The sequence below is a fragment of the Peromyscus californicus genome, unplaced genomic scaffold (genome assembly GCF_007827085.1).
Source record: "Peromyscus californicus insignis strain IS unplaced genomic scaffold, ASM782708v3 Scaffold_4__1_contigs__length_199733344, whole genome shotgun sequence".
NCBI classification, from domain to species: domain Eukaryota; kingdom Metazoa; phylum Chordata; class Mammalia; order Rodentia; family Cricetidae; genus Peromyscus; species Peromyscus californicus.
In genome coordinates this window covers 166,849,482-166,919,115 of record NW_026294562.1, presented here as the reverse complement: position 1 = coordinate 166,919,115, position 69,634 = coordinate 166,849,482, and the positions used below count along the sequence as shown (strand labels likewise).

General features: G+C 51.6%; 2 protein-coding genes and 1 non-coding gene across 9 annotated transcripts; 2 read left to right on the top strand and 1 right to left on the bottom strand.

Moving 5' to 3' along the window:
• The first annotated feature begins 9,385 nt into the window (after positions 1-9,385).
• Hif3a (hypoxia inducible factor 3 subunit alpha) lies at positions 9,386-41,269 on the top strand. Of its 7 annotated transcripts, none has more exons than XM_052763325.1 (15): positions 9,392-9,450; positions 15,277-15,467; positions 17,051-17,196; positions 19,398-19,482; positions 20,272-20,384; positions 20,738-20,946; positions 22,018-22,124; positions 22,367-22,514; positions 25,516-25,628; positions 26,232-26,422; positions 27,984-28,085; positions 31,320-31,591; positions 33,190-33,301; positions 35,500-35,581; positions 36,755-41,269. In XM_052763325.1, the coding sequence occupies exons 1-15, from the start codon at positions 9,425-9,427 to the stop codon at positions 36,850-36,852; spliced, it is 1,995 nt and encodes a 664-aa protein (XP_052619285.1). In that variant the 5' UTR covers positions 9,392-9,424; the 3' UTR covers positions 36,853-41,269. The 7 variants fall into 7 exon arrangements, with proteins under 7 accessions (XP_052619288.1, XP_052619285.1, XP_052619287.1 ...); XM_052763326.1 differs by lacking the exon at positions 9,392-9,450 and adding an exon at positions 14,912-15,145; XM_052763328.1 differs by lacking the exon at positions 17,051-17,196 and having other exon boundaries at positions 9,386-9,450.
• On the bottom strand, positions 39,827-39,898 carry Trnaa-agc (transfer RNA alanine (anticodon AGC)). Its single transcript has one exon. It is a non-coding gene; the product is annotated as a tRNA-Ala (tRNA).
• A 3,306-nt stretch (positions 41,270-44,575) lies between the features above and the next one.
• On the top strand, positions 44,576-69,021 carry Ppp5c (protein phosphatase 5 catalytic subunit). The gene is made up of 13 exons (XM_052763354.1): positions 44,576-44,792; positions 49,934-50,175; positions 57,463-57,610; positions 63,358-63,479; positions 64,496-64,561; positions 65,097-65,195; positions 65,901-66,006; positions 66,398-66,540; positions 66,619-66,706; positions 67,422-67,462; positions 67,554-67,732; positions 68,325-68,406; positions 68,500-69,021. The coding sequence occupies exons 1-13, from the start codon at positions 44,672-44,674 to the stop codon at positions 68,560-68,562; spliced, it is 1,500 nt and encodes a 499-aa protein (XP_052619314.1). The 5' UTR covers positions 44,576-44,671; the 3' UTR covers positions 68,563-69,021.
• Positions 69,022-69,634: the final 613 nt, after the last annotated feature.

Sequence of the window (69,634 nt, the reverse complement as noted above, 5' to 3'; positions counted from 1 at the left end):
CCAACTGGTAGAATAGTGGCATCAATGTGATGGGAGCAACCAACTACTTTCTGATTAGAGACCCACTCCACAAGATAGAACCTATGCCAAGAACCATCATTAAGGCCACAGACCTATTGCTAGACAGGTCATGGGCCATAGGGAAAAACCTACTGCTATTATTATGCTAAAAAACTACTTCTAATGACTTATCATTATACCCATAAATCAATACTTCTGTCTTAGGGCTTCTATTGCTATAAAGAGACACCATGACCACGGCAACTCTTATAAAGGAAAACATTTAACGAGGTGGCTTACAGTTTCAGAGGTTACAGTGCTCCGGCCTGAGATGAACTTTTTATGCTAATGGTGAGAAGACAAGACAAAAGAAAGTTCTAGAACCTAAGAGGCTAGTGACTGAGAGCAGGAGACCACAAGAGCCAAAGTGTGTTTAAACATTGTCCACAGTTCTGTTAGCGTGGACAGCAGCTGGACAGTGGTGCAAACCATGTGTTTAATGTGTTTTATTAGTTGAAGTGCTTTGACACTTTTGTGCATGTGTATGATGCATTCTGGTTACCCCCTCTCTCACTCTCACCTCCTTCCCATCCCTCCCCAACCCCTGGCACTTTCTCAGATTTGTGACTTTGGGGTTTTGGTGTGTGGCCCATTTTATTTAAGGAGGGCCATCTGTGTGACTGCTGGATTGGGATTTTGGTTTATTGATACTAATTTAAAGGTAATTTTGTTATACTGTGTATATATCTTTCTACTCTTGTTTAAGGTATTATGTTTATACAACTCATTTAAAATTGTAATGTATATTTTAAAAAAACTTGTTTTAAATTTTTAAAAAAATGTAATGTATAATTAAGAAATACAGATTAATAATTCATCATTTATAATAATCAAACTTATAGTCATGTTAGTTAAGTTTTCTAGGTATACATAGATATATTTCAATTAGGTAGATAATCTTCAAATACTTCAAAGACCTACAGAATATGACATTTAAAATATTTTAAGAACTTTGACTTCTCTGGACATTGAGGCATGTCTGTTCCTGGCAGCACCAATCTACTTCAGAGAAGATGATGGGCATCGAAGAAACTCCATATTGAGTTTGCTTTCTTTATGACAAAAGTTAGCCATTTGGGCAAGATATTGCTCTTGCCTGAACTGCCTGACAGTATGTTGTATAAACTGGACATGCAGGACCCGTGGGAAAATGACAACTGAACTTTGCCAAAACAGGGCGAGATGGTCCTTAAGGTTCCTGCTTCACAGAGGAAACTGCTAGACATTCTGCAGGACACAGGGAAAAACAACTGATGACTTTGTCAATAGGCGAGACAATTCTTCAAATTTCCTACCTCACTAAAAAGTCTTCCAGAGTCTCTAGGCCTGTAGGCTGAAGATAGATGCCCCAACATTACAGAGGAACTTTGGGTGACTGTCCAGGCAACCAGATGTCTCTATCATGTCTAGAATTTTGGAAGTTGCTTACAATGCACTTCCTGGTAACTTAGGTAATATTATATCATTCTGGAGTCTTTGATGGAGTTGAAGACTAGATAGTTATAATTATAGCTTTCCTTAGTCATGATAAAAGATAAATTAGATATAAGCCGGGCAGTGGTGGTGCATGCCTTTAATCTCAGCACTCGGGAGGCAGAGGCAGGCAGATCTCTGTGAGTTTGAGGCCAGCCTGGGCTACAGAATGAGTTCCAGGAAAGGCTCCAAAGCTACACAGAGAAACTCTGTCTCAAAAAAACAAAAACAAAAAGAAGATATTGTAGCTAGAGCTTTCCTGCCTGGCCCACAGTCAGGACAAATCTCTGACACCCACCAGTCCCAGGACAAATCTCTGACACCCGCCAGTCCCACAGCCGCTCAGACCCAACCAAGTAAACACAGAGACTTATATTGCTTACAAACTGTATGGCTGTACCAAGCTTCTTGCTAACTGTTCTTACAGCTTAAATTAATCCATTTCTATAAATCTATACCTTGCCACATGGCTCGTGGCTTACCGGCATCTTCACATGCTGTTTGTCATCATGGCGGCTGGCAGTGTCTCTCTGACTCAGCCTTCCACTTCCCAGCTTTATTCTCCTCCTTGTCCCGCCTACACTTCCTGCCTAGCCACTAGCCAATCAGTGTTTTATTTATTGACCAATCAGAGCAACACATTTGCCATACAGAACATCCCACAGCAAGATATAAAACTTTAGACTCACAAAAATAGGATAAGTGGTAAAATATTTTCTAATTTTGCCAAATATAAATAGACTAGATATTGTAACTGTAGTTCTTGCTTGATAACTTTTGTTATATGTAGCTTTACTATGTTAAAGTTAAAACCTTCATTTTTGATTTGACAGAAAAGGGGAGGTGCTGTGGGATGTCTTTCTGTACGCTGTGAATATGTGTTGCTCTGAACGGTTGATAAATAAAGCTGTTTGGCCAATGGTAAAGCAGAATAAGGTTAGGCGGGATATTCAAACTGGGGAGAGAAGAAAGAAGAATGGGGAGACGCCAGCCCACCACCCAAGAAGCAACAAGATGTCCACAAACCGGTAACTCCACAGCCATGTGGAAAGGCATAGATTAATAGAAATGGGCTGAGTTAAGAGCCAGCTATCAAGAAGCCTGAGCCATTAGGCTATACAGTCTGTAAGTAATATAAGCCTCTATGTGTTTACGTGGGTCCGAGTGGCTGTGGGACCAGGTGGGACACAGAAAAACTTCCAACTACACATAATTCTTTATTGATTCTTTGGGAATTTCACATCATGCACCTCAATCCCACTCACCTCCCAGTCCCTCCATATCCACCCCTCACCTCTGCAGCAAGCCTCTCGAAAAGGCACCCCTGAAAAAATTAATTTAAAAAAAGAAACTCCCTCCTCCATCTCTCCTATACCTCTTCATTGATCCCAGTGGCACGCCACACCCTTTGGTTCAATCAGCCCCACTTGCAAAATGCTCACTGCAATGAGTCATCTGTCTGGTTCAAGGCCTCTGCCACACCATCATCACTGGACCCTCACTGAAACTCTTCTCAGATATCCTGCTGTTGCCCCAAGTCATGGAGATCCTGCAGTTATTGTTCCTTAGGACCAGTCCCTTCACACACTCCAGCAGGTCATCGATGGGGTAGATGTTAGGGTAGGCCAACCCAAGGCCCAGGATGTGGGTCTGGGTGATAGCTGAGCTGGTCAGTGTGGGCCACTGGGACAACCCCCTCAGGTAATGGGCAAAGCCAACTCTCCTAGGCCCATGGTAAGGCATTTTCTTAATTAGTGATTGATGGGAAAGGGACCAGCCCATTATGGGTGGTACCATCCCTGGGCTGCAGGTCCTGGGTTCTATAAGAAAGCAGGCTGCCGGCCGGCCGGTGGTGGTGCACGCCTTTAATCCCAGCACTTGGGAGGCAGAGGCAGGCGGATCTCTGTGAGTTCGAGGCTAGCCTGGGCTACAGAGTGAGTTCCAGGACAGGCACCAAAGCTACACAGAGAAACCTTGTCTCAAAAAAAAAAAAAAGAATTGCACATGACAGTATTCAGAGACTGGTGAAATGTTTCAGCCAGTAAAGGTGCCTGATGGCAAGGCTGAAGGGGTGAGTTGGATCCCTGGGGACCCACACGGTGGAAGGAGAGAACCAACTCCTCACAGTTGTCCTCTGACCACTATGTCTGTGTTGGGATGTGCATGCTGGGGGAGAGGAGGGATTGGTGTTTGTGCGTGAGCCGGGCATGATCGTGCACGCCTTTAATCCCAGCACTCAGGAGGCAGAGGCAGGAGAATCTCTGTGAGTTCCAGGACAGCTTGAGCTAAACAAGGAAACTGTCTCAAAAAAAAATTGAAAGAAAATATTCAGAATCAAGATAGTGTGTTGTTGTGTCACTGTTTGTTCTCAGAGGATTCACAAAGCAGGAGGACTGCCATAGCTCCCTCAGAGAGAAACGTGAGATTCAATCACACGACAGGAAAGGCTTAAACTAGTTCTCATCACGTGACATTGCGGTGAGTTTACTAAAATGTAATGTGAACCTAGGTGTGATGGTGCATGACCATGGTGCCAGCACTCAGGAGGCAGAGGCAGGATGATGGAGAGTTACAGGCCAGCCTGGGATACACAGTGAGTCAGTCTCTCTCTGTGTGTCTCTGTCTCTCTCCGTTTCTTTCTCACATACACAGAGAGATAGGGGGACTAGAAAGATACCAATCAAGAACACTGGCTGCTCTTGCTAAGGACCCAGGTTCAGTCCCAGCACTCACAATCTTTTATAACTCCAGTTTCAGGGGATTTGATTCCCTCTCCTGACTTCAACAGGTGCTGCATGAATGTAGTGCACAGATATCCACGCAAGCTAAACACCCATACATGCACACACACACACACACACACACACACACACACACACACACACACACACAAATACTAGCTTAAAAAAACTGGAAATTGCCGGGCGGTGGTGGCGCACGCCTTTAATCCCAGCACTCGGGAGGCAGAGCCAGGCGGATCTCTGTGAGTTCGAGGCCAGCCTGTGCTACCAAGTGAGTTCCAGGAAAGGCGCAAAGCTACACAGAGAAACCCTGTCTCGAAAAAAAAAAAAAAAAAACTGGAAATTTTTAGTTACATTTATTTGTGTGTGTGTATGAGAAAGAGAGGGAGACAGAGTCAGACAGACAGATGAGAGACGGAGAGACGGACAGAGATCATATGTAGAGGTCAGAAGATGAATTGCAGGACTCTGTTCTCTCTCAACCTGTGGGTCCCAGGTATAAAACTCAGGTAGGCATGCTTAGTGTCGAGTACCTTTATCAGCTGCTCCAGCATTCCCCAAAAAATACTTTTAATAATTTTTTCATTTTATGTACATTGGTGTTTTGCCTGTATATACTCTGTGTGAGGGCATCAGATCCCCTAGTAGAATTGGAGTTACAGACAGTTGTGAGCTGCCATGTGGGTGCTGGGAATTGAACCCGTGCCCTCTGGAAGGGCAGCCAGTGCTCTTAACCGCTGAGCCATCTCTCCCCCCTCAAAAAAAAAAAAAAAAAAAAAAAAAAAAAAAAAAAAAAAACTTAAAATGAGGGGTTGGGGATTTAGCTCAGTGGTAGAGTGCTTGCCTAGCAAGTGCAAGGCCCTGGGTTCAGTCCTGAGCTCCAGAAAAAATCTTAAAATGTAAAATCAATCCACTAAAAATATGTGAAGTATGTATTAAATATTTCGCTACCAAATAGACAGGACACAGGCATCTGCAGAGTCATCCCAACTCCCACCACCAGAGGGCAGACCAGGCTTAGTTAGGGCTCCATTGCTTGTAAGTTTGGCTCCACCAAACTCCTTGACATCCTCTCAAAGTGTTGAGGACTTCTAAAGTGGGCCATATGAAATAGAGAAGCTGGGCATGGTGGCCCACTCCCAGCCCTTGAGGGCCAAAGGCAGAAAGATCAGGAGTTCAAAGTCATCCTCTACAACATCAGTTCTCAATCTGTGGGTCACAACCCATTTGTGTGTCGAATGACCCTTTCACAGAAATCACAACAGTGGCAAAATCACAGTTACGGAGTAGCAACTAAAATAATTGTATGGTTGGGAGTCACCACAACATGAGGAATTGTATTAAAGGGTCACATTAGGAAGGTTGAGTACCACTGCTCTACAACTTGAGTTCAAGACCAGCCTAAGCAAAAATGTCAAACACACTCTCATCCCCAAAAAGAAGTTTGGACAGATGCCCTGCATGGTGGACCGTGATGTTCCCAGAAGTCATGGAGTTTTTAATGAAAATCCCAATGCCAGGTGCAGGATACCTCCCTAGGTGTCCTGGAGGTTGGTCTTGGAGCCTCTAAAAGCTCCCAAAATGATACAGACTTGTCATTGCTCTTAGCCAGTCAGACCCTGCTGTAGAAGACACAGAGAAATCAAGCTGAAAGTGATCTGGCAGTTTGCTTCCCGCTGGCTAGGGTTCACAGTTCTGGAAGGTGCGGTAGAGGCCGCTGAGGGGGAAAAGTCATCAATGATCTCACCCAGCTATGGGCCCTGCATGCTACAATACTGGCCCGCAAGGCAAGGTATGTGCCCTGGCGTAGTAGTTAGTGCCACAAAATGTTCAAGTGTAACCAACTGCTTTCTGATCGGATCTGTGGCCTGAGCCACACAAAGGGGTTTCATGTCTCGTACTGTAGACCTGGCCAAAAACCTATAGCTAAGGGAGTCATGGGCTCTGCGGGGGACTCTACTACTGATGGTTCCCTAGATAAACGTGGAGTCAAACTGCCTTCTAAACATCTCTGTTTATATCCACAGACTAACGCAGCTCTCAGCCTTGGCCAGATAAGCCTCTTCGGGAAGCCAGCAACAGTTAGAGCAGAGACTTATACATAGCCAAATCTCTGAGGATGAGGGCTCAACACTAAACGAGACATCTCTATCACCTCTCTCCAAGACCAAGGAAACATCAAAGAAAAGGGGGTGATGAAAAGCTGTAAGGACCAGAAGATAGGAAAGAGAGCCCCAAATCCTGTCTTCTGGATATGACGCGGCCATTACAATCATGAATACACAGCCACCGTGGCTACCTGCACAGGACCTGCCCCCACTCCCCCCTTGAAAAAAGACATGAAAGTAGGAAGGGGCTGGCTGGGAAAGGGATAGGAGTTAGCAGGAGCAAGAAGGGATAAGAAGAGTTAAAAATGAGCTGAGTGGTGGTGGTGCACACCTTTAATCCCAGCACTCGGGAGGCAGAGGCAAGTGAATCTCTGTGAGTTCAAGGCCAGCCTGGTCTACAGAGTGAGTTCCAGGACAGCCAGGGCTACACAGAGAAACCCTGTCTCAAAAAAAAAAAAAGAAAGAAAAAAGAAAAGTTAAAAGGGAGTTAATTTGACTGCAATGCATTATATAAAAGTATAGAATTATTTTAAAAATTAAGTTACTATAATAAAACACAACCAACCCCTCAATATCAGAGCAACTTTATCATCACATATCCCACGACTGTTGGAAACTGTCAGTGTTCACCGGGGAGAAGAGTGAGGCAACAGCATCTTACTAGTGTCAGGAAAATAGCTTTGCCCTTGGAGGTCAATGGTTAGAAAGAAAAAGAAAAGGACTATGATAACACTTCAGAGTGCCCCCCACCCCTGCCATAGACCTACGAATTCTATTTTGAGGATCCTTGCTCTCTGCTTTCAGTTCTTACCTCCAGGCAACTCAGAGCTCCTCAATGATAACTGCTTTTTCAACATCTTTTTATTACTCTGAAATATAGTACACACATAGGGTAGCTGCTCTGTGGGCCAGAATGCTAAAAAGAACAATGGAGCTCAGAATCAGTGGTAGAGCCCCTGCCTAGAATTCCCCAGTGAGGGGCTGGGGAGTGTGGTTCAGTGGTAGAGCCCCTGCCTAGAATCCCCCAGTGAGGGGCTGGGGGTGTGGTTCAGTGGTAGAGCCCCTGCCTAGAGTCCCCCAGTGAGGGGCGAGGGGTGTGGCTCAGTGGTAGAGCCCCTGACTAGAACCCCCCAGTGAGGGGCTGGGGGTGTGGCTCAGTGGTAGAGGCCCTGCCTAGAATCACCCAGTGAGGGGCTGGGGTGTGGCTCAGTGGTAGAGCACCTGCCTAGAATCCCCCAGTGAGGGGCTGGGGGCGTGGCTCAGTAGTAGAGTATCTGCCAAGAATCCCCCTCTGAGGGTTTGGGGACATGGCTCTGCTTGAGTTGGGCCCTAAATTCAATCCTCTGTGCCCTAAATGCAATAAAACAATGAGAAAAGAAAAGAAACTCCCTCTCCTAACAATTGCAGCAAAGTCCTCAAAGTTCATCCTCACGGGACTAGGTTAGAACACATGTCTTCCCTAAACCAATATAATCACTGTGGCTCCAGCTCAGTCTGGATTTTGCTGAGGCTAGGGATAAGTCAGCCTTATTCAAGTAAAAACGACTGAAACAAAATCGCATACAAGTTGGGCATGGTGGTGCACACCTGTAATCCCAGCACTTGGAAGGTGAAGACAGGGGGATCAGAAGTTCAAGGCCAGCCTTCACTATATAGTGAGTTCAAGGCCAGCCTAGGATACCCTATCTCTAAAATGTAGAGGAGGAGAGGAAGGAGGAGGAAGATGAAGAAGAGGAGGGAGCTGAGTAGGTCCCTGGGCTGAGGTGGGGAGCCATGTAGATTTCTAGAGGAAAACAATTGTTTTCAATTTTTCTATTACATTGTGTGTGTGTGTGTGTGTGTATGTGTGTGTATGTGTGTGTGTGTGCGTGTGCGTGTGCGTGTGTGTGTGTGTGTGTGTGTGTGTGTGTGTGTGTAGGTCAAAGGACAACTTTTTGGAGCTGGTTTTCTTCTCCTTCCACAATGTGGGTCCTGGGGATTGAACGCTCGTCCTCAGGCTTGGTAGCAAGTGATTTTAACTACTAAATCAACCCTCTAACTGCGAGGAAAAGCACGCTAAAGTGAGCGTGTGCAAAGATCCTGAGACGGAGCTTGCCCAATAACTCAGAAACGGTAAAGCCATTTCTACCGCAGTGTAGAGTGTGCCCAAGCCTGCCTGCGGAAGGAACACTGCTCCTGCACCGGGCGTCCATCTGTGCCCCACCCCCTCTCCAGCCCACACAGGAACGTCCTTCCTTACCCCGCTGTACCGCCTTCCACCTGTCCGTGGTCACTGCGCACGTCTCTCTAATCGTGTCTCTGTTCCCTTTACAAGTGGGTGTGATGGAGCTAAAGCATATTTACTTGACAGAAGCTTAATTATTCATCCGCGGGAACCTGAACAGGGAGTTAAGAGAGGCCACGGGGTCAGGGTGGGGTGGAAAAGGGTGGACAAGGAAGGACCGGGGCGAGGCGGGGCGGGGAGGGGGGGGGTCCAGAGTTGGGCCACACAGTGGAGTGACAAGGGGTATGGCAAAGCAAGGGGCTGTGGAACACGGGAGGGGGTGGGGGAGAGGAGTTAAAGGTGGAGAGGAGAGGTGGGGACTTGGTACGTTAAGAAAAGGACAGGGGGAAAGGATGGGGGGTTGAAAAGAGTGGGAGTGGAGGGGCCCGACTGTGGGTGGTAATAGAGGGAGAGACAGCGGTGGGACACAGCGAACAGAGTGAATCTGGATGGTTCAGAAGTGCACGGGATGGGAGTTCAGAGACTGGAGGGAAATCACGCCCGGCGGGCTCCGGACTGCCGAGGAAGTCTGCGGCAGGGGCGTGGCTGGGGGGGGGGAGTGTGCATTACACAGGATTCCCCCACCCCCTTGGAGTTCCAAGACTTCTCCTTTAGTCCCTCCTCCTCCTTGGGAGTAACAAGCCCACCTTCCAATCAGAGCCGCGGGCTGGGCAAGAGGTAGCCAATGGCGTGGCAGGGGCGGAGCTGGGGAGGGGGCTCACACGGCTCGGGGAGGGGGCGCGGGGCATCGAGGGCTCAGGAACTGCGAAGGGCGAGCCATGGCGTTGGGGCTGCAGCGCATGAGGTACAGGGCTTCGGGGATAGGAATGATGGGGACTGGGGGCTCTCCTTGACGGGGGTGTGGGGGAACCCCTCATCTGTGGGGTGTGGCTCAAGTTGTGAACACCCTGGGGCGCGCGACCGGGGACACATCCCCGACGCACCTTCCACCCTAGAGGGTTGCAGGGGATCTGGGATTTACCCCATGAGCTCTAGCTGTTCCCCCACCACCACCCCAGGAACAGCTTTGGGGTTGTGAGCTGTGATTTTCTGATACACGACGGGGTTCAATCCTCCTGGCTGGGAGTGAAACTCCAAGTTCCTATGGATTGGAGGTGGTTGAGTTTGATCAGTGGGCTCTCTTCCGAGAGAGGCTTTACTGGAAGCCCCAGAATTGAGTCTTTCTTGCCTGTCAGACTCTTGTGATCTTAAAAAGGGATCCCCCAAATTGAGGTTTCCCAGACATAGGGAGTCCCTGGAAGACTCCACTTCTGACTTCCTGAAGAGAGATTACCTTTATTCTGTCCATCCTAGCAATCTCCCAAGCTTCAAGTTGCCCTAGAAATGACCGGAAAGAATGTCTCCTTAGAGTCTGTGTGGAACCCAACCGAGGTCCTTTATCCTTTCAAATAAGTGGGATGATAGCTGGGGAGGGGAGTTCACGCCTGTAAACCCAGCACTCAGCACTCGGGAAGCTACACAAGAAGGATGATTTCAAAGCCAGCCTGGCCTACATGGCAAGTTCCAGACCAGCTTTGGTCTACACAGAAGGCCACTAACAAAGAAAAAAACAAAAGCAGGGTCACCCCTTTTCAATCCCAGCGGAACAAGCTTGACCCACTTCCCAAAGCCTGGTTCTGTGTCTCGTTCATCTGCCCGCACCCAGTCCGCATTTGAGAGAGGAGGGCCCCACCCAAACCCTATTTGAGGGACATCCTTGGGAAAGCAGCGCCGCCTGTGGCCCGGCACAGCTGGGGCCATCCTGGGAAGAGGTGGATTTCGTGTTCACCTTACAACAGGTGCAAAGCCATAGCCAGGCTGCCACAGGAGACACCAGAAAACTGCCCTAGACCCTTGGCATTCCCTGTCTAAACTGAGGCATCCCTCAAGTCTCGCCACAGTCACTCCTCTCCGGCTTCCTAGGGCTGATTGGTTTTCTCTACACTCCGCTTTTACCCCCACCTCAACCCACCCAGGCTCCCCTTCTCCCGTTCTATTCCCATCTCTGGCTCTGAGCCCACCAGGGAACTCCATCCCCACCCCTTCTAGGCCAGCCCTGGCGCCGCTCGTGATAGCGCCCCCTTATGGCTGTGTGAGGGGCCCCTCTTAACAGAACTAGGGTGCCCCCCTCCGCACCCAAAGCCAGCCCTTTCCTGTGGTGTCATCCCACACAGCCGCACACCACTAGTAACTCGCACCCACCTCCCGGCTGCGCTCCGGTCCCCTCCTGCGTTCCCAGGATGGCACTTGGCATCAGAGGGGGCTTGGGTAATGGTAAGTGGTTCCCTCTGGACTATGAGCCCCCCCTCTTTCTTCTAGCTTTCGGCTTCCAGCCATCTCACCCTTTGTGGGGGTGTTCTTGGGAAATCCATAATGGGCACATTGCCCTGAGTACCCACCCGAAAGCAGGGCTCCCCATAAAAACTGGACTAGTGACTGGCACCCCACCGAATAGCCAAATGACCATACTGCTGAGAACAAGTTAAGGTCAGAGAGGCTCCCCACTGACCCCTACCCCAAGTCCTTTCTCCGACCCAAACCTTGGCCCCTGGCCTCTCAGGTCACCTCCAAGCAACATCAAAAGGGGTCTCTGCCCAGATACAAAGCTAAGCCTCCACCACACCTCAGATACTCTACAGTTTTTGTGAGCGCCGCCCCCCCCCCCAGCCCCAATACCCAGCTGAGAGTCAGAAGAGAAGCCCAGAATATGAGAAAGAGGCTCTTTTAATTTCCTAAGCCTTTCAGGTTGGGGAAAGAGATGGGGTCTTTTCTCTCCTAGCTAAAGGGCCACCGGGCCCCAAGTCCCCCTTCCCAGGCCTCACCCTGGGCCTCTTGGCCACACCCTCTGTTCTCAGCTAGAACACAGAGTAAGGGTGGCAAAGTTCCAGGCGCACGTCCCAGGCTGGGCAGGCTGCCAAGGGGTTGGACCAGAGCTGGGCCAGCTAGGGAGATCAGTAGCAGTGCTGAGACAGGAGGAAAAGACTTAGTCCACCAGGCAGAAGGGAGCAGGCAGGGGGCCCTTGGCTGGTGGGCACACCCTCCTGAAGAAGAGCATTTTAGAACGCAGGCCTCAAAGTCAGGGTTCAAATCCCCAAGCTCCCACTTCCTGGCTGTGTGATCTTGGCCCAGAGATTTCCTTCCCTGAGCTCGCGCTTGGATAATGGGGATCAAATCTTTCCCAGGGAGGGAACACGTACCCCTCCCCCCACACACACACACACCTAGTCAACAAACCCGATTCCCCTAGGGATTACTGTGTGGCCTCCGGCAATGTCTATCACCTCTCTGAGGTGGCTTCCTAAAGCAGGAAGGTAATAATGGGTGCAGGGTGGGTATGGGGCTTACCTGAGAAGCAGCTGAGCAAGGCAGACAGAAATGGAAATGAGAGTCTGGGAACTACCACCTGAGTGACACAGGACAAGGGTGCCTCTGCTCTGAACCCCAGTCTCAATCTGAGACAGGCTGACCTCGAACTCACCACGTCGGAGGATGCCCATGAACTCCTGGCCCTCCCGTTCCCACCTCCTTAGCGCGAGCGTTGCAAGCCTGTGCCACCAACACCCTGTGTGTGTGTCGTACTGTGGGGCAAATGCCCCACCAACTGAGCTGCATGCATCTCGGGCCCTGTTTCTACCTTTGGAAAAAAAAAATTACATTTATTCATTTCTGTACCTGTGTGTGTATGGGGGGGAAGGGGTTGCGTGCTTGCCCTCGAGAGTGGGTGAGGGTCAGAGGACACCTGGCAGGAGTCAGTTCTCTCCTTCCGCCAGGTGGGTTCAGGGGATCGAACTGGTCAGGCTTGGCCCCGTTTCTACATTTCTAAAAGGGAGGTCTTCGCTTCTGCTGCATGGGATAGCTGTGAGGCTGGATTGGGGTCTCTAGTTTCTGAGGGTGCAACACACCGTCACTGTTCTTTTATTCCTTTGAAGCGTTCGTGTAACAGCTGGGTGTGTACTTGCACGCTCATAATAATACACTCGCACACACTTGCATGCATGGCTAACTGCACACGTGTTCTTGCACTTTCAGAGGCCCACAGGTTACTCCAGGGTACAAGAGACTCATAAACTTGAGCCTTTCAGGACTAACACTAGCCAATAGCCAAGCCTCGCTTGCTAAGCCTCTGACATAGATTAACTCATTTAATCTTCCAGCCACCGTAGGGATCCATCAGGTGATGCAGTCCTATGACCATAGCACTCAGGGAAGAGGCTGAGGCAGGAGGATCATAAGTTTCAGGCCTGTCTGAGCTACACAATGAGACTTTGTCCCCCAGCCCCACCTCACATGCCCCCAAACCCAAACAAACACAAACCACCCTTTGAGGAGGCGGAGGTTATTATACTGTGCCCAGGAAGGTTAAGCAACCTGCCCAAAGTCACACAGCGAATGAGCAAGGGCGATAACGGCTGGCAGAACTGGAACCCTGACCCAGAAGAGGCAGCCCCCACTCTGTCTCACAGCTAGGCCAGAGAGCCAGCGAGAGGCCCCTACTTCCCGTCAGAACATCCGGAGAACAGACGGAGAGGGAAGGAGGGTCCCTCTACAGCCACCAGCGGGCTCCTTCTATGGAGGAAGAAACCCTGCTGCCACCCTAGCCATGGAGAGTAGGATTACAGAGCTCAGCTGCCTGGGAGGTGGGGCGCCGGCCCCACCCCCACCCCACTCCCCTTCTCTCTCCCAGTTCCCTCTGTCCCAGGGCCCCCAGCTCAGTGAGGCCCGCCCACCCCCACCCTCTGGGCAGGAAGACAAACAGGGCTGGAACAGTAGAGTACAGGACGGAATGTCCTCTGGGCAGGCAGGACTGAGGCCCCTGCCCCCACCAGCCAAGAGGGAGTTCATGGGGGCGCCCCCTTGGCTCCTCCAATACTAGGCCAGCCTGCCCCCTTCAGGGCCTCACACAGCCTTGCAGCTACCTCCACCCCACCCCACCCCACCCGCACCCAGACTGAAACATTTTTTTAGCCCTCCCACCCCCAGAAGTGGCCTCTGCTCCCCGAATTAACGACTTTTAGGAAAGTGCAGCCTCCTGTCCCAGAGGGGTGGCCATCACACGTAGAAACCTCACTGACTGGGCTCAGCCAGAGACTGGTTGTGTGATCTCTTGGGCAAAGGACTCCACCTTTCAGAGCCTCGGGTTCCCCTTTGCTAAATGGGTTTAAAATTCGCCCCCTCCCCTGTCGAGCCCAGGCATAGTGACAGGCCTATAGATTTATAGTCCAAGCACTCAAGAGGTGGAGGCAAGATCGGAAGCCAAGGGTCATCCTTGGCTTGAGCTACATGAGATGCTCTCTCAAATAGCAATTGGGGGCAGCAGCACACGCCTTTAATCCCAGCTCTCGGGAGGCAGAGACAGGCAGATCGCTGTGAGTTCGAGGCCAGCCTGGTCTACAGAGTAAATTCCAGGACAGCCAGGGCTGTTACCTAGAGAAACCCTGTCTGGAGAAACCAAATAAATAAATACATAAAAATAAATAATAATAAAGTTCCCTGAGGGTCAGATGAGTGCTCATTACATGTGACAAACACACAGGGCTGGTTTGTGGGTTAGAAATCTTGTAAGCATCAATAATACTGAATATAAGACTAGATATAATATACCTTCTTTAAAAAGGAAAAAAAAAAACTCAAAAGGAGACTTATGAGTCAAGTGTGGAGGCACAAACCTATAATCCCAGCACTTGGGTGGTAGAGGCACAAGGATCAGGTGTTCAAGGCCAGCCTGAGCTACACAGGGAGACCCTGTCAAATAGACTAGGGTGTCAGATAAAGTTTGGGGTTTTGTCTGGTTGGTTGCTTGTTTGTTATTGAAATAGGGTCTCATGTAGCCCAAGCCAAGGATGACCCTAGGCTTCCTCATATGTAGACTAGGCTGGCCTCGAATTCAGAGATCTGCCTCCCAAGTGCTGGGATTGAAGGTGTGCGACATTATGCCCGGAGTTTTAAGTGGGTTTGGCACTTGGCAGGGAAAATGACCTAATAGTGAAAATGGATAATTGATAGATATTAATATTACTGGTGAAAGATCGAGATCGATCTCTCTGTCTGTCACACACACACACACACACACACACACACACACACACACACACACACACGGAAGTCAGGCATTTGAAGGGTAGAGGTACTGGGCAGAACGCAGGGGTTGGTTTGCTGTGTCACCCTTAGTGGGGCCCGGCCCCTCTGAAGGCCCCTTTGGTGTGTCGTTAGACTTTGAGATATCTCTGTGAGATTCAGCTTGGCTGGGGAGGGGACACCGGGGAGGGAAAGGAGCCTGGGAGGCTGCGGGCTCTTCGCGCTCCATCTCTCCTTTGGACTCAGGCCAGCTCTACCACCCCCTCCCACCGGGAGGCCTCCCTGTCCCCCAGGCGACGTCTCTAGTAGGGAAATGAGCTGCAGATAAGTCCTGGAGAGGACAGAAGATCTTAGGCACATATCCTGGGGGAGAAGCTTGGAGCAAGGCCCTGCAGGGAGGGCCTCATGGGCTGGGACCAAGACAGGTAAAATTTGGGGCAAGGAGAGGGGCTTCAAGGGGAGAAGCTGCCGGGGGGGGGGGGGGCAGCGATGTTGCCGGGACCCCAAGCGGAGGCGTCCCACATGTGACCTGTCGTGTGCCATTTCCTTTCCACAGGTCGAGCACGGAGCTGCGGAAGGAGAAGTCGCGGGATGCGGCGCGCAGCCGGCGCAGCCAGGAGACCGAGGTGCTGTACCAGCTGGCACACACGCTGCCCTTCGCGCGCGGAGTCAGCGCGCATCTGGACAAGGCCTCCATCATGCGCCTCACCATCAGCTACCTGCGCATGCACCGCCTCTGCGCCGCAGGTGAGCCCGGAACGCCCCGCCCCCTGCCTCCGCCCACAGCGGAGGCCCCGCCCCTGGGAAGCCTCCTCCGCCTCCCTGGCTCTAGAATCCCCTCTCCGAGCGAGGACCCGCCCTTCGAGTGCTAGACTAATCGGAGCTCTGGGCTCAGAAAGACTCCTTGGGAGGCCCCACCCCTTAGTATCTATGGGAGGCCCCTGGAGGCCTTAGGCTTGGGCTTTGGGGGAGACTAAAGTCTCTACCCCCTTAATTTTGTGTTTGTTTTCTTTTTGTTTCTTGATTTTGGGGGGTTTGGAGTGGGGTTTTTTTCCTTTTTTTTTTTTGAGACAGGATATCACTGTGTAGCTCTGACTGGCCCAGAACTTGCTGTGCAGACCAAGCTAGCCTTGAACTCACAGAGATCTGCCTGCCTCTGCTACCCACCCCCTCCCATCCACTCACCCTGCCTTTAAGTGCTGGGATTAAAGGAATGCACCACCACATCGGCAATTTATGTGTTTGTTTTCTTTTTTCCATACTGGAGGTTGAACCCAAATCAAGGGGTATGGTACCCAAGCACTCCACCAGAAAGTCAAGCCCCCAGCCCCTCACTGGGGGATTCTAGGCAGGGGCTCTACCACTGAGCCACACATCCAGCTGTCTTTTTACAGTTTTGACACAGGGTCTTACTAGGTTGCTCAACTAGTAAGAATTTGAACTAACTTGGTAGGCCAGACAAGACTTGAATTTTTGATCCTTCTGCCTCGGCTTCACATAGCCACCATGCTTAGCCAATCCTTGTCCACCCCAGGAGGCTCCCCAGGCATTATTTTAAAATTCCTGGAAGTCTCTCTTCATCCTCTCCCCTCTTCTCCTCTAGTTCAATTTCTTATTCTCTTAGCAGCCACCCAAGGAAGCGCTTGAGTGCTCTCTCTCTCTCTCTCTCTCTCTCTCTCTCTCTCTCTCTCTCTCTCACACACACACACACACACACACACACACACACACACACACACACACACACACACACACACTCAGACTCCTGAAATTTTTTCTAAAAAAATTAGAAATTTGAAAAGGTTTCATTATAGAGGGTCTGCCCATTAAATTCCCTTGCCCCATAGACTTTGGGGGAGGGGGAGTTTACGCCTTTAGAATTCTGTCAGCAGCCCTCTGACCTCCACGTGCACAGGAAATAAATAAAATGTATTGGAATTCTGTCTTCCGGAAATCCCTGACATTTTAGAATTCTGCCCATCTGGCAGGCCATCCACACCCTCCCGCCAAGAACTCTAGAAAACTCACAACTCTAGAATTCCAGGTGCCCCCAGGCCTCTTTGAAGTTCGACTCCTCAGAGAGTTCAGTCTTAGAATCTTGGGGGATTCTATGTCCCCTCTGGGAGTCCATGTTCCTGTTTCCAAAGTTTAGTGGCCTTGACCTCTTCTTTGCGACTCCCAAGCCCCTAGGATTTTCTCCCACTCGCCCAGGCTTTTCTATGAGTTCATGTGGGTGAGGAAAGATGGCGGGAAACTAGGTAGGGTGGGTCCATAGCTGATAACAGCTGCCCCGTCCTCCCCCTCCCCCTCCCCGCCGGCCTGGGCACCAGGGGAGTGGAACCAGGTGGGAAAAGGGGGAGAGCCACTGGACGCCTGCTACCTGAAGGCCCTCGAGGGGTTCGTCATGGTACTCACCGCCGAAGGAGACATGGTTTACCTGTCGGAAAATGTCAGCAAGCACCTGGGCCTCAGTCAGGTGAGCTGCCTGCTCTGTACCTGCCCCTCCCCCAGTGGGGATGCTGGGGGGACCGTGGTTCCCCACGACCTCAGTTCTTCCTTTATGAAATTCACAGTATGGCAGAGGGGAGAGAGGACCGTCACCAGACAGAATGGTCAGCGCTGTGATGGGACAGCCTAGATGTAGGAAAGAAATGTGGCGCTGAGAGGCCTGACCCAGCCTGGGAGGAGATGGACTTGGGGGGGCTGCTTAGAAGAAAGACCGTCTTAGCTGCAACCTGAATGGCTTAGCAGTGAGGATCACAAATGTACATGGCGGAGTGTTGGCACACACAAAGGCCCGGAAGTGAGACGGAAATGGAACACTTTGGAGACATGGCTAAGTGGAACATGGACAGAGGACAGTGGAAGAATTTGGGAGGGGGAAAAAAAGATCAGACAAGTTCAATAGGTCGATAACGTGTGTTCACGTGAGAAGGTTTGTCTCCAAGGCGCTGGGAGCCGTGGAAGGAGTGAAAACAAGGGAGAGGGTGTGCTAACGTGGTAGAACTGTGTTTACCGTTCAGAAAGGGAACAGAAGGACTAAAGATGAGAGGATGCGCAGCAGGGAGAGGAGACCCCTCAGGTGCGAGGAGAGGAGCTGGGCAAGCCATCTGGGGACTAGACCTAACTTTAGTTCACCTTTAGAGTAAACCCTGTATGAGAAAGTTTGTGTTCTTTTTTTTTCTCTTTCATGTAAATGGCTGTACAGTGGACCTCTGTTCCTTCTCCCTGATGCATATCCCCACTCCTGGTACCAATTTCTCTGTGAGTGTGAACTCTCAGAGCCAGACAAGTGACCGCCCCAAAGTCCCAAACTAGAAAGTGATAGAGCCAACTATCAAAGCCAGCTACAAAGGTGTTATTGGGAGAGTACTGTGTCGCCCAGATCCCACCCTGGGCACTTTTTCATCTGTGTCCCCTCCTCCTAAACGGAAACAAGTAACAGACTCTTTGACCTGCCCAGGAGGTGTGACTCACCCTTTGCGCTTGTGACTCCTGTTTTTATTTTATTTGTTTGTTATTCCTCGTAAAAGTTTACCTATTTTATGTGTATGGGGGAGACTGACTGTGGGGGAGGGTTGTGAGCACACATGCACACACTCACGCATCACGGGCATGGCATGTGGGTCCTGAATATATGTAGGTACATCATGTACGTTGCAGGTGCCCTCAGAGGCTAGAAGGGGACACTGGATCCCCCAAAACTGAAATTACAAGCAGTTGTCAGCCACCTGATATAGAGTCCTGGGAACTGAACCCAGGTCCTCTATAAGAGCAGCAAGTGCTCTTAACCAATGAGCTGTATCTTCTCCATTTTGGATTTTTTGGTTTTTTGGTTTTTGTTTTTTGTTTTGTTTTGTTTTGTTTTGTTTGGAGACAGGGGCTTACTATGTAGCCCTAAATTGCCTGGAACTCAATATGTAGACCAAGCTGGCCTGGAACTCACAGAAATCCACCTGTTTCTGCTCCCTGAGTGTTGAGATTAAAGGCATGGGTCACCTCACCCTGCATGACTTATTTTTAAAGAATTGTCTTACTCCAGAGAACTACAGACTCACTTCACTTACAATGTTGAGCTCCCTCCACCCCTTTAAAACAGCATTCCATGTAGCCCAGGCTAGATTCAAACCCACTATGTAGCCAAGGATGACCTTGAACTTCTGATCCTCCAGCCTTCACATCCCCATTTCTGGAATTATAGATACTTGACACAGTGCCCAGATGCTGTGTCTGGCATCAAATCCAGGGCCTGGTCCACACTAAGCAGGCATGCTACCAACCTGGCCACCTCTCCAGCTCAATGCATTTTTTTTTCAAACATTGCCTCCTCAAAGAAACTATTCAGGGCCACTGTCTTTAAACTAGTATCTCATTATCATGTGACCATACCCAGATGCCTCCCCAGACACACACGTGCATGCACACCGCCCAGTAAACTCTGAAAGGCAAGGATGCATCTATGATCTGTCTAATCATTTAGCAAGGGTCCTAGTAAATATTGGGTGCTGATAGCTGGTTGCTGAATGAAGGAGTGAGTGAATGAGTGACTGAGGAGGCTGATGACCTCCACCAGACGCCTGATTTGGGGCCAACACGATAAGCAGAGGACGTAGGAGCCAGCCGGGGGGTCCTGTTAAGTGTGCCTTCTCTCCACTACAAACTCTACCCTTCCCCCAGCTGGAGCTCATCGGACACAGTATCTTTGATTTCATCCATCCCTGCGACCAAGAGGAACTCCAGGATGCCCTGACCCCCAGGCCAAGTGAGTGCCCTGCAAGCCCAGACCCCACTTTTCAGGGTAGGAAACTGACCCAGCCCTCCTCTCCCTGATCTGGAACACCTGCATAGAGAAAAGTGGAGAGAACTGGCTATGCCCTGAGTGCTCCCTTCCTTGAGTGCTCCCTTCCTTGAGTGCTCCCTTCCCTGGGGACTCCCTTTCCTGGGGACTCCCTTCCCTGGGGACTCACTTCCCTGAGGCCTCCCTTTCCTAGGGACTCCCTTCCCTGAGGACTCCCTTCCCTGGGGACTCCCTTCACTGAGGACTCCCTTCCCTAAGGACTCCCTTCCCTGAGAACTCCCTTTCCTAGTTCCCGCCCCAGCTTTGGAGATGAGGCTGGGAGACTTTAAGATTTTATTTTTGCCAGATGTAGTGGCACATGCATTCAATCCCAGCCCTCGAGAGGCAGAGGCAGGAAGATCTCTGTGAGTTCGAGGTCAGCCTAGTCTACATAGTGAGTTCCAGGACAGCCAGAACTACAGAGAGACCCTGTCCCCCCAAAAAAATAGAAAAGGAAGGAAGGAAAATTTTATTTTTATTTTCTTTTTTGGGGGGGGTGGGGAGACAGAAGGGATGATATGATCATGCATGTGAGTGCAGGTGACTTCAGAGGTCCGAAAGTGGGTGGTTGTGAGCTGCCTGACATAGATTTTTGGGATCCAAACTCGGGTCCTCTACAAGAGTAGTACCCACTCTTAACCGTTAAGCCATCTCTGAGGCTGGGGAGACTTTAACATTCACTTAGTGGCATGTCCCCTCCCTGTGCCTTCCCAGGCCTGTCCAAGAAGAAGCTGGAAGCCCCCACAGAACGCCACTTTTCCTTGCGCATGAAGAGCACACTCACCAGCAGAGGGCGCACGCTCAACCTCAAAGCTGCCACCTGGAAGGTAGGCTGGGCCTTGTCTCAATGGGGTGGGTCTGACCCCTGAAGATCTCACTCCCTATTGGATTTGGGGTCTCACGGGCTCAGAGATTTGCTGGAACTCCTTCGGACTGAGTCGATAGGGTATTAGAGCGCCTATGAATTGAGTTTCCCGGCGCCAGACATTGAGGATGGAAAAGGTCCTCCGCCTCCTGAATTAAGTTTCCCGAGGGTTGGAATGAGGATCCCAGAGCTCCTCACGACTTTCTAAAATAATCAAGGATCTTTTCTCCCTATGAGACCTAGACGCAGGTCTCCCAGCCCCGTGGGGAGCCTAAGGCTAAGATGGGTACTGACAACGCCCCACTTCACCTAAAGGTGCTGCACTGCTCAGGACACATGAGGGCCTACAAGCCTCCTGCACAGACGTCCCCCACCGGGAGCCCTCGCTCCGAGCCTCCCCTGCAATGCCTGGTGCTTATCTGTGAAGCCATCCCCCACCCAGCCAGTCTGGAGCCCCCTCTGGGCCGGGGGGCCTTTCTCAGCCGCCACAGCCTGGACATGAAGTTCACGTACTGCGACGAGAGGTAGGCAGTGGCTTTGTGCAGGACCACACCCATCCACCATCTCCTCTGGTTGGTTTTGCCCCAATATTCATTCTCTCTCTCTCTCTCTCTCTCTCTCTCTCTCTCTCTCTCTCTCTCTCTCTCTCTCTCTCTCTCTCTCTCTCTCTCTCTCTCCCCCCCCCCACCCCCCGGCTCTCCTCCCTTCCCCCTCGCCTTAAATGTCTAACCACCTTCTGAGGGAGGGGATTACAGGCGAGCTGGGGATGGAACCCAGGACTTTGTGCATGCTAGGAAAGCACTCTGCAGACGAAGCTACGTCCTCAGAAGCAGTGACTCTAGGTTCTGACTTCTTGGGCTTCCACCCTGGGTCTGTAACATTGACCAAGTGACTTCATCTCTCTGCCCCTCAATGCCCTCAGCTATCCTGTAAGAGAACAATGTCCCCCTGTCTTTTACCCCTGCTCTCAGTACTCCTGGCCTTGCATAGGGCAAAGTACAATGCAAGTGTCTCGTTTTTCAGTCTATATCCATTTTCATTCTTCCTTTTTGGAGTTTCTGCTCCATCTTCATGCTTCTTTCACATCATTTTCTTTATCTTCTCTGCCTCTTCATTTTCCACCTTTCCTACACACACACACACACCATATTATTTTCTTTTTTCACTTACTTATTTACTTATTGTTGTGGTACAAGGGGTGGAATGCAGGTCCTCACACATGCTTGGCAGGTGTGCTACCACTGAGCCACACACCCCAGCCCCTCACTGGGGAATTCTAGGCAGGGGCTCTACCACTGAGCCACACCCCTCAGCCCCTAGAGAATTCTAGATTCTACCACTAAGGCATGCCTTAAGCCTTTGGTTTTTTTGAGATATGGCCTTGCTGAATCTCAAGCCTCAAATTCACAATCTTGCCTCAACCTCCTGAGTGCTGTTATTACAGATCACCACACTCTACTCTCTTTCTCTGTTTCTTAACACCCCCCCCCCCCCCCCGCCTTTCTGTTGCTGCCCTGTCTCTCATCTCGCTGTTGTTGACACCTGCCCATTCCCTCCATCTGGGCCTTGACCAGTACCTCTCCGTTTTACTCCAGGATCGCAGAAGTCGCTGGCTACAGCCCTGACGACCTGATTGGCTGTTCTGCCTACGAATACATCCATGCACTGGACTCCGATGCAGTCAGCAGGAGCATCCACACTTGTAGGTGACCAACATGTCCCCAGGCCAGAGCCAGCTGCTGCATGGCCCCACCTAACAGCAATCCCTGGTCTCCTAAACAGAAAGCCCAGGGCTTTGTGGGACTCCTGCCTCCCCCTGAACCCCAAATGCTAGGGCCTGCATTTTTGTCTTCAGTGACCTCTCATTCCTAATTCCAGCTTCCTGAGCTTTCTGTCCCCAAGTGTCTCTGCTGTGACCCTGACCCCTATCCATCCTATCCCCAGTGCTGAGCAAGGGCCAGGCAGTAACGGGGCAGTATCGCTTCCTGGCCCGGACCGGAGGCTACCTGTGGACTCAGACTCAGGCTACAGTGGTGTCAGGGGGACGGGGCCCCCAGTCAGAAAGTATCATCTGTGTCCACTTCCTGATCAGGTGAGCAGAGGGATGTAGTGTGTGTGGAGGGATGCATAGGCAGACCTGTGCATTGTGCATGCATAAGGAAGTGTATATGTGTGCCTGTGTGGAATACATATGGCCATAGGAATATGCATTTGGATCTCTCTGTGTATATGTTTTTGTTTTGTTTTTGTCTTTGTGTTTTAGAGACAGGGTTTCTCTAAGTGGCCTTGACTGTCTTAGAACTCTATGTAGACCAGACTGGCCTCAAACTCACAGAGGTATACCTGCCTCTGCCTTCCAAATGTTAGGATTAAAGGTGTGTACCCCCGGGCCCTTTGCTAATTTTTAAAAAAATTTATTGGTGGTAGTTCTGTGGGCTGGAGAGATGGCTCAGCGGATAAGAGCACTGGCTGTTCTTTCAAAAGGACCTGGGTTCAATTCCCAGCACCTACATGGTGGCTCACAACCATCTGTAACTCCAGTCCTAGGGAATCGGGCACCCTCTTCTGTGGGCACTACACATACATGGTGCACAGTCATATAGGTAGGCAAAGCATCCATACACATAAAAGTAAGTAAATATATATTTTGCTGGACGGTGGTGATGCACGCCTTTAATTCCAGCACTTGGGAGGCAGAGGATCTGTGTAAATTCAAGACCTGGTCTACAGAGCGATTTCCAGGACAGCCAGGGCTGTTACACAGAGAAACCCTGTCTCAAAAAACAAAACAAAACAAAACAAAAAAGTGTATTGGTGTTTTGAGATAGAGTCTTATGTAGTGCAGGCTGGTCTCAAACTCACAGCAAACTTCCTGCCTCGGGCTCTCGAGTGCTAGGATTACAAATGTAAACCACTAGGTCCAGACCAATAGTTCCTTTCTCATGGTAACTAGTGGTCATTGGAGAATGAATGGACCAATGTTTATTTATCCATGTGCCATCTGGGGGACTTTAGGCTGTTTCCTGTTTAGGGGGATTATACAAACAGCCATTATAAACATTCTCAAGTGGGATTTTGTGAGAATGAACATTTTCATTTCTCCTGGGTAAACATCTAGGAGTGGAATGGGTGGGTCATATGTTTCCATGAAAATTTAACTTTCTAAGGAACTGAAAAAACTGTTTTCACAGTGCTGTGTCATTTTGCATTCCCTTTAGCGGTTTATGTGACTTTCAGTGGTCTCCATCCTTGCCAACATGTCATATTCCTGCATATTTTCACTTTAGGAATTCAAATTGATAAAATTTGGAGTAGAGTACCTGCTTAGAATGACCCACAGAGGAACTGGGGAAATGGCTGGGGGCCGGGAGTGGGATGGGGAGCTGAGCTCTGTCTGCATAGCATCTCTCAGAGAGCAGCTGGGGGCATGGCTCAGTGGTAGAGCCCCACATAGAGTCCACAAGTGAGGGGCTGGGAGTGTGGCTCAGTGGTAGAGCCCCTGCCTAGAATCCCCAGTGAGGGGCTGGGGGTGTGGCTCAGTGCTAGAGCATTTGCCTAGAGTGCACCAGTCCAGAGACATTCAGTCACATGTTTAAGGCCACACAGCTCAGAAATGGCAGAGCTGAAATTTGAACCCAAGCTGGTAGCTTCAGAGTCCTTGTTATCAACCTCTGTGTAGTGATGCTTCACTGAGAGGTGTTTGTGGAATGAATAAATGAATGAGCTCCATGTGGCCTGTATGCACATATTTGACACCAAATACATGGAGGTTTTTGTGTGTGTTCTTTTCCTCTAAATACTTGGGTGTCTACAGGCATTCCTCTCTGTCTGTGGGTACCGAGTGTGTGCTGTGTCACTGTGGACATTCTGTCCTCCAAGGGGATAAAGGTGGCTGTCTTAAACTGGAACGTCCCCAGGACAGGTTTAGTGAGGGTAGAGTCATAACTTCTGCGTTCTGCCCTATGGGATTGCTTATGCTAATGGATGCAAATGAATGCATGGTCCTCAACCTCAGACCCACTCCCCCAAAACCAATTTACCCAGCCAGCATTTGAGTTGTCTCCAGAGCCAGAGACTGTGGGATGGGAGGTGCGGGGGACAGAAAAAGGATGTATTTATAAACCTGTTCCCTTGAGGATGGAGATGTCTATGAATAGAAGCTTCTTAAATAAATGCTTATTCATAGAAACGTAGCTATGAATTCTTCATATTTGGAAATGTAATGAAGAATATGGTTCTTTTTTCTTTTTTGAGACGCAATTTTCTATAGAGCAGACCAACATCCAATTCACTATGTAGCTGAGACTGATCTTGAACTCCTGACCTTCTTGCTTCTGCTTCCTAAATCTTGGGATTATAGGCAGCAGCCATCAAGCCCAACAAGTTCTGTTTTGTTTTGTCTTGTTGAGACAGGGTCTCATGGTAGCAGCTCAAGCCAGCCTCGAACTCTCAAACTTCCTGCCTCAGCCTCCCAAGTACCAGAAGGTATGCTGGCTCCACCACTCCAGGCTTTAAAGTTTCTTTTCAACACCACTGCAGGAGCTAGGGACATAGCTCAGTGGAGGAGGGTTTGCCTAGCAAGAATGAGGTCCTGGGTTCAATCCCCAGCCCAACAGACAAACCCATAAATACATAAATGCCATTACAGATTGAGTCTCCCTTATGCTAAATGTTTGGGAGCAAAAGCATTTCCGAGGGGCTAGGGACGTAATGTAGCTCAGTTGGTAGAACACTTGCCTAGCATGCACAGAACCCAGCGTTCCACCCCCAGACCCCATAACCTGAGCAGGGTGGTATGTGCCTGTAATCCCAGCACTCAGGAGGTAAAGACGGGAGAATCAGAAATTCAAGGTCAGCCATGGCTACTTAACGAGGCTGAGGCCGGCCTGGGCTACACGAGACTCATCTCAAAACAAACAAAATAAATCCTGGTGAGAAAGCAGTGTGGGAGATTGTTTCCTGGCAAATCCCCTTCAGTTTCTAGGTGATGTGGCCTCTGCAGGAAGACACTGGAAGCAGCCGCCTGGGAGGCAGGTGGGTGGGCACGGATACTCGATGACTCCTACTTTTCTTTCTCCCCGCCCCGCTCCCAGCCGGGTAGAAGAGACAGGCGTGGTGCTGTCCCTGGAACAAACGGAGCAACACACTCGCAGACCCCCTCAGCGGGGTACCTCCTCGCAGAAGGGTATCCCTGGCAACGGTCTAGGTATGGATCAAGGCCATGGTGTCTTCAGGACCCCTAGAGGAAAGGTCAGAGGCATTCGCGTGGTTCACAAGACCCCGTGGGACCGGCTGCTGCCTCTCTCCCCTTGACCACGCACCCACCAAGCCACACCGATTTCCTCTCAGCTTTCGGGACACGCCGCACTCCTTTTTTTATTCACTGCCTTTCCACATGCAGTTCCTCTGCTTAGAATGCTTTTCCCTGCAGTCCTCCCTGTATCCAGGAGTGCCATGATCGCTTGAGTTTCCTGTCTCCTCTTCCTCCGCTGTCCTTCCCTAGGCTCACACTTCCCTACTCCTTGTCGGGGAGGGGGTCTCCAGCCAGTCCCAACACACAGGAATGGAATGGCCAGATGCTGTTCACAGCCCCTAGGCCCTTCCTCAAGGACCCTCCAGGGCGCCACGGCAATCTGACTATGAAATGGCCTAAAATGCGGCCCTCCGGCCACTCCTCTCCAGCAGTAAACACAATGGCCATCTTCACGTGCTGTTGAAGATGTAACCGTCATCCTCTAGGCTGAGCACAGCAGAGCAGGGGCTGGCCCTCGGCCCTGTGTAATCTCACTGTGTTCCCTTCATCCTGCAGACCCACCTGCCCCCCGGATCCTGGCCTTCCTGCACCCTCCGGCCCTGAGTGAGGCCTCCCTGGCTGCTGACCCTCGCCGTTTCTGTAGCCCAGACCTGCGCCGCCTCATGGCACCCATCCTGGATGGGCCTCCCATAGCCACCACCCCCAGCACCCCACAGGCTACACGGAGACCCCAAAGTCCTCTTCCGGTAAGCAGTGCCACCTCTCCCAGCATACAGAACCTGTGCTGCTCCGGCCTCGGGCTTGAGCCTTGCTGTTCTCTGTTTTCAATTTCTCCATCTTAGGGATGAGATGGGGTTTCTCTAAGACCTAGGTTACAAGATAAATATGGTGGCACACACCCATGATCCCAGTACTTGGGAAGCTGAGGCAGGGGGCTTGAGTTTAAGGCCAGCCTAAGCTACACAATGAAACCTTGCCTCAAAAATATCAGAACAGCCAAGCATGGAAGTGCACTCCTGCAATACCAGCACTTGGGAGGCTGAAGCAGGGAGAGTTCAAGGCCAGCCTGGAACAAGATCTTGCTTTAGTTTTCCTTTCTGTTGCCGTGATAAAGTGTCATGACAAAGGGAGCTGGAGAGATGGCCCAGTGGTTAAATGCTTACTCTTGCAGAACACCAGAGTTCAGTTCCCAGCATCCACACTGGATGGCTCACAACCACCTCTAATTCCAGCTCCAGAGGATCCAACACCCTCTTCTGGACTCTGTGGGCATCTGCACTCATGCGCACATGTGCCTGCATACGCGTTCACAAGTGTGCACACGTGCGCACACACGCACACACACACACACACACACACCCTCAGAAAAGAAACTCCAGGGGGGAAAGGGTTTATTTTGACTTGCACTTCTGGGTTTTATTTTATCATTGCAGGAAAGTCACAGTGGGAGGAGCATGAGACCATAGGTCATATCACATCTGTAGTCAGGGGGCAGAGAGGAATGAATGCATGTTCCCTTGTGCTCAGCATCATTTCTCCATTCTTAGGCAGTTCGGGACCCTTGACTAGGGAATGGTGTCACCCACAGTGGACTGGGTCTTCTTGCATCAATATTAAGTTTGTGTGTGTGTGTGTGTGTGTGTGTGTGTGTGTGTGTGTGTGTGTGTTTGTCTACATGTACGTATATGCACAGCATGTGTGCCTGCTTCCTGTGGCAGTCAGAAGAGGGCATCAGATGCCCCAGAACTGGAGTTATTGGATGGTTTTGAGCCACCACGTGAATGCTAAGAATCAAACCTGGATCCTCTGGAAAAGCAACAAATTTTCTTAACCACTAAGCAATTTCTCTAGCCCCTGCCTCCATGAACTAAGATGATCACCCACAGACATATCCACAGGCCCACTCAATATGGACAATCCTTCTTTCCAGCTGATTCTAGGCTGTGGCAAGTTGACCAAGCTAACCATCACAGACCCTGCCTCAAAATTAAATGAATGAATGAATACAAGAATGATGAGACACACCTGTAATCCCAGAATTTGGAAACTAGAGGCAGGAAGATCCTAAATTCTAAGTCATCCTCAGCTATATTGTGAATTCAGGGGTCACCTTGGACTATGTGAGACAATGTCTCAAAAAAATAAAACAACCACCACAAAAACAAGCAAGCAAACCAACAAAAACACCTTTGTTTACACTGCTATTTGACCCCCTGCAAGCTCTAAGACCCCCTACCCCTCCCCCAAGATCTTACGGTCAGCACTTCCAGACTCAGTCTCCTGTGTTTCTGCTCTGTTTCCCTCCAGGCTGATCTCCCAGATCAGTTGCTTGGGGGCTTAGAGAATGCATGCAGACTCTCCACTGCCCGGAAAAACAAGACTGTGGAGACAGATCTAGATAAAGCTCAGGTGAGGACTGGCATGGAGGGGGTCACCTTATCTGGCTTTACAGAAGGGTGGTGGGATGGATGGATGGATGGATGGATGGATGGATGGATGGATGGATGGATGGACGGACAGATGGATGTCTGTGTGGGTAGATGGAGAGAGAGAGAATTGGATAGGTAAACTATTGTTTCATTGGCTGGGCATGGGAAATGGAAGACAGAAGGATGGAGAGGGAGACAGAAAGAAATGAGAGACAAAATGACAGAGCTAGAAAGGTAAGAGAGAGAGGCAGTGGCAGAGAGACAGAGAAACAGGCATCCAGATAGAGACAGAGAAAGACAGTGATGGGGGGCAGGGGGTACAGAGACTTGGAGAGACACGGAGACAAAGAAAGGGAAAGATGGAAGGAGACGGAGAAGGACAGACAGGGATATAGAAAGATAGGGGTTAAGAAGAGATAGAGATGAAGAAGGGGGAGAGACAGACACACAGAAAGGAGACAGACAGAGTGACAGAGAGTGAGAGACAGGGACAAAGAATAGATACAGAAACAGAGTGCAGAGATGGAAAGACAGAGCTATGGGCAGAGCTGGGGAGACATGGTCAAAACCACAAAGACACAGCTGTTGTTGTTTGGTTTTGGCCTTTTTGGGGGGCCCCCGCCACCCAGCTCCCAAATAAATCACACACGGAGGCTTGTTATTACTTTTGAATGGCTGGCCTTAGCTTGGCTTGTTTCTTGCCAGCTTTCCTTAACTTTAAATTATCCTGCTACCTTTTTGCCTCTGGGCTTTTCCTGTTCTCCTACTCCGTGGCTTGCTGTGTATGCAGCTGGGTGGCTGGCCCCTGGAGTCCTCCTCCTTCTCTGGCTGCTAGCTCTCCGCTCTCCTCCATCTCTTTTCTTCTTTTATATCAACTGTCTGCCTGCCAGCCCCCACCTTATCCTTTCTCCTGCCTTGCTATTGGCCAGTTCTTTATTAGACCATCAGGTGTTTTGGACAGGCACAGTAACACAGCTTCCCAGAGTTAAGCAAATGCAACATAAACAAAAGTAACACACCTCAAAGTAATATTCCACAACACACAGCAGGAGATAGACACACAGAGACAAAGACAGAGTGACATAAATGACAGTGGTCACTGGTATCGTGCCTTACAGTTAAATGGGAAAGACGGGCAGCATCATGTCCTTTTAACCCCAGGCTGTAGCTAAGTTTTCCTGTCTGGCCCACAGTCAGGACAAATCTCTCTCACCTGCCAGTCCCACAACCGCTCAGACCCGACCAAGTAAACACAGGGACTTATATAGGTTTCAAACTGTATGGCCGTGGCAGGCTTCTTGCTAACAGTTCTTACAGCTTAAATTAATCCATTTCTATTAATCTATACCTTGCCATGTGGCTTGTGGCTTACCAGTACTTTACATCTTCCTTGTCATGGTGGCGGCTGGCAGTGTCTCCCTCCCCCAGCTTCCTGTTCTCTCAATTCTCCTCTCTGTTAGTCCCATCTATACTTCCTGCCTGGCCACTGGCCAAATCAGTGATTTATTTATTGACCAATCAGCAACACATCTGACATACAGACCATCCCACAGCACTTCCCCTTTTCTTTTCTTAAAAAGGAAGGTTTTAACCTTTATACATCTCCAAAGTCAGCTTGGTATATTTGGGAATTTGGGCGTAGCTTCTCTTACTACTTCCTGCTGGAGGGGGGCGCTGTATCTTATGGGGACACAAAGAATATTTTAGGGTTATGAAGTAGTCCATGAGGGTGTATTGTCTGAGCCAGTTGTCTTGAAACGGTTCTGGATGTTGGATCATCTGGGCCATGGTGTCATCGGAGACCTTTCAGGTGGTCTTGGCTGGTCAAACCTGATGTGTCTTAATCTGGAACAAATCCATAGCCTCTGGCTTTCTGTGGAAACAAAAGCAGAGCCTCCTTTCCAAAGCAACATATCCTTACATCCAAATTTTGAAGTCAAGGTACCTTTAAAATATACATTTTGGCATAACTCAACAGCTTTTGTAATCAAATGGTTTTTTTTTTTTTAGTTACAAATATCAAAGAGAACATAATACAGATTCTCTGTGTGGTAGCCATCTTTACGTGGCTTATTTTTTTATATTAGCTTGAGCCTATTGCTTTGAACTGTAGCCTTCTAAGCCTGAAACGGCGCTGACGCTGCTGGCTCCGCCCACTTCAGCTTCCCAACATGGCGGTGATACGTTTTCTGCCAGCTCTGGAAGCCATCAACTCTCAGAAATAGTGGGTCTATGCTTCTATCAAAGCAGCGTGTAGCCCAGAAACCTCTTTTTTTTGTTTTGTTTTGTTTTGTACTAGCAAAGGCTAAATCCACCACACAGCTTAATGTGCCACTTGCAGAGGCCTCATTCCCACCATACTGCAGGTCGAGCGCGCACACCAGAAACCCACAAGTAGCTCAAACCGGCAGCTGCCGCTCATTTGAGAGAGACAATTAGGAAGCTGTTTTTAGCTCTTTTTTTAGGTTTTAGGTGGAAACTCTTGCCCCACGTTGGACGCCAAATGTAGATGTATCCAACCTTCTTATTAAATAAGAAACACAGAACCAATGCAAAGAAGAAAGCCAAGAGGTCAGAGCTAAGAGCTAAAACCTTACCCTTCCTCCTGCGGTGGTCCTACCTCTCCGAACCAGAGCTACCCCTGTGTTAAAAGTCTTTATATAGAGTTCCTGTCCTGCCTTCTCATTGGTTGTAAACCCAACCACATGACCGCCTCCTCACGGCCTGTCTGTATAGGCCTCCAGGTTTTCCATGATTGGTACTAAGATTAAAGGCATGTGTATCCAATAATGGCTGTATCCCTGAACACATAGAGACTTACCCAGTTCTGCCTACCAAGTGCTGGAATTACAAGCGTACGCCACCACTGCCCTGCTTTCCTATGGCTTGCTAATAGCTCTGACCCCCGGGCAACTTTATTTATTAACATGCAAATAACATTTTAATACAAACAAAATATCACCATACCAGGCCACCTGACTGATCTCTGTGGAAGGGGACTGTACCCAAGGAGAATCACTGCAGCACCTTAGGAACTGACTGCCACACAGTCTTTGTACCTATTTGAGAGAAAATAGGTACAAAGGGCAGGAAAAACTTAGCGCTTCAGGCGAGCACCTCAGAGGAGTTAGCACCCAGCCCCCAGCCTAGGACCCTCCCCTCCCCACCCTCAGGCCATGGCTCCTGCTGTAAACTCCCTCCTACCCCCTTCCAGGACCCTGACACTCTGGACTTGGAGATGCTGGCTCCCTACATCTCCATGGATGATGACTTCCAGCTCAACTCCTGCGAGCAATTGCCCAGAACCCACCGCAGACCTTCCAGGGTGGCCCGCAGACCCCGTGCTCGGAGCTTCCATGGCCTGTCGCCCCCCATCCCTGAGCCCTCCCTGCTGCCCCGCTGGGGGAGTGATCCACGACTGAACTGTTCCAGCCCCTCCAAGGGGAACCTTCCCACAGCCTCCCTAATGCCTGGAACTCGGAAGAGGTGAGCCACAGTGAAAGCGGGGCTTAACACAGGCATATAGAAGACCCTTGCTCACTCTCCTGCATCAGCCCCATCCCTCAGCATGCTTCCTGTCTCCACCTCTCCAGCCAGGCCCTCCATGTTCCCAGCATATGCCAGGTTTGTTCCAACCCTTACCTGGAGGCCCCTCCACTGCTCTCACCATTTACCCAAATCCCACTGCAGCCAGGAATCAATCCCACATTTACACCTGACTTATTGACACTTTTTGTTACAATAAGAATAAATTGGCCGGGCGGTGGTGGCGCACGCCTTTAATCCCAGCACTCGGGAGGCAGAGCCAGGCGGATCTCTGTGAGTTCGAGGCCAGCCTGGGCTACCAAGTGAGTTCCAGGAAAGGCGCAAAGCTACACAGAGAAACCCTGTCTCGAAAAACCAAAAAAAAAAAAAAAAAAAAAAGAATAAATTGGGGCTGGGAATATAGCTCTTCAGTAGAGAACTTGCCTAGAATCCACCAAGCACCTGCCTAGAATCCCCTAGTGAGGGACTTGGGGGCGTGGCTCAGTGGTAGAGCACTTGCCTAGAGTCTCCCAGTGAGGGGCTGGGGCGTGGCTCAGTGGTAGAGCCCCTGCCTAGAGTCCCCCAGTGAGGGGCTGGGGCGTGGCTCAGTGGTAAAGCACTTGCCTAGCATCCCCAATGAAGGTTTGGGGATGTGGTTCAATGGAGGGCAGTTATCTAAAATCCACCAGTCCAGATACATTCAGTCACTTGTTTAAGGTCATGTAGCTCAGCCTCTCATTAGGGGATTCTAGATGCTCAACTACTGAGTCGTACTCCCAATCCCCTCACTGATGGGTTCTAGGCATATTCTCTAGTACTGAGCTATATTGCCATTGTAGGGAAATGGATGGATGGATGGGTGAGTGGGTGGATAGAGAGATGGGGAAAAGAATCAGTGGATGGGTAGATGGGTTAGGTAAATGGATAAGTGAATAGATAAAAATTATCAATAGATGCATGGATGGGGGGCTGGAAGGTGAATGGGTGGTTAGATGGATGGATGAATATGTGGGTGGAGAGAAGGATAATGGAAAAGTCAGTGGATAGATGAATGAATGGCTAGGTGGATCTTGAAAGGGTGAATTAATCAGTAGAAGAATGGAAGTATAGATGAATCACCAGATGGATGAATAAATGAAAGATAGAATGATAGCTGAATGAGTGAATGAATGAATGTATACATGAATGAATGAGTAGACAGGTAGGTGAGTGGATGGGTGGATAGGATGAGTGAGTAGGTGGGGAAAGGAATACACAGATGAATGAATGGATAGACAGGAGGGATGGGGAGAAGGTGAATGAGAAGGTTCATTGTACGGAAACTAATAAGTCACAGTGCAGATGAATGAGGTACGGTTGGTGAATGAGAAGGTTCATTGTATGGAAACTAATAAGTCACAGTGCAGATGAATGAGGTATGGTTGGTGGGTGGATGGGTGGATAGGTAGGCATGTATGTAAAGGACTGAACGGTTGTTTGGGAAGGTCATCAGCTTCTGACACGGGTACCCACACTTGCCCAGGTTTGATGTATTTTGAGTCTTGTCTGTGTCTCTGCAGGGCCCTGGCCCAGAGCTCAGAGGACAAGGGGGTGGAGCTGCTGGAAACAAAGCCCGCCAAGCGGTCCCCCAGCCTCGAACCTGGAAGCTTCCTGCTGCCTCCCCTCAGCCTGGTAGGTTTAGAGAGTTGAGGGTGGGGGTTCTGCAACCCTCTGAACCTAGCAGGTTTCAAACCTCCTGTTTTATAGATGGGAAAACCAGAGAGGGCCAGGGGCGGGCTGAAGGTCAGAGGGGAGGTCAGTGGTCCAGCTCCAGACAGGACCTTGATCCTCCAAGTCTGCTAATGAGCTTGAAATGACTTTGCAAATAGATGGCTAGCACCAGACTCGAAGTAGGCCAAGAGGAGTGAGGCAGTTCGTCAGATGAGGAGGAGTCTTCTCTGTTTCCATGGTCCCCCTCCAAAACGAGGCAGCCTCGGATCTGGAGGACCACTGCAGAGTTTAAAGAATAAACATTGAGTGTGGTGGCCACGCCCATAAGCCCAGCCCCAGAGAGACTCGGGAGGATGAGCAGATGGAGGTCAGCATGAACTACATAGTAAGACCCTGTCTCAAAAAACAAAGCAAGAAAAAAAGACCTATTGTGCACAACAGCAAAATCTGGTTTCTTTCATAATGCTTCCCTGGATTGTATGACTTCCACAATGCCTCTGTCTAATACCTCCCTATCTCCCAAAGAACTCAGCTCCAGAGTCTGCACAAACTGTTTGAATATGAACGGTGTGAGTGGTAGTATCAATAGCTTTCATTTACTTTGTGCTGATCCTGGCCACATGAAGTACCTCACAATGTTAACTTATTGATTCCTTATGAGTACACTTTAATATTATTTAATAATAATAAATATCGCCAGGCATGGTGGTGCACGCCTTCAATCCCAGCACTCAGAAGGCAGAGGCAGGTGGATCTCTGTGGGGTGTTTACCCACCAACCCCACAGCTCCCCAGAGTTTTCTTGAGTGTGAGCAGCAGGAAATATGAGATAGAAGGATTTATATTGCAGAGGATATTGCGGAGATAAACAGATAGAAAATAAAGGCTAGCCTCAAGAGGGCCTGGAACCTATTCCAACGGGCCCTGACTGTCTCTTCCCCAGGGTTTTTATAGAGACGCCAAGGGGTGGAGCAAAAGACCTCCTCCCCCAGCACAGCCAAGTGCAGACCATCCCAGACACCTGCACTCATGCCCATGGTCTAATCATCCTCTATGCGGACCTGCTGGGTAAAGCCACAAGGAACCTGAAAACAGGCTCCCACAGATCTCTGTAAATTTGAGGCCAGTCCGATCTACAGAGTGAGTTTCAGGGCAGCCAGGGCTACACAGAGAAACCCTGTCTCAATCAGTGTCATTATGGTGAGACAGTTACACACAGAAGTTAAGCAACATTATCAGTGACTCTAGATAGCACACTTAGATGGGGTGCTGAGAAGAATTTAATGACAGGATTGTCAATGGTGTGAGTACAGCATCTGCAAGTCCACAGAGCTGCTATAACATTGGGGCCAGCACTATCCCTACCCTTTAAGGCCTAACACCTTCCAGAGTAGGACACAGTCAACCCACCACAGCCCAGCAGGGAGGCAACTAGAACGCCACCTTCCTCCTCCTACACCTGCTAGGGTTGCCCATCATCTGAGTACAGCAGGAAAACACAGCAAAATTGCACAGCAATGGGGTCAGCCTCTTGGGACACAGAGGCAGGGAAAGGAAGGAGGACCACCCAGAGGGTATCTAGAACAGTGATTTCTAGTACTCACCAGACTCCAGTTAACCACTGCACCATACTGTCTTGTCAGATATGTGGTGGTGGTGGTGGTGGTGGTGGTGGTGGTGGTGGTGGTGGTGGTGGTGGTGTGGGGTGGTGGTTGGGATGATGATGATGCTGTTGATAATATTGATGGTGGTGATGATGCTGATGAGGGTGATAATACTGATGGTGATGATGTTGATGAGAATGATAATACTGATGATGGTGATGCTGATGAGAATGATAATACTGATGATGGTGATGCTGATGAGGGTGATAATACTATGGTGATGATGTTGATGAGGGTGATACTGATGGTGATGATGCTGATGAGAGTGATAATACTGATGGTGGTGATGCTGATAACAGTGATAGGGGTGATGCAGATGGGGCTGATGATGTTAAAGATGCTGTGCTGTTGTTGATGCTAATCATGCAAATAGTGATGCTGCTGCTGATGGTGATGATGTCATGGTACTGGTAATGACATTAATGGTGATACTGATGTTGATGCTGTTCATTCTAATGATGGTGATAATGACAACTCTGTCTCCCTAACTTCCCAGAGTTTCCTTCTGCAAGGTCGACAGTTCCCAGGGAACCAGCAGGATCCCAGAACCCCACTCTTAGATTCCCGTGAGCCCTTGGGTAAGTCACAACAGCCTGGATATGCAGAAACTTCAGGTCCCTTCTCCTCTGGATGGTTCCACAAATGATTAAGAGAAGAATGGAACCGTCTTAGGAGTAGGTGAAGTTAAGTAGGTGTCTTAGGGTTATATGCTGTGGTGAAATATCATGACCAAAAGCAACTTGGAGAAAAAAGAATTTATTTCACTTCCACTTCCACATTGTAGTCCATCATGGAGAGAAGTCATGGCAGGAACTCAAGCAGAGCAGGAACCTGGAGGCAGGAGCTGATGCAGAGGCCATGGTGGAGTGCTGCTTACTGGCTTGCTCCCCATGGCTTGCTCAGCTGCTTTCTTATTAGAACCCTGGACCACCAGCCCTGGGATGACTCCATCCACAAAGGGCTGGACCCTCACCCATCAGTCACTAATTAAGAAAATGTCCTACAGACATTCTTAAAGCCTGATCTTATGGGGGCATTTTCTGAGGTTCCCTCCTCTCCGATGACTCTAGCTTATGTCAAGTTGACATAAAACTATCCAGTGCAGAGGGTGCCCTCAGGCAGCCCTTCCCTCTTCTCCCGAGCCCTGTGGAGAGAAAGAGAGACCCTTGGGGTGGAAGCCAAGATCTGGTGGACCCAGATAGGGCTCCACTTCGAAGCTTGACCTAGTTGAAGTAATTCCACAAGGTAACTCCCAGCCACATGACTTTGGGACAGTTGCTGTGAAGCCTCAGCTCCCCTGTCTGTCAGTGGGAGCTTATGATGATAATTCTTACCCGGAGGATCTGTTTGGAGAAATGAGTTTGTGGAGATGCTGCATGGGCAGAATTCACCCAAGAACTGTGATGGAGTATGTGCTCAGGAAACACCTCCCCTTGTGGCTGCAGGGCGGGGCAATGCTGGTCTGCAGCCTTTTTAGCTTGTTTGTCTTTTTTTGTGGTGATCTTCCCCTGCAGCTATCAAAAGCTTTGGCTCCACTTGAAGCTTCAAATGGGTCCCGGGGATCAAACTCAGTGGTCTGTTCTCGCTCTCCAACATATGGCTTCTAAGGCTCGAATTCCAATGGTCAGGGTTTACAGCAAGCACCTATACCCACTGAGCCGTCCGGCCACGCTGCCTCCCTGCTTTTAGATGCAGGTGTGTATATGATTGGGCGCTAATTCTCTCCTGATTTACCTTCCCTTTTTCTACAGGCCTAGCTCCCTCGCTGCTCTCTCTCTACCAGCATGAGGAAACTATCCAGCCCAGGAACCGCGGCCCACCAGCAGCAGGATTGGCCCAGGCCCGCTGAGTCAGCCCTCCTCCCAGTTCCCTGCTTCTACCCCAGAAAGGACTCAATCCATACTCCTCACCAGCAGCCCACACCCAGGATGGGGCCTCTCTCCTCTGAGTGCCCTCCACAGCCCCCAGCCAGCCTCAGTCCTACCTCAGCCCCCCAACCCTCTGCCTTCACCCATTCAGGGGCTTCTTGGAGTGTTCACAGCTCAGTTACCTCTGGGAGGGGGTGTGTGACCCCTCCCCATCTCCTCTCAGGACTTCCCTTGGGGTTCTCCATAGTTGGTTATCTCACTCTCTCTTTCTCTGACTCTCTTTGCTTTATTTGGAAGAATGAAGGGTTCGGAGAGTCAGGGGTCAGTCTCTGATCCTGGCCCCATGGAGTTTGGACAACCATAATCACGTTTTTCTGTTTGTTTGTTTTTGTGTTTGGTTTTGGTTTTCCGTCACCCTTCTATCGGCTTTACTTTGTCCTTTTCACGGTAACGCATTCAGGTACTCTCCATTGCACAGGGCCCACAGCAACGCGGGACTCTGATCTTCCCCCTCCGCGGTGGCAAAGGTGGGGAGACTCTGGGTCAGACCTCACCCCCAGTGACTTGTGGAGTCTCAGCCTCCCAAACTGCCACCCAGCTCTGCCTGCCCTTTCTGCTCCTGACTTCCTGCTGGCACCAACCTTGCCTGAATAATGACTTCATGTGTGATCTTCCTATTTTAGGGGTAGGCAGCAACTTCTTCCACTCAACAGAGCCATAATCTCTGACCTTCCCTGGATCTAGAATACTTGACTCCTGCCTTCACTGTTTGTAGACTATACAACCACCTCTGGCCTTCCCTGGTGTTAGGCTTTACCACTTTCCATCTTCCCTGGTTCTAGACAACAAGACTCAGGGCCATCCTTGTGTTTAGACCTTGCAGCCCCTGGTCTTAGTTGGTTCTAGAATGTATGCCCTTGGGCCTTCCCTGGTTCTAGAGGCCTGGGGGCTCTCTGGTTCTAGATTTTCCTACTTCCTGGTTCTAAAATGTACAATCCATGGTTTTTCCCTGGCTCTTGGATTCCATACCCCTCATCCATTGCTATTTCTAGACTGTGAGGCCCGTAGCCTTCCTTGGCTCTAGACTATGCTACCATTGGTCTCTGGTTCTAGACTTATGACCTCTGGCCTTCCCTTGTTCTAGACACTGTAGCCTCTGGCCACCATGGTTCTAAACTGTGTTATTTCTGCCGTCTTCCATCCTAGACTGTGCAACCTCTGATCTTCTCTCTTTCTAGTCATTCTAGACATTCTCTGGTCTTTTACCTGATTTGAGACTGTACACTTTATGACCCTACTGCTGTTCTAAACCATGCCACTTCTCTGGCCTTTTATCTCATTCTAGACTATAGGCCCTCTGATCTTCCATGGTTCCAGAGCAGTGGTTCTCAACCTTCCAAATGCTGCAGCCCTTTAACACAGTTCTTCACGTTGTGGTGACGACCCCCAACCATAAAATTATTTCATTGCTACTTCATAACTGTAATTTTGCTACTGTTATGAATCATGTAAATATCTGTTAGGCAGGCTATCTGATATGCAACTCCCAAAGGGGTTGAAAGCCACAGGTTGAGAACCACTGTTCTAGACTATACAACCTGTGACTGTCTTTGATTCTAGGCTATGCTACCTCTGGTCTTCATTGGTTCCAAACTATGTGACTGCTAGCCTTCTCTGTCATTCCCTGGTCCTAGACTGTCCTGTCATTGACTTCCCCCTGGCTCTAGACTGCATCACCTCCAACATGGTCTGCTACAGACCTCAGTTTCTTCAAACCCTTCTAATTCCAGATCTCGTAGTCTTCAGCTCTTTCTTGGACTGGCTCTCACAGCCCCCAATTCTGTCTGTTTTCAAACCTCACAGTGTTTTAAAGTGTGGTTTGAGTTACATAATATGTAAGGCTTTCTGGGTCTAGAGCCTACAACCACCAGAATCTCATCCTGTAGTTTCCTCTGGTTCTAGACTTCTTAAAAATCCCTCTGGTTCCCATCCCCTCTGTTCCCTGTCATTGCAGACTGTTTGTGTGTGTGGTATTGAGGATTAAATCCAGGACTTCCCACCTGCTAAGCAAGCACTCTACCACTGAGCTATATCTTTGTTTTATTTTGAGACAGTATCTTGATCGATTGCTCAGACTAACCTTGAACTCATTCAGTAAACCTAGGCAAGTCTTGAACTTGTGATCCTCCTGCCTTAGCCTCCCAAGTAGCTGGGAATTTCAGGCCTTTGAAACTGAGCCTATTTGATCTTATAACTGACAGTTCCTTCTTGTTTCTAGATCCCACAACTCCAAGCTTCCTGTTGGTTCCAGTCTTTCTGATCCGTAAGATACTTGGTTTCAAATCCAGATCTCATTTCTAGATCATTTTGGTTTCAAACCTCATGATATCTATCTTATTTCTGTTCAGGTTTCTGTACTCAAAAATTCAAGAATTGCTTTCCCCCAATAAGGAGGGGTAAAGCGAGTTATGTCTTGAACTTGGAGCTGGCTCTTCTGGAGCCAGACACCATGTGCCCATTCTCTTGGGTTCTAGATTTCACTACCTCCATCATCCCCAGGTTTTAGATTATGCAAACTCTAGACCTTGAAACTTCCAAGATGCTCTGTTCTCAGATGACCTGATGATCTGCCTATTACTGAGCTTCAAATATCAAGCCAGAGGGTAGTGGTGCACACCTTTAATCCTAGCACTTGGGAAGCAGAGGCAGGTGGTTCTCTTCCAGTACAGCCTGGTCTATAGAGCAAGCTCCAGGACAGCCAGGGCTACACAGAGAAACCCTGTCCTGAAAAAACAAAACAAACCCAAAAGAAAAAAATACCTTCTGGGTTCTGTTACCGTTTTGAGACAGTGTCTCAAAACTCACTGGCCATTAATTTACTATGTAGTCAGGGATGGCTCATGATACTCCTTCACCCACCTCCCAAGTGCTGGGATTACATGCATGCCTAGTTTTATGTGGTGCTGGGGATTGAACCCAGAGCCTCATGCATGCTAGGCAAATACTCTACCAACTGAGCTACACTCAGCCTCTGTAAAGGTCTTCTCATTCTAGACCTTGTCCCATGAGCTCCTTTGGTTCTAGATCCCACAATTACTAAATCCTCCTTGCTTCAGATCTTATGACTGAAATTTCCCTGAATCTAGAGCACATCTTGAAAATATCAGTTGATAATATCTTGCCTTATATATTTCTCTAGTTCTAAACCTTAGAACCCTGACTCTTTCTAATTCTAGATTGTAAGATCCCAGAAATCCCTGTGGATTCTAGAACTTAGTTTTTAGGCTTTTTTTTTTCCAGAGAGGAGGCAGGATTTCACATATCTCAGGATGGCCTCCAGCTCACTATTACACAAGGATGACCTTGAACTTCTGATCCTCTACCCTCCACTTCTCAAATGCTGGAATTGCAAGTGCGCATCATCATACTCACTTTATGTGGTACCAGGGATGAAACTCAGCTTTGTGCATGACAAGCAAGCACTCTTGTCAGCTGAGACACATGTCCTCTCCTAGGCCCTTTCTAATTCTGCCATTACTCGTGAGTCACTGGGGTTCTAGGCTCGTAGTTTCCAATTGCCTCTGGCTTCCCATCTTTCTTCCTCAGGTTCTGGAATGCAGTCTCCAAGTGGGCTTGTTGTAGAATGTCTCCTGTTGTAGAATCTAGAACTCACTCTGTAGATTCTCTTGATCAAGATCTCCCATCCCTTGACTCTTTAGGTCCAAATCTAATCCTTCTAGCTCTGTTCTGGGCTTCCCTACCCTCACTGTGCTTGTCTCGGTTCTTCCCTTGACTCTCAAGTCTTCCCATTCCAAATCATCTGCTCATGAACTTCATGCTCAAGCCCCTCCCTCCTGTCTCATAGCCCCGAAAATTCTCTACCCTAGAACCTCTTTCACTCCTCACCCCAAGCCTCCAGGCATGCACTTAACCTTAACTCTACTCCCAGGTATCTAGGAACCTGGGGCTCCCTCCCCTCCTTAGGGGATCCATAATCCAGCCGCACAGGCACACGCACAGCCCTATCTGCATATCTTGGGGTGGGGAAAGAGGGCAGGACCCCCTCAGCTGTCTCCCACCATCTATGAGTCCTCCTTACCCCTAGCTTCCTTCTACAATGGTGCTACTCTTGGTCTTCCACAGGAAAAGGCTCCCCTCTCTGTCCCATTCATGACTCTAAGGAAGGCACCACACAATCTGTCTTGTCAAGAGGTGGCCTGTCCAGGTGCTACAGGGAAAAGGGTGTGAACCTCTCTCCCCTCATGGGTTTTGTGGGCCCTCAATGGAAGGAACTGTCCTGGCTAGGAGAGAGGAAGGACATGGCCCAGCCATGCTGGCTCAGAAACCCAAAACTGTCTCCAAAACCACCATAAAGACCTCGCCTTGGTAGGCACCAGACAGACGTGTGTGGACTCATCTGTGGGGTCACTTTGGAGGGTGTGGGCGCACTGTGTAGAGCTGGTATCCATTGTCTGTTTGTGGACAATGAGACAGAGTCTATTGTAGGCCAGGCTAGCCTCAAACTTGTAGCCAAGGATAACCTTCAACTTCGATCCATCTGCCTCCACTTCTTAAGTGCTGGAATAACAGGGGCGTACTACTACATTTGGCTTCCATGTTACTTTATGATTCCTGTGTGTGTGTGTGTGTGTGTGTGTGTGTGTGTGTGTGTGTGTGTGTGTGTGAGAGTTGGGGTATGCGTGCATGCCATTATATGTGGACATCAAGGACGACTTGCAGGAGTTGGTTCTTGCCTTCCACCATGTGGGTCCTGAGCATCACGCTCTCAGGTCATCAGGCTTGGTGGCCGAATCTTTACTTGCTGACACTCCTGGAAGCCTGTGGAGTTTGTTTGTTTAATTCGGGATCTTATTTATCCCTGTCCAGGCTTTGACGCACTATGTAGCCAAGAACTTCTGATCGTCCTGCCTTTATCTCCCTAGTGCTGGGATTACAGGCATGCTTCACCATACCTGTTTTATCTGGTCCTGGGGATTGAACCTGGGAGCTTGTTGCATGCTAGTCAAGCACTCTACCAGTTGATCTACATCTCCAGCCTGGCACTGTGGTTTCTTTTTCAATGTCTGTGTGATGTTGTGATACTGCATATGTGTGTGGGACTGTTTAGTGCAGTAATTCCAGAAGAGTGAGTGAGTGTGTGTCTGTGTCTGTGTGTGTGTGTCTGCGTGGGAGATTCTAAGTCTGCAGATTCCTGTGTAGGAGGGTGTGTCTGTTCTGTTTCGTCTCTGTACATGTCACTCTTCTATCCCTCTCCCTTGTTCCTCGCAGGCAGGAAAACCACTTTGAAGTGGTTGCATTTGCTGTGCCTTCTGCTTTAAATGTCCTTCCTGAGGATGTACCTCGGTTGGTAAAGTGATTGCCTAGCATGCATCAAGGCCTGGGTTCCACCCCCAGCATCACATCAAACAGGGCTTGATGGCACGACCTTTAGCGCCAGCACTCACACTGAAGGTGGGAGGGTTAGGAGTTCAAGGGAATCCTACAGGCTGAGTTTAAGGCCAGCTGAGGCTACATGAGACCCTGTCTTTAAATAAATAAATAAATAAATACCTTTCCCCCTCTGCCCTCATTTGCCCACCTAACTCATACTTCAGATCTCTGGTCTAACACTCCTCCAGGAAGCCATTCTTGCATCTCCCAGTTGGACAAGGTCCTTCTAACCCCCTGAAAGTCCCCTCATTCCAGCAATATTCACCCTGTCAAACTCCAGACTACCTGTACAGGACTCAATATGGAGCATCCTTCTGTTCGCCTCCCATTCAAACACTGTAACTCATATGAACTTTTGGTTTGGTTGGAGTTTTCTAGCTGGGAAAAAAAAGAGAGAGAGAGAGACTAAAACAGGGTCTGACTCTATCTATTACCCAGGCTGACCTGGAACTCACTAAATAGCTCAAGCTGGCCTCAAACTCATGGCAATCCTTCTCCCTCCGCCTCTCAAATGCAGGGACTGCAAGTGTAAGCCACCAGGCCAGGCTTTTCTTAAACCTCTGCATTTATATTTGGGCACCATGACTATCTCCTCTTTAGAGAGGAAATAATAGAAAGGGTGATGCCTTGCCCAAGGTCATATAGTCTCAGGAAAAGTCTGAGCTGGATTCAAATGTATTAGAACAGATAACTGCCTCGAAGGAAAAAGAAAAAAGAAAATTCACTATCTTACATGATTCCACCGGCACAGACAGAGGCAGTCAAATAGGAACCTAGTGTCCAGGAATTAGATTCAGATTCTGACTTTCAGTGAGACTTTTCAGGAGTTTATTGAGTCCTGTGAACCTCAGTGTCTTTACATGTAAAATGGACATGATACCAATTCCTACTTTCCAGGGTGATTGTTGGTTGTGGTCAGGGGTGGAGGTGGGGTCAAGCTGATACAAAGCCTTTAAAGCACTTACAGAGTCTAGCCTGAGAAGGAGTTAAAGAAGCTAGAGCAGGAAGATACACTGCCTTAGGTGGAGTTCTAAAGGGAGCAGTGCGGTCTGGAGATGTTGCTAGAGGCCAGACTAGTCACGGCTTCTCATCAGAGAGGGTTTAGATTTTCTCCTAAGAGAGCTGGGGAGCCACGGAAGGCTGGGGCGGGTGCCAGCCTTACAGTGTTCCAGCAAGATGCCTCTGACTGCCATATGGAAGGTAAACAGGAGGAGGGAGGAGGGACGCAGCACCAGAGGAGGTTGATGCTGTGATCCAGGCAAGGGAAACGCAGACAGCAACCCGAGTGTCATTTAAGAGATTACGTTGGTGTGGTTGGTTGTGTTTGTGGCAGGGTCTCATGTATCCCAGTCTGGCTTTGAAATTCCGATCCTCATGCCTCCACCTACCAAGTGTTCAGATTACAGAGGTGCATCTTTCAGCCTGGTGTTATGTGGCGCTGGGGATGGAACGCAAGCCTGGAGCATGCTAGACAAGTACTCGACCACATGGGCTACATCTCTGGTCCTTTAAAAGATTTTGCTGGGGCCTGACATGATGCTGAAAGCCTTTAATCCCAACACTTGGGAGGCAGAGGCAGGTTGATGATCCCTGTTGAGTTCAAGGCCAGCCTGGTCTACTAGCAAGTTCCAGGCCAGCCAGGACTACATAGTGAGACCCTGTCTCACAAAAATAAAAAATTATTTAAAAAAAAAATTCTGTTGAACCTAGAACAAACAAGATACAATTGATACTTGCTCAAGACTTGGAAATCAGGATGCCCTGTTAATAATCCAGAAAAACTGATTTGCCAAGGTTCAGGCTTTATTTGGTTTCCTTGAGGAACATTTTCCAGAAGGGTCATTGGGGCGACAGGAGGAAGACTTGTTCAAGGTCACAAGAGTAACGGGCAGCACCCAACTCTGGAGCAGGTTCCCGGTGGGGCAGGGTGCGGCACAAAAGCAGCTCCACCCGCCGGAGGCATCGCAACCCAATCGCCAAGCCTAAAGGAATCCCGACTCTCTTAAGACCCAAGAAACTTCAGCTTCCTCAGAACTCTACAACTTTGGGAGCCGGCGCCCTCCGGGCCACCCCCAGACCCCCAGCACTCCCTCTCTCCTCTTTCTGATTGGCTCCTTCTACGAGGGGCGTCTGGATACCCGCTGGTCACCTTGTCCTCCGGGCGCTCTACGGCGGGCGGAGGGGGTGGGGGTGGGGGGGGGAGCGCCGCGCAGGCGCGGCAGGCGAGCCTTTGGGGCCCGCGCTTTACGACACTTGTGCGGCAGCGGCGGCGGTCACTCGGCGCTCCTTCGCGACGGTTCGGCCCGGTGCCGCGAGCGGCCGTTGCCAGGGTGGGGGTCGCTTTGCGGCATGGCGATGGCGGAGGGCGAGCGGACGGAGTGTGCTGAGCACCCCCGAGACGAACCCCCGGCCGATGGCACTCTGAAGCGGGCAGAGGAGCTCAAGACGCAGGCCAACGACTACTTCAAAGGTGCGTCCGGCCGGGACGGGGGTGAGGGAGGGTGGACAGCGGCCCAGGCCGTGGGGGGGTGCCAGGCCCCGCGGGGAACCATGGCAACGCGGAGCGGTAGCCTGGGCGCCGGGCAGGCACTATCGAGTAGCCCGGCGCGAGGAGGAGGAGGCCCGGGCTGGAGGCCAGACTGGGGAGAGCTACTGCGAAGTGGAGTCCGGAGCAGAAGCCGCTCTCTGGGGAGACGGAGGCAGGCTCCGCTAAACGATAGGGGACGAGCGGGGGACCGACATGTGTGAGTGCTGCCAAATGTGAGACCTGGACAGACGTGCTAGGTGGAGGTCAGACCTGAAGGGGGCGCTGCCAAATAGTGACATGTGTTTAGTTAGGGCAGTGATGGCGCTGCCGAGCGGGGAGACCTGAGGGTGAGCAGGACCAACTGTGAGGAGGGAAGGGCCCAACAGAGAAGGGAATCGTGGGGATGCAAGTAGATTAGATTGGAAGGCGATTGGGGGTGATTCGAGGAAAGGGATAGGGGGTAGGGGTGGAGCGGGAAAGAAGAGCGTGATCTTGGGTTAAGAGTGAGATGTGGGAACATGTGTCCATTCATTCATTCATTCCTTGAGTACATTTGTGTTAACTGTCATGGGCCACCGTCAGTGCTTAGCTCTGAGGCTGTACCAATGAATGAGACACATGACTTGGATTCAAGCAGAACCGATAATTGCCAACTTGTGATCAAGGTGACCAAGTAGCGAATGCAGGTTAGTCGGCTTTAGATAGTGGGGTCAGGGAATGCCTGGAGAAAGGCTTTTTTTTTTTTAACACGTGGGTCAGTTGACCTAACGCAAAGACCCTGGGGGTGGAGAATGAATGAAAACAGACTGACTTAGTTGGAGCTTGAGCAAGCCGGGTGTGGGAGGGGAAGACCCAGTACAAGATGACATTAGGATAAGGGGCGCCAGGTCAGGCAGAATCTCTGAGGTCATTACAAAGACTAGTTTGGGTTTCCTCAGCTGTCCAAAAAGAGACATTGAGTAGTAGGTCGGTGGGCCAGTCTGGACTGGAGAAAATCTTGGGTGTGCCCAGCCTATGACTGGAGGTGCCCTGGGAATGGATGAAATCACCCGCCAGTGGGATCTCAGAGAACCTAGAATGGAATTTTCATGTGTAAATCGGAAAAGGAGCTGCTGAGGCAAAGTGAGATGAAAGGAAACCAGGAAAGGGGCCGCAGGCTAAGAGAGGAAGGTTCTTCCAGAAAGAAAGCCATAGCCTCAGGCGTTGACCAGCAGCGGTCTGAGGAGGTGATGTTGACAGAGCAGTAGTGAACATAAAGCTGACCCAGAAGACCCTGAGGGGTGAATGCAAGCGAGGAACTGGACACCCATGGGGCAGGTGTCTCAGTTCCCAAGGGGAGTGGAGGATTGGGGGGGGTGGCAGGAGGGAGTAGGTGGGGTCCCTAGGAATGCTATTTCAGTTATGGCCCAGAAGAGATACAGACCTGGGGAAACAGATCTGCAGGAGGTAGGGGGAGGGTGAGAAGGATCTAGAATCCTAGGGAAAGGTGGGCCCCCATGGGGCTAAGTCCAGACATTGTGGTGCATGCCTGTCCTCCAGCTCTGGGGAGGCTGAGGCAGGAGAATTGTGAGTTCAGTGACGGCCTGGACTGCATAGCAAAACTGTCTTAAACAAAATAAAACCAAGTGGGAGAAAGTTGAAGTAGGAGCAGTGAGTGGGCCTGAGAGGCCAGGGGGGTTTACAGATGTCATCCTCAGGGTAACAAGGAGAGGTGTAAAGAGCGGTCCAGTTGGTTCTGGGTACGGGTACTGGTCCTCCCTGTTGTGGAGTCAAAGGCCAGGCTGGAGAGAGGAGGTTGGAAGGGTGGACAGGTGAGGGGGTGGAGCCTCTGACCAGGCTGGGGGGAGGGAATGAGGCTGGCTGCCTGGAGAGGGGGGGAGGGTGGCAGTTGGCCAAGGCCCAAAGGTGAGTGGGTCTGGAGTGGAGGTGGTTAGAAGAGTCGGGGTGAAACCGCAGACAGCAGGCTGTGGGACGGGGCTTGAGCTTTCACCTCTGGAGAACCAAAGCTGCCTAGATCTGTGCCTTCTAAAGACTGGGGGCAGGAAGCTGGGAGGCCAAGGTAGAGAGAGGCTAGAGCAGACTAGGACTCTGCGGGGGAGGGCAGAGTGTAGTGTGGGGTGGGGCTGCTAGGATGGGAGGAGAGTTCATGGGTGTGAGATGCTATCTGGACAGCGTGCCCAGCTTGCAGGGCTTTGAAGGCTGGTGGCTGCCAGCACCAGGTGACCAGACCCAGCTATGTAATGGGTGGCCCTCGTGGCTGTCCTTCACTGGGTCCTGAAAGGAGCAACCAGAAACTGGGCTGCTGCTGAGGACAAGTGAGGGAAGGAGTTAGCCATGGGGAGGGACCTTTCACCCCCACCCCCACCTCCAGGTCCTGAGATGCAGGCTCTCAGAAACCCAGGGCTGGGCTGGCAGCCAGAGGGGCCTGGCCTGGAGCTGGCTTGGAGGAGCACCCTTCCTGGTCCAGGCCTCCCACTGCTGGGGGCAGGCAGTGGCAAGCACAGAACCCCAGGCTCAGACTACAAGAATACCAATAAAAAGAATAATTGCAGCTGGCTTTCATTGCACCCCTGCGGTGGCCAGGTACTCCTGAGCCGAACCTCGCCTGGGGCGTGGGGGTGGCGGTTTATAGAGGAAGCCGACTCAGAATGAAACTTCTTCCCCAAGGTCAGAGTGTGTGAGCAGAAGGCGGATATCCCCTTCCTCCCCACGTGCTCAACTCTCCTTGTCATCTGACCTCAATGGGGAGAAAGGGGTACTCTGTGGAGGAGGGGGTCTCAGGGACTCAGAAGGCCTACCCCCAGCCCTACTGTAAAGGTTCTGGGGACAGAGCCTGGTCCCCAGCTCAGTCGGAGTCCAAGGGAAGCAGGCCTCTGCTCTTTCCCCTTCTCCCTGAGGAAGGAGGCTATGCTCTGCTCACCCAGGGGTCTTCGTGGTCTGAGGGTTGTGGGGGAAATACTGCATCATGGTTCAGGGCACTCCTCTGTGAACGCAGATAAGCAACTGAACCTCACTGTGCCTAGAGGGTCTGTCCTACTGCTGCAGTTGAGGAATGGTCCCAGGCTGGAGTGTGACAGCTGCCAGAAGCCTTCCAGGTGGGGGCCTCCTGTCCCCTGTACTCTTCTTCCCTTCTCCATTTGGCGGTGTGTGAGGCCAAGCCCAGTCTGGTTCTCAGGTGCAGACAAGTGGTCTGTGGGGCTGAGGCTCCAGCCAGCGGCCCTCTGTCTGCACTCTGTGTTAGGAATCTGCACCACCAGGTGTCAGACTGCATGCCCTCTGCCACTTGATGAAGCCCCACCTCGCCAATTGAGTACTAACCAGCAGCCTCTGGAGCCTGGCCAGGACACCAGGGAAGCCCTCAAAGGCACTGACATTCCATGGGGCGGCCCTCTAAGCCGTGCTGCCCTCTGCATCTTTCTGTCTTGGTGGCTTCTGGGAAGTTCTAGGTTCTGCTGTCTTGGGGCTCACAGGCCCAGGAGACAACCAGAGTGGCAGAACTGGGGCAGGCAGGGAAACCTGGGGCAAGGTGGTGCCTCACCCAGACCCGAGGTCGAGTGGAGCTTCCTGAGAGGGGACATTTGGGCCTTGTGGCAGAAGTCCAGGAAGGACTCCTGAGCTGCACCCCTAGGACCAGCTGTCCGATTCTGGTCTCAGCCTGCCTGCCTTCCTCCTTCCCTTCCTCTCCCCTCCCTTGGCCAGTTGCTTCCTTCCCCATTCATGGAGGCTCCTCTACTACTTCCCACTTAGATTTCTCCCCCAGGGCTTCCATGGGCCCTTAGGCTGTCTGAGCCCTGAGCACTTTGTCACTGTTGTCTGGGGTCAGATCTCTCTCCTTGATACACCAGCAGTCCCTGGAGGGCTGGGCTGTGTCTCCAGACAAGGCAGGAGCTCCTAGAAGGAGACAGACACCTTCCCCACAGTGTGTGGGCTCAGCAAGCAGAACATAAAAGTCACTGAGTTCTCTGAGAGCAGTGAACTCAAGTACAGAGAGGGTGTTTAAGTTGTCCAAGTCCACCCAGCCTAAACAGAGCAGAGCCAGGCCACCTTCCCATTGTGGGTGCTGTGCCAGGCTTCCACCAGGGCACATGGGGGAGGATGGAGGCATTGCCGGTCCTGCCTGCCTCAGAATTCCCATCTGCCACTTGTCATGTGACTCAAGCGCAGGCTTTCCTTCTCTGAACTTGAGCAGCCCTCATCTGGAGGTGGCTAATGTGGCTGACTCCCTCGAGTTCCTTGAAGGTTCATGTGTCCTAGGGTGCTGTGTGGCCTCTGGCACATTCCAGTCCCCCATCCTGGCCAGCCAGGTCTGCAGCTCAAGGCCTCGATTTTGCTGTTTGTTTAATGAACCCTCGGGAGGAGGGGTCAGGCCTACCTCTGCCAGTACGGAATGGGACTCTGACCTTGAACTAGGCCTCTGTGGCTTGTGTCAGGTGAGTGCCAGATGGTGCTTATGCTGTGAGACAGGAGGTTCCCACAGGTTGATGGAGAGCTCAGGGCCCCCGCTGTGACTTAGTTCACTTGAAGTCTGACCGTTTGCCCTTGACGAGGAGTGACCCTTGTCCCCGCACACTTAGAGCCCTGCTGCTATAGTGTCCTGCCCTCCCCCGGCTCCTGCCCGCTGCACCAGCTGGTCTTGGTCCTCCGCACCTGCCGCACCTTTTCCTTGCAGCCTGAGGCGCTTCCTCCCCTATCCTCCCGCTCTCCCCGTCTCTGGACTTGTCTGCTTGCCATGGGCATCTGGACAGCCACAGGCTCGGCAGGCTCGGTCTGCCTGGCTCGGGCCGCAGCGCTGGCCCTCCCTGACATGTCCCGCTGATCCTGGGGAGACTTGGGGGAAGCCTCCTGGAGCCCTGAAGGAAGTAGCGCTCAGTCTGGCCTTTACTAGGCTGGTGTGTGGGATTGATTCAAGTTCTGCAGTCTGTGGCCTTGAGCCTCAAGACCTGGCCGTGGTCAGACATCTGGGACAGAGAGAAGGGACAGATTCCATGCTGAACCCCAGTCTTCCCTTTCGTAACAAGGACTACCAGCTTAGGGTGGATTCCTGCCTGTGGCAACAGGGCTTCATGCCTCCTTCTCCTCCACAGCCAAGGACTACGAGAACGCCATCAAGTTCTACAGTCAGGCCATCGAGTTGAACCCCAACAATGCCATCTACTATGGCAACCGCAGCCTGGCCTACCTGCGCACCGAGTGCTACGGCTATGCACTGGGCGATGCCACTCGGGCCATCGAGCTTGACAAGAAGTACATCAAAGGCTACTACCGCCGGGCGGCCAGCAACATGGCACTGGGCAAGTTCCGAGCTGCCCTACGTGACTACGAGACGGTGAGCCGGGCCTCGGGCATGGGCCAGCTCCCGGCACCCTAGCCAGGTGGATGTGGGGGGAGCACCAGGGGTGGGGAGGAGCTGTTCTGTGTCTCCTCTATACAAGGGCTCACCCAGAGAATGGCCATGGGGCCTCTAGCCAGTTCCACTCCACCTCTCAACTGTCATGCACTCTGTGACCCTGGGCAAGTCACCTGGCTTTTCTGCCTTCCTGTGCTCCTCTGTGTTGAGAGCAGGCCCAGCCTCGGGTGGCCGCGGGAGAGTTTCTGCTGTGTGCATGGTTGGAGCAGTGCAGGCACATAGTCTGTGGTCAATAATAGCTCAGCCTTGTGACTACTGTGGCCGTTATTAGTGATGGTGATTAGTAATGGTGATTAGTAATGGCAGCAGTTATTAGCAAGGGCTGCCCAGACCTTTGACAGCTTGAGATTCTGTGGCAGGTGGGAGCCCCATGTCCCTGAGCAGGCAAGGAAAGTGACTGCAGGAACAGAGGAGTCGTGCTTCCAAGAAAATAGAGCAGAGGGACAGCCTCCAAGGTCATGTTCCCCTGTGGAAATGAGAGAAGGGGCCTAGAGGACAGTTCCTCATCCACTACTGCCTACCAGTGATGTGCTCCGACCGTCTTGATGACAATCGGAGGGACTGCCAGAACATCCATTTGGGACAGGTGTGCTCTGTGCCCTTCACAGAGCCTGGCTGAGTCAGTGTGGCCACCTGGAGAGGGGAAGGAGATTGCCCCTGTCATACAGGTGAGGAGTCTGTGCCCCAACTGGTGAGTGCCAGTGTTGGGATTGGAGCAGTGTCGCCCTTGACTGCATCTCTCCTCCTCCAGACAGCTCCCTGCTCAGGAGCTCTGAGTGCAGAATAGATCACTGCTTACCTTGCTGTAGGTAGCGCTTCACTGTGGACCCTTTCTGTCATGTGCACAGGGCCCCAAGAGGGCTGTGGAGCCATGGCTGCAACAGGAGGGAGCTGGTCACTCAGCCTGGCCTAGGATCAAACCAAGTAAAGGCTTAGGCCAAGGTCAAGGGACACTTAGCAAAGGGCAAAAATGTGATGGGGATGGAATGATAACCATGAGGGTGGGAAGCAAAGCATGGTCCCTGTTAGCTTGGTACCCAGTCCCTACCCTTGTCCCTTGATGTCCTAATCTGGAATACAGTAACAAGAGCCGTGGCCCCCTCCTGAACAGCTGGGGCTCTGGTAACAGTGGCCAGGTAATGAATGAATAACCAAGGACAGGCAGCATCCCCACCGGAGAACAGGACCAGGTGCAGGGTCTCTGCGATTCTGGGCTCACAGAACATCTTTACTGCGAGTAAGGAATAGGTTCTTCTGAGAGTGCTCCCAAGGTTGGCATCTACCTCTGCATTCTCCGTGAGGCTAGGAGATGGTGGGTACACTGCATCTGAGCCGGACTCCAGGCTTTGTGGAGGCCACAGTGAGGAGGGAAGTCCATAGCCGTTTGCAGAACCAGCTGGAGCTGGAGCCACAGCCAGCACCTAAATTATCAGCCCTGTGAAACCCCAGCAGGAGCCTGGAATCCTTACCCTCCAAGCCTGAGAGGCTGGGCTGATGGCAGCTCCCAGCCCAAAACTTCCTCCTAGAAGATGCTGGAGTTCACGGAGGACATGACCAGGCCCTGGCCTCTGGATCAGGAACTGTGTGGCCTTGGTTGGAGCAAATGAACCCATGATACCGCCTCTCAGCCTGTTTGAGCCTCAGTATGCACATGGGGGGATCAGTACAGCTGTGAGCATTGTGCATGTGTGAATTTACCTCTTGTATAGAAAGGAGACAACCCTCTCTAAGATCACCTGGAAGGAATGACAGCTGAGACTGGAACCCAGCTCCATAGTTGAATCTGAGTGGGTCTGTGAGTCAGGAGCACTGTCTGTGGTCAGCACCCATCTCCAGCAGAAGAAAAGGCAGTTTACGTGCATGAGCATAGGTGCTGCCCACTGCTTCCAGCATCTGTTTCTCCCTGTGGGCTAGAGTCAGGTCTGCAGCCACTGCAGCAGAATGTGAAGGCACAGCCTCCAAGATAGGGGTGTCGAGGTTGGTGGCCAGCTCAGCGCAGACCGAGGTGTGTGACTTCAGATGCCTTGGGCCTCACCTGTAACCAGGGAACACATAGGCCTGCGTTTTCAGTGTCATTGTGAGGGCTGAGCGAGTGGGCTCTGCATCAGTCATGTCTTCCGGGTTTCCTCCTAGCCAGCCCATGGTGAAGTGGGCCTGTGGCCCCTGGTTTATGCTGGTGCCAGAACATTGCAAGGGCGCAGGGACCTAGGTGGTCTCTGTTTGCTCTCCCACTTGGGGGCACACCTTGGACTCGTAGTAGTCAGTCTCCCTTTCCACATGGGCCCACCCCTTCCTAGGTCACATCTCAGTTGTTATCACTGTGTTCTTTCCTATACACTTAGAACACACTCAGCCATGCAGGCCTAGGCCAGACCTGGGTGGGGAGGGTCTTCCTAAACTCTCCGCCCTGCCTAAGGGTCCTGTGGGGTTTGTTTGGTTTATGATGTGTTTCGTAGAAATACATTTTGATACCCCGATAGAGTGATACAAAAGAAACAGGGACAATCAGAGTTGATCTGTAGCTCAGCACTCACATGCGGACCACCTTCATGCCGTGAAAGTCATTTCCTCTCCATGGTTCCCTGCACAGGGGGACCACTGTTGTCCCTGATTTATAGGTGAGGAAACAGGTCACTCCTGCAGTCTCACAGGAGTCCTAGAAGGTGGTGGCCTGTCCCCAGAACCGGGCTCCTAACCAAGGCATACGTGCAGGTCCCTGGCACCATGCTGGCCCCGGAGCAGTGAGCACTGGTGGTATTCCTGCCTGCTTCATCATGGGGCGCCAGATGTGTTGTGGTAGATCGACTCACTAGAGAAAGGGTGTGTTGTGTGGAAGGCTGTCCCTGATGGGCTACCTGCCAGAAGCCTGGCTTTTCTCTGCTGTGTGATGCACCATCTGGCCCCTCTGGGCCAAATCTCATTGTCTATGCCCTGCAGATGAACCATAATGCCCTTTGTTGGTTCCTCTTGCTGGTATATCCCTTATACTCAGTTCTGATTAAATGTGAGCACTTTGCTTGGTATCCACAGCAGGCCTGAGTGACTGAATCTCTGATGGTGTGGATTGCTCCAAGGTAGGGGGACTGCAGGCCTTGTTGCCAGCAGAGCCCTGTGGTAATAGTGGAACTGCCTTGGGTCTGCTGTGGGTGTCATGGTGGAGGGTATGTGCCCAGAATGGCCTCTGCAATTCCAGTGAGTCCAAGTTCCCAAACACCTGTCCCAGGGTTTATAGTGACTACCAGTGAACCCCGACAGCTGACAATGCCATTTGTTGTTACTGTATTGTTTTCAGTGCTGAGGACAAAACTTGGGGCTTTTTTACACTTTACACCCCAGACCCTCACTGGGGGATTCTAGGCAGGGGCTCTACCACTGAGCCACACCTCCAGCCCCTCACTGGGGGATTCTAGGCAGGGGCTCTACCACTGAGTCACAACCACAGCCCCTCACTGGGGGATTCTAGGCAGGGGCTCTACCACTGAGCCACACCCCAGACCCTCACTGGGGGATTCTAGGCAGGGGCTCTACCACTGAGCCACACCCCAGCCCCTCACTGGGGGATTCTAGGCAGGGGCTCACCACTCAGCCATGCTTCCATTCTATTCCTTCTAATCCTATCAATGGGACCTAGCCTCACAACCTCATCTGATTCTAATTATCTCACAGATATCAAGCCCTGTGCCACAGAGCAGAACCTTCAGCCCCTGAAGACCTCTCATTTCTTCGAAAGTGGTGTTGATCACATGCACCTTGCACAGACCCCAGTGCGGGGTCTGTTTGAAACCATAGAAATACCACAGAACACTGCCACAGATGCAGTCCACATAGAATCTTTGGTTTGTTGCTTGTTTTTGTCTTTTGAGAGAGTCTTGCTACATAACTCAGGCTGTCCTCGAACTCCTAGAATCAAGCCATCCTCCTGCCTGGGCTTCCAGAATCACTGGAATATTGGCCATATTACTGCACTTGGCTTCAGATGCCGTTTTGTTTTTCGAGACAGGGTTGTCTAGAACTCCCTCTGTAGCCCAGGCTGACCTTAAACTCACAGAGATCCTCTTGCCTCTGCCTCCCAATTGCTGGGATTAAAGGCGTACACTACCACTGCCTGGCTCAGATGCCACTTTTTAAAGACATGTCCATGGGCCAGGTATGGTGGTGCATGCCTTTAATCCCAGAACTTGGGAAACAGGAGTTAGAAGCTAGCAAATCTCTTGAGTTCAAGGCCTGCCTGGGCTGCATAGTGAGACTCTGTCTCAAAAAAGAGAAAGAAATGAAATGTCTAGTGCTGGCACTAAGTTCTGATGCAGTGGGTCTCTGAAGAGCCTTGTAGTGTGAAATTGTACCCTTCCTCTGGAGAGGAGCTCAATGGGGCTGTCTTTCTGTCAGTCATACCTAGCAATCACTGCAACCAGCATAGCAGGCTGGGAATTGAGTGCTTGCTGCTACTTGGCCAGGGATGGGCCTGGCAGTAAAGTCTCACACCAGCCTTCTGTGGGTGCTAGCACCACTCCCTCCTTCTAGAAACTGGGGGTCTTGAGTGAGCAGGACATGTGTCCTGGAAGGCCAGAACCCAGAGTCTGGAGAACTGTTACCTCTCTGCCTCACATGGGTGGTGGCATTCAGGAGCCTGGGCTTTCTAAACTAATCCAAGAACCTTGGCTCTTTGAGTTAATAACTTTACCACTCTGTCTAGTGGAATTTGTACTATCTACCCCATAGAGTGGTACAGAGGATGCTGTAAGCCAGGGTTGCTTGCCACAGTGGCAGCACCCAGCTCCATCTTCCTCCTTAAACTGCAGCCCACCTGAAGACAGGTCTGGTTCCAAGGACATGTTTGCTACCCTTTGTTCTTAAGGAGGCATTCATGCTCTGCTGAGGACACAGCTCTGTCCCCCCAGTGCCACTTCAAGTGGGGAGGACATTATCTCCAACCTGGAGGCTTCATGGGAGAGAGAAGCAGAAAGGAGGTTGGAATTAGAAATGAAGTATGCTGACAAGGGCAGCATGACCAAAAGTCCTGAGCTACAGGAGGGTGGCATACTGGGGACCCATGAGAGGCAGTACTGGGCTACAGAGAAAGAGGGCGTGGGCCTAAGGGCCAGGCTTGGAGCATGTGGACTTTATTCTGGGGAGTAGAGGGAGCTAGCCACTCCTCCTATCCCTGGGAAGGGCTCCAAGGGCTGCCTGAAGCTGGCAGCCCTCAAGCTTGACGCCACACCCACACCCCAGTGGAGCTGACTGGCAGGTGGCCCAGCCTAGGCCTGCCCAGCCTGCTGCTGCTGGCCAAGCACCTGCAGGGAGTAGCGGTTGTCTTTGCCAGGGCTCTGACTCACTCGGCCATCCAGCTTTGGGGCTGGGGGGAGCATTCTAAGGACCAGCCCTGGGACTTCCTTCTCTGTCTAATAGCACAGAAGCTGTAGAGGGCCCAGTCTTAGGATGGCTGTGTAGGTCAGCAGGTGTATGACAAAACTTTTGGGGGGTAGAAGCAACACTCATGTCTACTTACCCCAGATAGGGATCCCACTACAGACCATACCACCAAAGTCCAACTTGGTGAGCCAGTGAGTTTTAGCGGGGTTACTTAACGGGAGTATGAGTAAGGGGTTACTTACAGAAGCAGAAATGACCTAAAGACAGTTGCATCACCAAAGCCCACTCCAACATGAGTGACAGCTCACAACGCTGGAAACCTGGAGCACACCGCCCAGCCTGCAGACAACTCAGCATGTTGGAGAGTGTCCTTCCCGGGTGCCTCAGTTGGTCTACACCTCTTGCAGACACCTTGGCTGGTTTCTGTTTTCTTCTAGGCAGCTGGTCTGGTCTTAGATTCTTTCTTTTAGCTTGGCTACTCTTAGCAGTCTATTGCTTACTCTGGTAGGGAGGGGCCCAGTGAATCTGATTGGTTTCAGGGACTTCCTGAAGCCATTTTGAGTAGTTTACTTGTCTGCTTAAAGAGCTTCCCTGTGGGATAGAGTGTTTCAATCTCAGAGGAAACTGCTAAACAACAGCAGGTCAGACTGGGTCCAGTTACAGTTATGGTAGCCAAGCTAAGGCTCAGAGATGAAGTCTGTTGCGCAGGGTCTCACTCTGTAGCCCAGGCTAGCCTGTTGTTAACAGTCACCTTGCTTCTACCTCCTAAGTGCTGAGATTGCAGACATGCACCACCAGGCCCAGCTCTGTCTTCTAAGCACCTGGGATCCGGGTTTGCAGGTAGCAGGACAGAGTGGCGTGCAGGCAGGCTCCTTTTACTGCTGTGGCCCAAAGCTGCCTGCTCACAGCTGACTGTGTCAGATCTTTAAAAAGTGCTCCCTCATGGCTGGAGCGATGGCTCGGAGGTTCAGAGCACTGACTGCACTTCCAGAGGTCCTGAGTTCAAGTCCCAGCAACCACATGGTGGCTCACAACCATCTGTAATGAGATCTGGCGCCCTCTTCTGGTGTTCAGGCAGACATGCAGGCAGAACACTATATACATAGTAAATAAAAGTTTAAGGTCAATTTGGGTTACAGGAGACCTTGTCTTCAAAATAAAAAACAAAACTTTTTTTAAAAAAAGTACTCCCTCATTCATTCTTACAGCCCTCTCTGAGATGATGCTATTACCAGTGTCCCCTCCCAGAGAGGAAACTGAGACCAGTGTACCTACAGCTTGTCATCACTGGTTAAGATGGGACTTGAGCTAGGTCTCCTATCCCATTGCCAGAGGAAACGGCAATTGGAGCCTCAGTCACCCATAAAGCCCCAGGGGAAGCAAGCTGCTGACCTCCTGTGTGCCAAGGACCTCAGTCCCTCCTCGGTCCTTTCAGCAGACCCCACTTTATACTAAGGGACATTAAGGTGCCAGGAGTCCAGGCTGCCTCCCCCACTGGCTGCACTGGAAGCCTGGAACCTGTGTGCTCAGCTGGGCCCCTGTTTGGTTTTAACAGGATCAGAGTTGTTTAGTGAGGGCACTTACATGGGCTAATACCCTGGTCTCTGAAGCCACCCTGTGGGGTGGCTCAGCACGCTTGGTGTGGGGATGTGAGAGGAGTCCTGGGTGACAGGTCCAGGGTTGCCCTGCTAGCATGTGGTGGCCCCTAGGTGGTCTAACTGGCCATTCTTCGGCCCAGGACTGTGAGTCCAAGGCTATTGCAGTGACCCTGGTGGCTTACCTGGGTGAGTGACTGGCCCTCCAGAGTGTGACGCCTCTTCACTCCTTCCTGGCCAGGTGGTGAAGGTGAAGCCTAATGACACGGATGCCAAGATGAAGTACCAGGAGTGCAGCAAGATTGTGAAGCAGAAGGCCTTTGAGCGGGCCATTGCGGGCGACGAGCACAGGCGTTCTGTCGTGGACTCTCTGGACATCGAAAGCATGAGTGAGTGGGCCTCTCCACACCCCCTCACACTTATCCCTGCCACACTTGGTGGTAAAGGCAGGGTTTCGGGGGACATTTGGGAATGTAGGTATCACCTACAGCTGCTGACTGTCTTCCTTAGCCCTCTCCATCTTACTCATAAGAGTGGGAACCCTTGATTAAGCTTGGGGTGGCTCAGGACTTTTCTTTTGTCACAGCCTAATAGGCGTCTTGCTCTAGTCCATTCCCTCCAGTTAGGACTCGGGGTCCATGGTGCCGAGCAGGTGTTGGTCCCATTTCCACCACTGTGTCTTGTGGGTGATGTGGCCTTAGTCACTGTCACCCTTGGCTTTGCCTGATGGGGGGTGTGGACACCGTCTGCTCCCATTGGGTCCCGAGGAATTCAGACATAATGTTTAAAACCACAGGTAGTGCCATGCCTAAGAATCCCCACAGCTCCAGTACTCTGTGACAGTCTTCAGGGTGGAGAGCAGGGAAGGGGAGCCGAGATGGGGGAAGAGAATAGGAAAAAACAGTGGGGTCGTGTGGTATCGTCCTCTCTTGACAAGAGCCGTGTGCTCACAGCATCCTCTCTCCCCAGCCACGTGCTGCTTTTAGTTTTTCTCAGGAGTGTAGTCCAGACTTGTGTGTGTATGGGGGGCAGGGACGTAAAGGATCTCACTCTAGTCCAGGCTGGCCTCAAATTCATGATAATTCTCCTGCCTCGACTTCCCAAGTGCTGGGGTTACGAGGGTGAGTCCCCATGCCCGTATCTCCTCCCCTCCTCCTAGCCAGCCAGTCCTTTGGGCACCTGTTCCACTTCTCTGGTGAGCTGGCTCTGAGGAACACGTCTCCCTCCAGGGGCTAGATGTTAGGAGCTAGATTGTCCCTTTGTCTGTGTGACAGACTGTCACCCACGGCTGTACATTGTCCTCTGGTTTTTCGAGCACTCTCTGGAGACAGTGTCAAGTCTTGTCACACCCCGTTCGTAGCCCCCTGAGGCCACCGGCATCACCCCAGCTCACGAGCTGTTCAGGGTGCTCTCCCCAGGACTCTGTCCCATAGCTACAGCAGTTGAGCTGTACCTGATGGACACATCTAGACTCAGCCATCTCTGCAGGCCTGCAGCTCCCGTGTCCACTTGTTTCCTGGATTAGGGGGCCTTCTAGCATGAGTACTGGGGATGTCTGGAAACTACTGATGGGCATCGACCGTTCCTGCTTCAGTGAGCCCCTCCAGCCTCCTTGGGTCCGTGCTCCAAACACACCCCTTTACCCGGCCAGGCTACACTGCCCCCCCTGCCTGAGTGTGTGTCAGCACAGGTGCAGACATGGGCCTCAACACCAGCTGCTTCGTTGTACTGCTTCACCACCGAGCAGAGCTCTTCCCCTGCTTAAACTGGAAGGTTGTCCATGCATATACCTAGCAGCTTCTAGGTCCATTGCAGGCTATTACTAGGCACTGTCCAAATGTCAGTGAATACCAGCTTCTCGGAGTCAGCCTGAAGGAGAGGCCCCCTGCTCCTGAGGGCCCCTCCCTCCCTTCCCAGGTAGTGCCGCCTTGTGTGATGCTTGTGAGTACTGCCGTCCCTGGAGTGACTCACCTCGAAGTTGTGGGTTCTCAGGTTGTGGGTTCTCAGCACGAGGACAGCCCCATTCAGTATCTCACAGCAAAGTAGAGAAAGCCCTCACATTGAATTTCTCTGGCCTAGAGTTTTTGCTGTGAGCCCCAGTCAAGACTGTGCCCAGACTAGCCCTCCCATCCCTACTGCACATGTTGTGGGCTTGAGTGGCTTGGGTAGGGTGCCCAGTTCCCACTTCACATGTGCACTTACTCCTGTCAGCGTGTGGACTCCACACGTCTGTTTAACAGGGAAGATACTGCCTAGTGAGATAGATACACGGTACGATCCTGCTGTATATCGGGTGTGGGTTCACACGGGTCTGTGGAGAAGACATGGAGGCACTCTAGGGATGAAAATTTTAGCCTTTCCAGCTGCAAGGGGATCAGCCTCTCATGGACTGACTCGCTGTAGCTTAGCAAAGGGCCCTTTTATTATTATACATTTCATACCTTTAGCAAGTCGATCCTATACCAAAACCTCTTATCTAAGCCCCCCAGAGGGACAATGCCAAATGCAAATTCTGAGTTAAAAGACATCCCAGTTTGTCGGATCCTCCCCCAACCAAGTTTTTCATAGGCTTTGAACCACTAGGAAACTCTTCAGATAAGACTTCAAACAGAAGGTACCACAGACAAAAGGTAGCAGTCACAAAAGGCAGATCTAAGCTAGGTGCTAACATCAAACCAGCAGCAGAAATCTGCAGGAACTCCCATAATACAGTCAGGTGGAAGGGGTATGTATATCACCGGAAGTGTGTTCAGGCATACCAGCCCCTGTGAACCTTTAGCACACCTGTTAACACTCCAGCTCACAGTCCTGTCAACTTGGAAGTCTTACTCATCTTATTTCCATGTGTGTGGGTGTTTGGCCTACATGTGTATCTGTACTACTGTGTGTCTGGTGCCCTCAGAGCATATTGGATCCTCTGGGCCTGGAGTTACCATGTGGGTGCCTGGAATTGAACCTGGGGCCTCTGCAAGAGCAAAAAGTGCTCATAACTGCTGAGCCATCTCTCTAACTCCACCTTTCACATTCTTTAGGGACCACAGTGTGTGTGGCTCCCGCATCCAGGGTGTCAGGATTTCTCTTCATCGCCCTCCCTCTCACCCTTTGACCTGCTGCTTGCAGTCCCGGGGGTGGGGGATATGGGGTGGGGTATAAGGTGGTGGCATTGAGCCAAGACACCTACTCTGTATCTTCATTTTTTCAGATCTTGGTTCTTGTTAACTTTTATTGTTATTAATATGCCTGCTGCTCCAGGCTATGTCAGACCGGATTTCTCACCATAATCTTTGTCTTAGAAATGTTAAACATTTCCAAACAAGAGCAAGTAGAGCAGATTTTTGTGGACCCTCTTAATGTTTGGACTCTACAAGGACTCCCTTGCCCCTTCCCAGCTGTGATGGACATGTTGTAGTTAGAGCTTTTTTCTCTTGGTTTTTATTTGTGTGTGTGCATGTATGTGAGGGTGCACGCGTGTGGGTGGAAGTCAGAGAACACCTGGGAAGAAGCAGCTCTCTCTAATTCCCTCCACTGTGTGGGTCCTGGGAATCAAACCCAGGTCATCAGGGGTGGTGGCAAGAGCCTTTACCTGCTGAGACATCTTGCCAGTCTCTCCTGTTCTTTATCCATTTTCTTTATCCATCTTTTCTCATTGATTCTAAAGAAGCCCTCAATTCACAATCCTCCTGCCTCAGCATTCAAAGTTTTAGGATTACATGCATGCACCAGCACACCTGGCCTTGTCTTATTTTTAATAACTCTCAGCACTTCTCCCTTCATAAGATGAACTCTTCCTTCTTCTCCGTGTTCTTGTTTGCTTGATGTTTTTAGTAGCATCTCTCGGAACTATAAGAGAGATGAAGAACTTGTGAACTGGTTTTGTAAAGTTCCATGGGCAGGGAGGGTCCTTGCTTACTCCAGCCCGTATGGCTTGCCCAAGAAGCAAATCAGCTGCTCGTCTGTGGTGACCTTTCACTCAGCACTGATGGGGGAGGCAAGCACCGCCATTCAAGGTGAGCAGACATTGCAGGAGCTCTGGTGGCCCACCAGGCGGGCTGTCCCATAGAAGTCCATCTTAGTTTCTTTCCTGTTGGTATAATAAAATACCTTGATGAGAGTGATGTAAGGGAAAAGGGGGTTGGCTCACAGTTTAAGGGTACAGTCCATCATGGCTTGGAAGCCAAGGAGCCTGAAGCAGCTGATCATATTGCTCTCACAATAAGGAAGCAGAGAAATGGATGTATAGAGCCACTGCTGCTCAGCTCCTTTCCCTTAAACGATCCAGGATCCCAGCCAGGGACTGGTGCCACCCACAGTGGGCAGGTCTTCGCACCTCGGTTAATACAATCAAGATAATCCCCCTGTAGACATGCCCAGCAGCCCATCTCCAGTGATTCTAGTCTCTGTCAGGTTGACAACTAACACTAATCGTCACATAGCCGGTGTGTCCTCTGCTCTGCAGCGTTCTGAGCCAAAGCCAGGGCCCTGCATTCGGTCCCTCAGAACCCACTGCAGGAAGACTCCTTGGGAGGCTGATAATGAAGTCACAGACAACTCCTTCACACCAGGCCCTTTGTTTCACTTCTGGTGACCAGAGGTCCTGCAGGTGCTGTTCGTCGTCTCTATGTGACTTTTCCCCGGGTGCTGCTGGAGTCCGAAGTTGGTCTCAGGCCAGCATCGGACCTGACACCCTCTGCTGCAGTTTTAGCCATCTTAGAAAGCTTTGGCCAAGACATTGAGCGGATCACATTTTCTTAGTGAGGGCACAGCACAGCTGTGGCCCTGTACAGTGGGTGACCATGTCGTCACCCAGAAGTCATCCTCCTTCCTCTCCTCTCTTATCTTCTTCCTTCCAGACCACATTTCTGCGAGCCAGGGCCATCCTAGCAAATCCCACTCGTAATACTAGTGCTGACAGTAGTATATCGGCAGTCGGCACAGACACCTGGTCACCAAGACCATATGCAGATTTCTGCACCGGTAACCAGGCCTCCAATCTGTAGTGGGCACCATCTGCAGATTGCTCTGATTCAAATCAGTTCTGACAAACTGAGGTGCAGCCCCAAGCTCCCTCCCACACACACACCCTTTTGAAAAACATTCATTGATTATCATGTTGTTCTGAGTACGCGTGTCTGTACCATGGTGCTTATGTGGAACCTGCCACCTCCACGGTGTCCAGATTTATTTTGACCATGCCTCTGACCCACTGGATGTGAAATGAGCCTCCCACAGTCTGCTCTTCGGGTTTCATTAGTTTGTTGAGTGACTCATAGAACCCAGAAGGGTGCTTACCAGTCTGTTAGACAGTCTGCGGATGAAGAGCTGCAGAGAGAAAGCACATGGACGGGTGAGTCACCCTCCAGCAACTTCCCTGGGTTCCATTGAGTTCCTAGACTCTAGGAGATCCCAGGTCCCTGCCTTTGCCTCAGAGTCTTGACAGACTTAGACACTGGCTTAGACCACTAGCCATTGGCCTCCAGACTCAAGTTCATCTGCTCACTGCTGAGAAGCCTGGGAGCCAGGAGTTGGTGGGGATACCAGCTGTATTTGAGGACCTGCCTCCTGAGGACGTGACAGGAGCTAGCATGTCTGCCTCCCTCCTAGACACACCCTGTCAGGGTCTTCATCATTCAGTGGGTGTATAGTCATCTTTTCTGGCCAGAGTGTCTTGACAGTGGACCTTGACTTCCTGGAACCATGGTGCCCACCATCCCTTTGATGGGGACCACTGCAGTTCAGCCTAGCAGTCCCCTGCTGTGTGTTGCTGATGCACAGGACTAGGAGGAGTAGCCCGAGTTCTGGTGTCACCTGAAGGTCACCATGTGCTCTGAATCTGAGGAGATTACTTGGCAATCATCTTCTTAGCCACTTGTTTAGAATGTGGGGCAGAGGCAAAGGGCAGGGAAATAGCTCTCCAGAGGACAGGTGCCAAAGGAGGAAGGCACTGCTTAGAACTAGCCAGAGTCCAGGGATTGTAGGAGCTGTGGGCTGACCCTAAGACCCAGGAGCACTGCAGCGTCACCGCAGCATCATGGGAGTCTTCATGGCCTCATCTCCTCTCCCCATCCCTCTGGGCCAGGTCTCCCTTCCTGCCCCTCCATGCTAAAGCCACTAATTAATACCCTTGTCCATACACCAGCCATTGAAGATGAATACAGTGGACCCAAGCTTGAGGACGGCAAAGTGACGATCACTTTCATGAAAGAGCTCATGCAGTGGTACAAGGAGCAGAAGAAACTGCACCGGAAATGTGCCTACCAGGTAACATACCCGCCCGTGCCACACACACCTGAGACCGGGAATGGGCCTGGCTCTGAGCAGAGTGAGGAGAATGATCACAAAGGCTGACACTTCCTCGGCTGTGTGCTGGGCACCATGCTGAGGGTTCCCACATGTCCTCATCCATACCACAGCACTTTGTGGGTGTCGGGCAGTGCAGAGTTCAGAAGACTACTCAGGCTCAAAAGTGAGACCTTCAGGAAGGCATCAGAAAGAGGAAATTTTTTTTTAATATTTACTTATTTACTATCTTTATATTATATTTATATATTATACAGTGTTCTGCCTGCATGTATGCCTACACACCAGAAGAGGGTGTCAGCTCTCATTATACATGGTTGTGCGCCACCATGTGGGTGCTGGGAATTGAACTCAGGATCTGTCTGCCTCTGCCCCTCAGTGCTGGAACTACAGACATACACATACGCACATGCACACGTGTGCTGGGGCTTTGAACTCAGATCCTGCCAAGCAAGCACTCTTACACACTAAACCATCTCTCTGGCTCTAGGGTGGTTCTTTTATAAAGTTTCCTATATTGTGAACCCACCATTGTGTTTTCTAATGCCGGTGAATATTAAAAGATGAGCCAAATCCTTGTGAAATGATGGTGATGTTTATAAATTGCCCGAGTGTATGTCTGTATACTGCATGTGTGCAGTACCTCTGGAGGCCAGAAGGGGGCACTGAATCCTTCGGGACTGAAGATGTAGACAGCTGTGAGCCACTGTGTGGTGCTGGAAATCAAACCCTGGTCTTCTGTAAGAACCGCCAGGGCTCTTAAGAGCTGAGCCATCGTTCGAGCCCCCAATCATGATGTTCAGATGACACATGGGCCACTCAACACGTCTTGAGAGCCACCTCTGTCCCTGGCTAGCACCCAGTAGTCTGGGTCTTGCCAGTTGCTCTGAGCAGCTGAGGCTGTTCGAGGGCCTTGAGAGGACAGAGCCGTGTGCTGCCGCCCAGCCGGCTCTGCTCACAGCCTGCCTGTCTTGCAGATCCTAGTACAGGTGAAAGAGGTCCTCTGCAAGCTGAGCACGCTGGTGGAGACGACTCTGGAAGAGGTGCGCCTTGTGCTGGGGGTGCAGGGTGAGGAGGGCACGGGGGGGGGGGGCAGTCTGGTAGGTGACCCGGCTGCTGTGGGTGCAGGGTGAGGGGGGCATGGGGTGGGCAGTCTGGTAGGTCACCCGGCTGCTGTGGGTGCAGGGTGAGGGGGGCATGGGGGGGGTGAGCAGTCTGGTAGGTCACCCGGCTGCTGTGGGTGCAGGGTGAGGGGGGCATGGGGGGGTGAGCAGTCTGGTAGGTCACCCGGCTGCTGTGGGTGCAGGGTGAGGGGGGCATGGGGGGGGTGAGCAGTCTGGTAGGTCACCCGGCTGCTGTGGGTGCAGGGTGAGGGGGGCATGGGGGGTGAGCAGTCTGGTAGGCCACCCGGCTCAGGACCTCAGAAACCCACCTGTCTGCTGTCCTCGTTGCCACGTCCCTACCCTGTGTCGTGCATGTTTTCTTGGTCTGTTGTGACCTCTCCCCTCATTTCCCCTCTGCCCTCTCCCCATATCTCTCTCTGGGCCCCTCCCTCTCCGGTGGCCTCTTTTCTTCCAGACAGAGAAGATTACAGTGTGCGGAGACACCCATGGCCAGTTCTATGACCTCCTCAACATATTTGAGCTCAACGGTTTACCCTCAGAGACCAACCCCTATGTATCCTCGGTGCCACCCCACGTGGAGAGGGCGGAACCCCAGGAGGGGAGAACGCCAGGACCGTCCTCTCACTGCTGCTGCGGTCCTGCAGGTCCAGGCCCCAGGTCTTCTCTCCTACAAGGTGACCCCTGGGCAGTGTCGGCCCAGCCCTTCCGCTGCAGCAGGCTGTCCCGTCTGCGTTAGTTCCCTCATCTGTACCTGGGGTGAGAGGGTCTTCCTCACAGGGAGGGGATGAGCAGATGAGCAGAACCAGCCTCCCGGTGTTTGCCTCACGTTTTGTTTCATTGGGGCTTTTCTGAGGGACGGCGTCATGTGCGGCTTCTGCTGGCCTTGAACCCTTGAGCTCCCACCTCCCATTCCCACGTGCACCCCCACACCAGCCTGTACCGTGTGGGTGTTTTCCTGGTGCTTAGCCACCATGAGGTGTCCGGGTATGTACTCTGGAGAGGAAGGGCCTGTCCCATCTCCTGGGGATGGAGGACTGCTCTCGGAGAAGAGCTAGCTGCCGTGGCACTGCCATGGGCTGCCCCAAGACGATGAGGTTGGTGGGCCCTTGGTGCCGTCGGGGGCGGGGTCAGTCCAAAGGCAGGCCAGGGGTGTACCCCTTTGGAGGTACCGACGGGAGCCTTGGCACCAAGGGGACAGGAGGAAGGACTGCCTCTTGGCCCATCGGCCTCCCCCACCGTGGTTTCCTTAACAAGCAAGATCTTTAATGGCGACTTTGTGGACCGTGGCTCCTTCTCCGTTGAAGTGATCCTCACCCTCTTCGGCTTCAAGCTCCTGTACCCAGATCATTTTCATCTTCTTCGAGGTGAGGAGGGTTTCCCACCCCACCCCACCCCTGCCCTGGGGCCACCAAGTAAGGTTGAACAGGTTGTGCCCTGCCCTAGCAGCCACACTCGCCAGATGGCTCGGTGTGGGCCTCACTGTGCCCTTTGCTGGCAGGTGCCAGACGAGAGGTACAGGGGAGGGTACCTTCGTGTCGTTCACATCAAGAGCAGGTGTGGACGGCCTCCCTGGGCACTGACCTAGCGCAGGGGTCAAGCTGCCTAGCAAGGTGGGCACTCACTTGGGAACTCGGTGCCAGCCTGCCATCATTGAGCAGTGCCATCTTGTCCCCAGGTCTGTGCCCTGAGTATTGCTGGGTAGGTACACTCTAACCCGGAGGCTGAGGGTTCTCTCCACCCCTCTGTTGTGGCCAGGCAACCACGAGACAGACAACATGAACCAGATCTACGGGTTCGAGGGCGAGGTGAAGGCCAAGTACACGGCCCAGATGTACGAGCTCTTCAGTGAGGTGTTCGAGTGGCTACCGCTGGCCCAGTGCATCAACGGCAAAGTGCTGGTGAGGGCCGCGTATGGGGGGGGAGGGGGGGAGGGGCGAGGGGGCTCCTCTCCTCACAGAAACACGCGACTCCCCCAGATCATGCATGGAGGCCTGTTCAGTGAGGATGGTGTCACCCTGGATGATATCCGGAAGATTGAGCGGAATCGGCAGCCACCAGACTCAGGTGAGTGGCCCTGGCACAAAGGAGTGCCTGGGCTCACACAGACTTTGTGCCCTTGGCAAGCACGGGGCCCACTTTCCCATCTGCATCCTGAATGAGTGGGACTGTGCCAGCCAGGGAACATCCAAGTCCATGACACACACCTGTCACTCATTTGCTCCCCTCCCCGAAAGAGAATTCAGGCACCTGTTAAAAGTCCCAGAGACTGTGTCACTGAGAACATCGATGCTGTGGATGGCTTCTGCAGGGTGGTGACATTTGAGATGACACCAGAGGAGGGGTGAGGGTGTGACCAGTGAGGGAGGACAGTGGAGAGTGAAGGGGTGGGGTGGACGGGGCTGGCCCTCAGAGGTTCCTGCTGGACACAAGGCCAGAGGCCACCTCCTGAGAGCTACAGCCCTCGGGGGGGGGGGAACATGGGCTTTGCTCCTGGGTCAGTGGGGAGCCGCAGGAGGCTTTGGGCAGGAAGAGGGCCTGCTCGGAATTGGAGTGATCACCGTTCCATCCAGCTTCAGGCTTAGGATGGATTGAATGAGATATCAGGGAAACTGGGGCCAGCTCAGAACTGATGAGCATGCCCTGAGCCCTGGCCACAGGGATGTCCCCTGCCAGACCCCACTGCCACCACCAGCACCAAGCCCTGCTGTGGGGTAGGCGCCTGTCTGGTGCACGCTGGGAGACAAGTCTCTTGACGCTCGCCTCTTCCCCACTCCCCCAGGCCCCATGTGCGACCTGTTGTGGTCGGATCCCCAACCACAGGTGAGCCCGGGGCCTTGTGTGGGCGTGGGCTGAGTGGTGGGGCGGAGCCGGGCCAGCAGTCCCCCAGTCTCCTGTCCTCCGCTCCTCCTAGAACGGGCGCTCTGTCAGCAAGCGGGGCGTGAGCTGCCAGTTTGGGCCTGACGTCACCAAGGCCTTCCTGGAGGAGAACCAGCTGGACTACATCATCCGCAGCCACGAGGTCAAGTCCGAGGGCTACGAGGTGGCCCATGGTGGCCGCTGTGTCACCGTCTTCTCTGCCCCCAACTATTGGTGCGTCTTCCTCTCCCACCCTTTGCCCAGGCCACAGGGTTTGTGTGGATTATGTATGTGTGGCTTTAGTCCAGGCTGCTATCAAACTCAGGACTTTTCTGTTGCAAGCCTCTCAAGTGGTAGGATCTCACGCATGAGCCACGGTGGCAGGTTTTGGCTTTAACTTTCCTCGAAACTTTCGCCATAGGAAGGACACCTGAGCATGGATATGTGTTAGTGTAATGAACACCTGTGGGCTCCGGGCTGCTCCCCAGCCTCAGCGGTTAGGTCCTCTTCCCGTGGACCCGGCCTTTCTTACCTCCGTTCACACTCTCCCTCCTTGTGTGTGGGGGAAGCCAGGCCATGGAGCTGCATGGGCTGTAACATCCTGGTGGTGTCGTGTCCCTGTCCCCTGCACCTCCTCTCCAGGCTTCGCCCACCTTTCCACGGCTTCCTCTCCAGCCCTCTTCAGTGTGGTTCCTCTCTGTCTATGGCGAGTGTATCTCCCCCTTCTCCTCCCCCTCCCTGCAGGCCCCTCCTGCTTCCTCCCGTCTCCCACCTTCTCTTAATCTCTAGTCCCAACCATACAGCCCCTCTGCCCCTGTCCCTGCAGTGACCAGATGGGAAACAAAGCCTCCTACATCCACCTCCAGGGCTCGGACCTGCGGCCCCAGTTCCACCAATTCACAGCAGTGGTGAGTGGCCTGGGACAGGGAGGGCACTGCCTGGGCAGGGGCTGCCCGTGGGCAGGTCCTCTGACTGTCCCTCTCCTTCTGCCCCTGCTGCAGCCTCACCCCAACGTCAAGCCCATGGCATATGCCAACACGCTGCTGCAGCTAGGAATGATGTGAGGCTTTCTACAGCAGTGAGCCAGGGCCTGCCCAGCTGGACGGCCCCGCCTTCGGCCTGCTGCCCCGCCCCAGGGCAACGTCGGACCCCCGTTTACTTTGTAAAGTTTGTATTTATTCCCCTTTAGGTTGCAGAGGGGTGGGGGCAGCGCGGGGCAGCCGAGGACAGGCTCCTGGTCCGAGGAAGGAGGAGTTGACTTGGGGTAGGGCACAGCCTGGGCATTCGGAGGAAGGCCAACCTGGTGGAGGTGGGGCCAAGAGGGGGTTCTGCCCCCTCATCTGCATGGCTCCTCCCCTGGTAAAGCAATAGGGCTCTACCATAGGAAGACCCCAAAGAGGGTCATCAGGGAGGTCTCCTGGTAGCCTCAGGATGGGGCGAGGCTGGGGCCCACCCCCAGCTGTTTTATGTTCTGTAATTAAATGTTAAAATAAAATAAAGTCATTATTGTAAGTCAAACCTCATCTCAGACCCACATCAGCACATGTCCACCACACGCAGACCCCTCCAAGGCGGGTCCAGTTTGGTTCCAGATGCTTCCCAGTGAGGTGGGCATGGCAGGCCTAAGAGTGACCGCAGAAGCATCCTCCAGCTCCTGAGGCCTATGCAGGCCGCGAGCTGACTCAGACCCCTTCAGAGACCTCTGCTTGTAGCCGAGCTTTGCGAGGAAACTGCTTAATGTGTGCAGCTCAGATTGTCTTCTGAACCCTGATCTCCGTACAGCGCTGCAGAGCCGGCATGTTCGGTGCTGTGGACTTGCCGAGTTGTTCTTAGCGGGGGCAGTGCCCAGCGACTGCTCTGCTGTGCGCTCTGTACCAGTGGGGAAAGAAGCAAGGACGGCAGCCACGGAGGTCACGAAGGCCGGCAGGGAGAGCCATCCAGCCGAGAAGCTGCCGTGTCTCCAGCCTGGCAGCTCTTACAAGGAAAACATTTAATAGGGGCTGGTTTACAGGTTCAGAGGTTCAGTCCGTCATCATGGTGGGAGGCATGGCAGTGTACCGGCAGACATGGTGCTGGAGAGGGAGCCGAGAGTTCTGCATCTGGATCCCCAGGCAGCAGGAAGAGAAGCTCGAGCTT

Coding starts and splice junctions, on each gene's coding strand:
- Hif3a (XM_052763325.1), top strand. CDS start 9,425: ATGGCGTTGGGGCTGCAGCGCATGAG. Junction 20,385..20,737: donor TCAAAGCTGCCACCTGGAAG/GTAGGCTGGGCC, acceptor CTTCACCTAAAG/GTGCTGCACTGCTCAGGACA. Junction 25,629..26,231: donor TATCCCTGGCAACGGTCTAG/GTATGGATCAAG, acceptor TTCATCCTGCAG/ACCCACCTGCCCCCCGGATC.
- Ppp5c (XM_052763354.1), top strand. CDS start 44,672: ATGGCGATGGCGGAGGGCGAGCGGACGGAGTGTGCTGAGCACCCCCGA. Junction 66,707..67,421: donor TCGGCAGCCACCAGACTCAG/GTGAGTGGCCCT, acceptor CCACTCCCCCAG/GCCCCATGTGCGACCTGTTG. Junction 67,463..67,553: donor GGTCGGATCCCCAACCACAG/GTGAGCCCGGGG, acceptor CGCTCCTCCTAG/AACGGGCGCTCTGTCAGCAA.